The sequence below is a fragment of the Lepeophtheirus salmonis genome, chromosome 5, assembly GCF_016086655.4.
Source record: "Lepeophtheirus salmonis chromosome 5, UVic_Lsal_1.4, whole genome shotgun sequence".
NCBI lineage: Eukaryota > Metazoa > Arthropoda > Copepoda > Siphonostomatoida > Caligidae > Lepeophtheirus > Lepeophtheirus salmonis.
Window position 1 is genome coordinate 14,001,288 of NC_052135.2, and position 72,089 is coordinate 14,073,376.

At 32.0% G+C, this 72,089-nt stretch overlaps 6 protein-coding genes across 9 annotated transcripts; 2 read left to right on the top strand and 4 right to left on the bottom strand.

Moving 5' to 3' along the window:
* Positions 1–6,856: 6,856 nt before the first annotated feature.
* Positions 6,857–21,641, top strand: LOC121118414 (acetylcholine receptor subunit beta-like 1). 3 transcript variants are annotated; one of them, XM_071888297.1, is made up of 5 exons: positions 6,924–6,989; positions 7,063–7,162; positions 19,886–20,237; positions 20,970–21,222; positions 21,291–21,641. In XM_071888297.1, exons 3-5 carry the CDS (start codon positions 19,891–19,893, stop codon positions 21,444–21,446), a joined length of 756 nt encoding a protein of 251 aa, XP_071744398.1. In that variant the 5' UTR covers positions 6,924–6,989; positions 7,063–7,162; positions 19,886–19,890; the 3' UTR covers positions 21,447–21,641. The 3 variants fall into 3 exon arrangements, with proteins under 3 accessions (XP_040568930.1, XP_071744398.1, XP_040568928.1); XM_040712996.2 differs by lacking the exon at positions 7,063–7,162 and having other exon boundaries at positions 6,857–6,989; XM_040712994.2 differs by lacking the exons at positions 6,924–6,989; positions 7,063–7,162 and having other exon boundaries at positions 16,270–20,237.
* Positions 21,642–24,295: 2,654 nt separating this feature from the next.
* Positions 24,296–29,729, bottom strand: LOC121117105 (BCAS3 microtubule associated cell migration factor). The gene is given in 9 exon segments (XM_071888298.1): positions 24,296–26,293; positions 26,660–26,898; positions 26,968–27,262; positions 27,327–28,101; positions 28,375–28,675; positions 28,735–28,757; positions 28,759–28,959; positions 29,039–29,280; positions 29,336–29,729. Coding segments are annotated over 9 exon segments (3,768 nt in total). The 5' UTR covers positions 29,583–29,729; the 3' UTR covers positions 24,296–24,848.
* A 1,572-nt stretch (positions 29,730–31,301) lies between these two features.
* Positions 31,302–34,943, bottom strand: LOC121117253 (glycerol-3-phosphate phosphatase). 2 transcript variants are annotated; one of them, XM_040711624.2, is made up of 4 exons: positions 34,803–34,943; positions 32,364–32,621; positions 31,803–32,302; positions 31,302–31,736 (listed from the first exon to the last, which is right to left on the bottom strand). In XM_040711624.2, exons 2-4 carry the CDS (start codon positions 32,619–32,621, stop codon positions 31,535–31,537), a joined length of 960 nt encoding a protein of 319 aa, XP_040567558.1. In that variant the 5' UTR covers positions 34,803–34,943; the 3' UTR covers positions 31,302–31,534. The 2 variants fall into 2 exon arrangements, with proteins under 2 accessions (XP_040567558.1, XP_040567557.1); XM_040711623.2 differs by lacking the exon at positions 34,803–34,943 and adding an exon at positions 33,335–33,473.
* LOC121117252 (uncharacterized) lies at positions 34,537–56,015 on the bottom strand. Its single transcript, XM_040711622.2, has 8 exons — positions 55,783–56,015; positions 43,560–43,728; positions 42,762–42,881; positions 42,626–42,692; positions 37,100–37,220; positions 35,881–37,039; positions 35,664–35,806; positions 34,537–35,597 (listed from the first exon to the last, which is right to left on the bottom strand). The coding sequence occupies exons 6-8, from the start codon at positions 36,235–36,237 to the stop codon at positions 34,868–34,870; spliced, it is 1,230 nt and encodes a 409-aa protein (XP_040567556.1). The 5' UTR covers positions 36,238–37,039; positions 37,100–37,220; positions 42,626–42,692; positions 42,762–42,881; positions 43,560–43,728; positions 55,783–56,015; the 3' UTR covers positions 34,537–34,867.
* A 10,286-nt stretch (positions 56,016–66,301) lies between these two features.
* CysRS (cysteine--tRNA ligase, cytoplasmic) lies at positions 66,302–69,389 on the top strand. The gene is made up of 4 exons (XM_040713617.2): positions 66,302–66,530; positions 66,589–66,695; positions 66,785–67,313; positions 67,497–69,389. The coding sequence occupies exons 3-4, from the start codon at positions 66,897–66,899 to the stop codon at positions 69,345–69,347; spliced, it is 2,268 nt and encodes a 755-aa protein (XP_040569551.1). The 5' UTR covers positions 66,302–66,530; positions 66,589–66,695; positions 66,785–66,896; the 3' UTR covers positions 69,348–69,389.
* On the bottom strand, positions 69,390–71,909 carry LOC121119010 (cyclin-dependent kinase 11B-like). The gene is given in 6 exon segments (XM_040713619.2): positions 69,390–69,578; positions 69,639–69,956; positions 70,017–70,389; positions 70,392–70,444; positions 70,509–71,397; positions 71,458–71,909. Coding segments are annotated over 6 exon segments (2,115 nt in total). The 5' UTR covers positions 71,833–71,909; the 3' UTR covers positions 69,390–69,471.
* Positions 71,910–72,089: the final 180 nt, after the last annotated feature.

Here is a 72,089-nt window from a genome sequence, read left to right on the forward strand (position 1 = left end):
GGAGCTACAGCCCACCACCTGCTTATAAGAAATACTTACTCTTACTCTCCGTCTTTTATGAGCACACACACTTTTTACTTGGATATTCCCTTCTCAAGAATTAAAGAACTACTTTATAATTATTGTTCCCTCCTCAAGAATAATGAAAACAGCTTTGGAAAATAATAAATCTTTTCAGGTTGCAATTACAACAAAAATACTATCTTCCATATTTTTTTTAAACCTATAAACACAAATGTACATCCCCATTTATGATGAAGTAGAATTCATCTATTATATCTTCAGTTAACTGCATGATTTAGGCCAGAATATGAAAAATACATGATCACTAACAGATGGAAAAATATGATACCCAAAAGAAGAAAGACACCTCAGTTTACTCAATAATAGGTGAGGAGACAATGAGCATAGATTGTACATATGTTACATAGCGTATGAATAATATTTGATAAATGTGTCAACACCCACCTTAATCAGAGTTTCATCCATCTATTTTATAAGGGAATGTCCATTTAAGGGCATAGCCAGGTAATTTGTCATTCATATGTTTATTGATACGTTTGATGAACAAATAATTGTTTAATAATAGTTGTACATATTGTGAGGGTCAGGTCAACTTTCTCGAAGAGTCAAACAGTAAAATGCATGATTCGCCTATCCATAAATGTTTTTTATCTACATATATGGTATTAGTGTTAGATTTCGGTCTGAAAATCTTAAACTAGTCTGAGACTCATACGACTTTTAGTGGACTGAACTAATTCGGTCCACTAATTACGTTCAATCTAGATCGGTATAGAAGAAAAATTCAGTTTGGATCGGTATTACAAAAAAATCATTTCTATGTATTTATATAAAATTCGATCAGTACCGAATCTAATTATGAATTGTTAATGACGTCATGTGTGTTCCAAAAAGGGAAAAATTGGCATACAATAACGTCATATAATCTTAAGTATATTGCATAAATCATATTTGTACCACTAATCAATCGGGGTAAGGGAGAAAATCGGTCTAGATTTAGACTGAAAAAATTGGTCCTTGATTTGAAAATAATTAAATTTAGATCTTTGGTCAGAAATTTGAAACAAAATATTGGACCAAATCGGACCAGAAAAAGTGCTTAACCGGGAAAAAAATCGGTCTTGGACATAATCACAAGATTTATTGTCATTTTTCATTATGCCGTTTGCAACTGTTTCATCCCTTTGCAGAATTTCATTTATTAATTCAGCTGAAAGGGTACTTTTTTTTCATTGGGGGAAAGGGAATGAATTATATTTTCAAAAAAATTCAAAAAAACCAAGCCCCCCCCCTTCCCCTCACCAAAAAAAATAATAATGATAAATAAATCCTGAAGCTAATTAGTAGCATTTATGTTATAACTTTTCATATTCCTTCATCAGATAAGAAAATGCAGGTATAGCTTCCAAAAATGCTCGTATTTATAACTATGCATTTTAAGTATGAATATACAGTATACAGTAGGTTAGACATATCAAAAATGCATAAAACAGATTGCAAAAATCTATCTTAATAGAACATGAAACAGATAAGTTGTTGATTTACTCGAGATTAATGAGTATAAAATTAACTCGATTGCAACATACAAGATTGTTAGTGGATTGAAATTAGTGATGGGACAATTCCAAAAAAAATTGGATACAGATTCCGATGATATTGTAGTAAAAGTTCAAGGGGACAAGGTTTTGGATTTTTTTTAATCCAAAAATTAAAATTATTTTTCAAGAAAATTTCAAAAATTAAATTTTTTGAAAAAACATTTAGAATATACGATTTGATATTTGATTTTTTTCCCCAAAATCAAAAATATAAACATTAATTTTTTTAGAAAAAAATTTGAAGAACCTATGGTTTTTCTCAAAAAATTTCAAAAATCAACAGTTGTTCTCAAAAAAATACATTTATTTGAGAAATTTTTTAAAAATCAACAGCTTTTCTCAAAATAAATTGAAAAATTAAATTTGTAATGTAAAATTTAAAAGAAACATATTATATGTTAAATTTTTTAGAGAAAAAATTAGAAATATACATTGATATATTCTAAGAAAATTAAATTTTTTTCGGGGAAAAATTTGAAAAATTAAAATTAGTTTCAAATATTAAATTTTTTGAAAAAATTTCAAATATTATTATTTATTTCTTTTAATTCAAATATTAAATTTTCTAGTAAGAAGCCAAAAAAATTAATTTAATGGAGGGAACGCTATTTTTTTTTATTTTTTTTTTCTCATAACTTAAAAAAGTAATAAATAGTTAAATACGAGTAATAAATAAAAACCGGAATATCTAATTATATATTATTTTTCCGATGCCGATCTCAATTCCAGGAAAACACAATTTTCTCCGATTCCCAACTCTGATTAATCGTCCCATCACTAATTGAAATGTTCATCTGGTGTTTATTATTTATGTTAGTGTATTATATAGATCTCATCAAATATTCTGAACTAAAAAATATAAGATATAGCATGCAGTGGGTTTGTGAATCTAATTTTGGATATGTAATTGTGATATTTTCTACTTCTAATTACAAAGAATATATGAAATCAGGGTGTCCGCAAGGGGTAGGCTGCAGGGGCTGTAGCACCCCCCACACAGACATACACACACAAATTAAGGATAACTTGCATTTTACTACAAAATGCAAAAAAAAATTCAAATTTTTGATCAATTTTCTGTGAAAAATTAATATTAATTTTTTTTTTTTAATTTTATAATTAAAATTTAATTTTTGAAATTTTTTAACGAATAATTTAATATTTTGTGAATAACTATAGATTTTTAAAAAAAATTTCAAAAATTTAATATTTGAATTTTTTTTCCAAAATATTGAATATATCAAATTTCATTTTTCAAATTTTTTGTGAATATCTGTGGATTTTTTTTTTTTTTTGCAGAAATTTTATTTCCTTAAGAAAATTGTGGATTTTGAAATTTTCTTCCTAAAAAAATATTTTTTTTTTTTTATGAATACCTGTGGTTTTTGAAATGTTTAAGCATTTTTCTAAAAAGTTTAATTTTTTTTGTTCAAAAACCAAGCCTCCTAAAAATATATTTATATATAATCCTGCAGACGCCCCTGCAAATACTTTAGTTGGATTTTCAGATATTTGTATTTTCCTTTTTAAGAACAAAATGGAGGATCTGACAAACGTTATAATATTATGATAAGGATGGAGATTTAGAGACAACGTATATTATTCATCAAAAGAGTTGTACAAAATATGACTTACCACTATGTACAAATAAAAGAAACTGATTAAAGACAGGGTAAACCTTACCATATGATATTAAAGACCTGTTAGCGAAGGCTCAAGCGCGCCCGCTACAAATAGAATAGCAGAACTGAGAAATTACGACAATGACATAAATCATAACTAAAGAGGGGATGTGTGTAAAGAAGAAACTAAGTATAGTGATAAGCATACATGTAAATCTGGTGTGTTTTTTAGATTGCCCGTTAATTTGTAATTGGTATTTTAAAGAACGAATTTTCTTTTCCTTAGAAGTTGTTATTATTATTTAATTCCTGAGTAGTGAACATATGCTTTCCAAAATAGATTCAATTATATTCAAAACCTGTTTGAACCTTTGTGTTTGCTCAAAAAAGACGGAGTATAACCCTGAAGATTTGTTGCAGAGCTATAATTGTAAGTCCTTTTTGGACTTCAGAGTAAAATTGGGATGGGCATCGGAGGTATACTAAGTAAATGTCATTGTTTATATCCCTTTTTCCTACCTCCCTTGTCACAGCTGATTGTGGCTGATCTAATGAAACGTCATGAGCAGTATTCTTTCTCTCCTCCAACATTTTTCCAACTATTCATTTCAGTGTTCCCTGGTTAGAGTTACATTGTGGATTTTCAGTTTCTTTTTTTTTTTTAGCATGCCCATTCCACACTAGATTTTTACCTTTGGTGATAAGAAAAGAAAAAACGGTTGATGCGTGTGCTCTTTTTTTCCTTTTTGTTGATTATTTAATCAGTCATGGGGATGTTAACATCTCCCTCTAAAAGAATAATTCTCGCCTATTCTTTGTGAAAATTCATTTAAAAATGTATAATAAAATTAATATAAATGAATTCATATATAGTTATAATATTTTCCATGCACTAATTCAATTTCAAATATATAGAAAGTTTTCTGTTAATTTTATTCGTTCTATAATCATATAAAAGTAAACTGATATCAATAATGGTCTTCATTCCAGTTTAAAATATGTCTCACTCCTGCATTCTTCTCGCACTCTCATAAAAAATCCATCTCAATTTAAAAAATAATTACAAAAGGCTGTTTCTCAATCATTTTTCCTATTTTTATGGGAAAAAACACAGTTTCATTAGATTCAAATAGTCAAAAATATACCTATACCTTAAAAAGAGGCCTGTAATAGGCTTGGAATTGAATCATTAATAAAAAATGTGATTAATAAATTTGACAGGCCTTATTTTTTCATGTAGGTATATATTTCAGCATTTAGATTTAATAAATACTTTTTTTTTTCTTCATAAAAATATGACAAATGGCCTTTAGAACTAATGTTATATTATTTTCGTAATTTCTCAGTTGTTCCACCACATTTGTAGCTGGCGCGCTTGAGCCTTCGTATACAGGCTTCTAATATTATATGACCTGACAATCAGGGAAAGATTTAGGAAAAGCACAGCTTAGCTGGCTTTACTTTTGAGTAGATTCCCTGTTATTAGCCGTAAGAGGAAGAAAGTAAACGCAAGTCCTACCCCTTTCACACCTACGACATATATATGAAGGAATTACTCCTGATATTGATCCTCAATTTTTCTATGTGTCCACTTATAATTATGCAATAAATTATCATAGTCAATATCCTCCTATCATGAGTACCCTAATAATAACTTTATTCTGAGAGCTTCTGTCTTTAAGAATGAAAAAATATTGGTAATAGTTTTAAAAAAGACTTTTCAGATTGCCAGTTAATTTATATAATTTACCATTATGATATAGGATTAAATTTTTTTACTATTTTTAAGTTCCACACTTGCAAAAACGCTGAGATGAGTCTGTAATTAATGAAACACCCGTTGTTTTTTAAATGAAAATTAAATATATATATATGCACTCACTTAATATTTTATCTACTCAGAGGTGTATACTAGAGTCTGGACTCGAAAGCAGGTGGGTTTGAACTAGGTTGATTTTTCTTATGGAGGGGGTTGAGTTTTTGTTCCTCAAATTTTCAAACTACAGTCACACATGGACCTGAAAAGTCCCGAGCTTCACACATAGATAGCAGTTTTTTTGTTTGTTTTTTTAATTCACCTCATTTTCAGTTTGATCAACATTCAAAAGGCAGCTGTTAAAACTTCATGTATACCTGTTCTTTAGTTTGTGATTTATTTTCCTAAGTTAACCGCTACTTTTATTATTTTGAAAACAATAGATAAAAAAAATTCATTTTTTTAATTTTACACTGTTTCTTGATGGGAAAAAATACCGATCACAGCAATGGCTTGAAAATTGTTATGGGGATTTCGCTTCGTAAAGCAAATAAAAAATAATAATTTAAAAAAAAAACAATTTTGAATGAAAAAAAAGTGTTTTCTTTGCTAAAGCCGGGACTTTTCAGCCCATGTGTTAAATATTCATAACTATTTTTCGACTAAAAATCCTCCTTATACAACTCAAACAATCCATGGGAAGAGTGTCACACACATGGCTCTGGGTCAGACTTAACTTAAACATGGAACAAGGTAAACTCAGGTTTTATTTAGACTTGGAACCAGAAGGAATCAGATTTGACTTGGATTTGGAAAAGGACTTGAAGGCAAGGAAGGTAGGATTTAGAAGTTTGCAATTCTGATTGGCTTAAAATTAGAAGCTGCTACATGCTCCTCCAGGCACACAGCTAGTTTGAACATGCCGCCCCCCCCCCTCCTAGTTAAAAGAGAAGATTAAGGGCGACTACGTCACAACAACAACACCATATTATAGCTCAGTGTTAGGAACATAGTCTTCCTTGTTTTTAGATTGAATTGTTTATTTTTCCCTGGGCCGCTCTTTCCCTAAAGTCCTTTAGTATTAAGTATACTTGATCAGTTATAAGAAGAATGATGTTGAGTGATTATAAATTAAATCATTACTCATTTTCCTAAATAAGGTGATAATTTGATAAAAGTAAAGTTGGACTAGAGTATTTTAACAATTTTTCACCTGTCAAAAGTTTTAAAAAAAACACTTTTTCATTCAATAAGTATGCATATACTTGTTAATTAGGAGTGCAATGCTCTCAGGATTGGATTTTTTCCAAATAAAAGTGACTAGAGATTTATATTTACCAGTTGTACAGGTGTTTCTTTACAAATATTATTAAGCAGCTACTTTAGATACTGATATATTACATATATTAATATACAAAAGAGTTATCTCCGAGTGGATTCATTTATTTAAAAAAGAGGATTTCTATAACATGGGAATGAATATTCGAACACAATAGGAGTCTATCTACACTATAATCATCACTATTAAGCAAAAATCATGTAATAATATAACTAAATATTCTAATAATAATATCTTGATATTAGTAGTGATGAGATTTTAAAGTTCGAACCGAGTTAGATTCCTATTTTTTCTAAATATGTACATTTGTTCATCTCCCTCTCAGAACTTTCAAACTGTTATGAAAAATTTGAAGATAATGTTTAATTAATGTGACATATCTCTGAACAAATGACTATTGTGTCAAAACTATTGGAGTATTTATCAAAGTTAGTCCTCAAATACTACTAATAAATAAATACTAGCCCCCCACTTATTATTTTTTTTTTTTTTTTTTTGTATTTGTGCTTTTTCATTTATTGAATGAGGGTGATATACATAATTTGATTTTCGATATTGGGTTTTGTAGATTTATTTTGTAGTTTTTGAATTAGTTTGTCCTTCTTCTCACGTCAAGAATAATACAGGAGATTGAAGTCGGAAAAGTATAAGTAAGTAAATAGCATTACAAACTTTTGCAATACTTGCCTTGAAGTATTCAATCACCAAGTATATTTCCTACAGTAACACATAAAGGCTCTTGACAAGAATAAACCTTCAATTGAGATTGGGTATTATTTTACACTAGTGTGAAAATATTTTGGACGTACATAGGATCTTGTAGGTAAGAAGGTAACTTATTTCCGGGGTATAAATTTATTTTGCTATCGAAGGGTATCTACATGAAGTAGTGAGGGCCGTGACTAGGGTGTTTCATTAATGTTGGGGGAGGAAGGGATTATTGACAAAATCTTTGAAAATTTTGAAGTAAGGTTTTTGTGAAAATGCCAAATCTGCAAAATCTAAGGGTTATTTTTTGGAAGAGTAGAAATTTGACAGAATGAGAAAAGACGAATTAAAAAAAATATATATAATAACATTTAAAGTTTTTTCCCCGTGAAGATGACTTTTTGATCATTTCGACAAAAATATTTCTTTCAAGAAAGACACAATTTTAAATTCAGAAAATTATTGATTTCAAAATTTTGAGAACAAAAAATACTTCTTACCTTTAGTTAGTTTAGATGTAAATTGTAACACCTAAATGCCACAGATTTACAAGAGTATTTAAATAAAATAATTTCTTTGCTAACGAAATTTCTGTGAAAATAAGATCTGTTTTTGATTCAACACTCTTAGATCAGGGTGCTCTCGTCAGAATATTTGTTGATGCATTCAGGCGATTGGTTTTATTATAATTTTCTCCAAATCTCTTCTTTTTTTTTTTTGTTTTTTTTTAAATAAATTTCGAACCCTATTTTATATTTCATTTGACGACTCTTAAAATATTCATCGCAAGAGTCCCTTTGTCACAGTCTTTATGTATATAATTAACAAAAAAAGGTCTCTGATTCATCAATTTTTTATGGATCTTTCTTTCAGGAATCCCCAAATAGTTTTTTAAACCTCTGATTTGTATTATTTTAATGTAGGTTTTAAGCATTAATTATGATATAGGATCCACAGTCTTAAGACTTTTCATGAGTCAAATAAACAATGGCTTAAGAGTCAAGTTCAAGGCGTGAGTCTTAGCTATCAATTACAAGTCAAGACACAATTATTTGATTGTGAAATCAAGTCGGGTCAAAAGTCTTCAAAATATGGACTCAAATCCAATTCGAGTTGCGGTATAACCTAATAGCGGTTTCAAGAGTTACATGCGACTCTTATCTAGATCTCTAGTGGCTCCTTGGAAAAAAAAATATAAAAGTATGATAAATAATGTTTTAAAAAAATTACAAATATGCAAATTGACCTTTTTGAGAATTTTAATTTTCTGTGGATCTTCATAGAATTAATATTTACTTTTTTGTAACAAGAACCATGTCAATTATTATTTGCTATACGTTAAAGTGAAAATTATAACGCTATTGTTACATTTATTAACTTTTTTTCAACAGCTAAAGTTTAATGTAAATTCTTAGCATTTGATCTATTCTTCCATACTCAAAATTTTATTAACTTTTTCACTAATACTCGGAAATACTTTACGTAAAAAATTGGACGGAGAGTCATCCAAACATATTAAAATTTTGAAAAAATATACCTATATCTATAAACTTAATTTTAAATAAGTGTTTCCAGGAGTTTTGAAAAGATTTATATTCAAATTCTAAATAATATTCATTTTGTAAAAGACCTGATTTGGTTTTTTTATTGTAATCAATCCTCAAAAAGAACTGAAAACTTTTAACAATGCTATCTATTTTTAATCAATAACATAAAATATGTTAACAAAAATGAGTAATTATTTTAAATACATAATAATCCAATATGAAATATATAATGTAATCTCTTTATGAGAATTAATGAGATAAATTGATGAATGGTCAACCTTTTAACTAATGGAATTATTAGAATAAAATTTAATTGACATTATTTAGTTATATATAGCCATGGTATAACAATATAATTTAATTAAGAACCATTAATTTCAACCATATACATAAAAATAAAAAACTCATTTTACTTTCTTTAAATTATCACAAAAGGCAGTTGATAAAGTAAATTAAATAGAATTTTTCATGTTTTAAATCAGTGATTCTCAACCTTTTCATCAGAGTGGAGACCTATAGCAATTTTTTACTCCATTCATCCAACGCCTCTTTTCCCCAGAAGAAACCCAAACAATATAACTGTAGTTTCTATTACTTATATACTTTTGTAAGTGGACCATTTTGCAGAGTGTAAGTGTGTTTTTTTACCTATTTGTCGTGGTTTCATCAAGATTGATTGACAGACTGTAATATACGTATACATATATCTATCCAAGTGTGTAACTTCACATATTCGGGACTTGGACATGAAATTACCTTTAGAATCTGGACTTGATCTTGAATTACAAGGCAGAGTCTACCTGAAATTTCAGCGAGTCCACTGGGTTGTTGCCCACACCCTTACAATAATTTATTTACTATTGATGTAATGTCCTGCAGAGCAAAAAGGTTGGGACACACTGTATTTTATAACAATCGAAGAATGTAAAATTAAAGCCCTGCTCAAAAATGAAACAACTTCTCTCAATCTCAGAAGTTAAAATGCAGGATTATTTTTTTGTTTTATATATAAAAAAAGATATGATATAAAAATGGAATGTAAATTGGCTGTCATTGTAGCTAAAACTGTTTTCATTACTGTTTTATTCCTCATTATAAAAGCTTTTATTTAAAAATAATCCAACAACTCTCACACTGCTACAAGAATAATTCAGCTTCTTTTGACTAAGCAGTTATTTCCCATGGAACGATTATAAATGTCTTGTTTTTTTATTTGATCATGAAATATTTGATAGACTATCGTTAAACATAATGACAAGGGGTTCTCAAAATGTGGGATCTAAAAAGTTCTCCTATATTAGAATGAGGATTGTGCAACCAAATGTTCTCATTTGTGCGGACATTCCTCTTTTATACATCTTGTCTGGGACGTCCAAGTACTTTTATATATAATTATCCCAGCTCTTAAATCGAAAGTTATCTGACTTAAATGCTTTAGTCTGACTCAAATCATTGAACCAATTAGTGCATCGAAGGCTAACGTCATTATTAGCAAAAAAAAATATATTGGTCAAAATTTACTTGTTTTGTCCGCTAGAGGTATTATTATTTCAAACCTTTTGGAGAATCATTTCCTGTTCTCTTGTTAAGTACTCTACTGTTTCTACTTTTATTTACTTCATTATTTCATCATTCATTTACTTTTTGCTTGAACAAATATGGAGAAAGAATTATGATTCAAAATGATTTTCACAACATAATGGTGAGCAGGTTTCCAATTAGGAAGATACTTAAGATTTTATATCCATTTTTTTCTTCTTGCGACTTAAATTGGATTTTTGGGAATGGGAAATTTAAAAAAGCGAAGATTTCCTTCAATGAAAATCCATTATTTTGGAGAAATTTGCTTCAAACTTGATTTATAATAATATGTAAATATAAAATATTTAAGACTAGAATAAATTATATGCATATTATTACTTATTCAAACTTGTCAATACTACGTGGAACGCACAATAAATAAATGTATGACGACATAGAAAAGCTACATCTTCCAAAAAAATATTATGACAAATGTTTTTGACCATACTATTTCTACAGGCTAACGGTGCTCGATGCGCTACTTGGTTTAGTGCTTTAGGTCAGAATAAAGCATAATTATGATTCCGATACTATAAACTATGGTTTTAATTAATAGTTTATGTTTCTGGTTTATTTTAAAGAAAAATATATAAATCTGTCCAAAATGTTGATTTGTTTGAAATTATTTTAGATTAATCTTAGACAAAAGACGTGATATAACAATGAAATCTGCAAGAAATGAAAAAGCACATATACAGAATTTTAGACGAATCAAAATTAGAGATAATAAAAAACATTTTTGATAGATATAAATGACGACTCTTTCCCGTATAGTCTCTTTAGTCTCACTCAGAGCCCTATAAGAAGAGCTACGACACCAAGCAAACTGCTGACGTCAGCTGACAATCAGCTGAAATAAATTTGTGGCCTTATTCAAATCTTATTAACTGTGAAGACACACAAAATAATTTTTCCAATTAATCTACCTGAAATCCCAAAATTAGGATATAAATGCCTTCGTGTAGCGCTGTTAAATAATCAAGCAAATCTAGCGACAAAGATGCCATGCTTTTTTCCTTTCCAAAAGATAAGAGTATATCAAAGAAATGGATACTTCGAATTTTACAATGAAGAAAAGATTGAGCGTCTTGAATTCATTTTTGTTAACTCTCACGACTTAACTGAAATGAATTCCTTCGCTTATTTGGTTGGCTATTGCTTAGGTAAAACATTTTAGAGTCATTCTCATTGTAATGAATGCAAGTCATTCTATATTGATGAAGAAAAGTGGACAAGGGATTGGACCAGCCTAATATCCTTACGTTATACGCCTTCAAATAGATAAACTTTTTCCTTATAAAATCGATTTTTTTATATTATAAGTTTAGAAAATCAAGTTTTCTTGGGATTCTTCAAGCTAAACCATTATTCAGTTCATTTTAGATTAAAATTTTGGTATGTGTTGTCACATGCAATTGCTTCATTGTCTATAGCTTCCTCTAAAAATTAATGGAAAATTTAAGACTAAAATATAATATAAATTCCAGTAACTCCTTCGACAGCAAAAACCAATAACTAAAATTGAATTTTGAACAAAAGTTTATAAAGCAACATAAATTTAAAAATGTAAAATAATTGTTAAAAATTGGAAGTCCATTAGAATAAATATTTAATGAAAACGGTAATTCTTTATAGCCATAACACCTTAATTTAATTCATAATTGTGGTCATTTATAATTGCAAGCAAATATTTTCTGTAAATGTTAGTTTTCATATTTATTGAGTATATGTATAATAGAAAAAGTCATCTAATCTTAAGTCGTACTCGTAATATTATGTAATTTGAATTAGTTTTTAAACTAATTCGAACGGATTATGTTTTAAAAAATGTAAAGTTTTCATTTAATAAAGATTTTATTAGGTTTTACCTACATTCAATGTAATGAATTTAATTTGTTTAAGGCCTCAATTGTAGTTAGATAAGGTTGACGCAAGGTGGCGCTCAAGTCTATTGTCGCAACTCCTATTATAGGGCTCTGGTCTGACCAAGTGCACTTCTTTTTGGATATTAAAATATTATCACTTTTATAAGAATTAATAAATAAATTGAAATCTTACAAAATTAAGGGAATATGGGCCGTAAGTCCAAACCGTCGTTATCCATTATGTTGAGTGAGAAATTTGGCATGAGTAAATTAATATATATATATTATCCGCAAGATGGTGTAACAGTATGTAGATGGGGAGGGGTGCAACATAAATAAATTCAAAATGCCTCGTAAAAAATAAACTTTTCTTTCTCTCCAAATATAATCATGAATTTGAATTTTCAAATAAGAAATAAATTAATATATTTAATGATATTAATTATTAAGGGAGTTGTATTATTTTGTAGCAAGACAGAACCCCTCTCGATTATTTTGTAAACAAATAAAGATCATTTCACATTGAGTATGCGTGTGATAGTGACAATAATACAACTGATGAAGGAGAGATAATAATGATAAAACGAGATTAAAAGAGCTTGGAAGAGCACACACCAAGTTTCAGCCAGATCGGTCTATTTGTGTCTGTTTGGTATTCGATTGAATCGAAGACGTGGAGTGATTTTCAGAAAATGAACGAAAAAGAATTTCGTGTGCTGATTAAACATTACTTTATAAAAGACATAACGCCTCAGGAGACCAGAAAGAGACTCTGCACCTTTAATTATAACAGTTTATATGGTTTTAAAAAATATGGAGTGCCCATATGGGCACAAGTGACTCTGAACGTTCTGAACACCACGGTTGAGGTGAACACTCCAGAAATCATGGATAAAATCCATAAAATGCTGATGGGTGAGAGAAGATTGAAGGTGTGTAAGATTGCTAGTGATGTGGGCATCTCGAGTTGGACCCCTATTTCCAATAATTTTGCGACCACAACTGCTGCTGAGGTGTGAGCTCGTGCATTGTCGTGATGGAAAATGACTTTTTTTGTGGTCCAATCCTTGGAGTTTTTCTTACAGCTCGGTTTTCAAATGGCCCAATAACAATGAATAATATGCACCTGTAATATAATCTACTACAATCTTTCCGGCCGATTCCTCGATTAAAACGAATGACAAACAGAAATAAATAAACTGATCGGTCTGAAAGTTTGTGTGTGTGTTTTTTTTATCTTTTTTTTCCAAGAGATGCTACTAACAAAACTTAACCTCAATACGCAGCAGTAGCGACATCTCTCAGACTTTGCATGGACTTTTCAAACGATCCTCGTAGTATATCAGCTAAATAAAGAAACATATTTTTATAAAAGCAAATGTTAGTACATTCTGTTACAACAATAACTTTATTCAACATGAAAATATATCCGTGTCTTTATTTTCTAATAATGTTTGAATTGTACAAATCAATGGATGGAAGTGAGTCATGATGACAAGGACTTCAAATGTCATTGTAACATGATGTAGTAGTATTCATACTCATAAATTATATTGTATGATTGTTTAATTCCACTTATCATTTACATATGAATCCAAATAAAACACTTTTGAAATGTATTAGATAAATGAATTTATGAGTATTTGTCTATGAACTCATTTTTAGCATTCATTTTGATCTAGCTATATGTGGGTACGATATCAGTAAAATATTGTTAAATATATATATCTAGTCACGCCTTCTTTCAATAAATCTCATAATGTAAAATTACTCTAAGCATATAATTGATCTTTCTAAGTAGCTAGAGTTGCATGAAATATGAACTCCAGTAAAGTAATAATGAGCACCGCTCGGAACGGCGCTCTAAATTTTTGAGCAAGAGCTTAGAATAAAGACCGAAAGCGGGAGCGCGCTCATCATTTTCGAAGAGCGATAAAATCGCTCGAATTTTCGCTCATTTAAATAAGTTTTTTTTTACTTTTTCTGTTTTTACCTCTTGTATCTCAAGATAGGCTATAATTTTTTTTCATAGCTGTATCTGTGACTGTCAACTGTTTTCAGTTGACGAGTTTGCCTCAGATATCGGTTCCACCCGAGACACCACTAGCTCTTTCCTTTGTGAAGATACCATTGGAAGATAAATCTTTTTTTTTTTTGTAAACGGATTTTCTGAACTGAAATACGATTTTCTTATATTTTTATGCAGTAAATTGACATAAGATCTCAAAATCTCACTCCATCATAAGATACAAGCTCAAGCTAATTATCAGGCTTAACTGGATGATATTGCACCAAACCCCGTAAATAAATATACCCTTAGACAATGCTTCTCAAAAATTTTGTGCCCAAGGCACCAAAAGACAAGTAAAAATTTCATGACACCCCTGTTTTAATTAAACCAATCATTTGTATTATTAAAAGCTATTGCAAATAATGTATAGTTGTCACAAGTGTAAGTACACTCATAAAGAGTTGTGAAATACAAATACACCTATAGGAGCGAAAAATGAGCACCTCTCATGTTTAATTGAGCAAGAGTTGAAGCGTGCTTATTGCTAAAAAAAAACAACGAGCGGGAGCGCGCACATAATTTATTTAGCAGACTAAAGCTCTGCCTGCCAGTATGTAATTATAAAAGAAACACAAAATTAACGTGGTAATCCTGACGATTATAATCATGTTTAGGAGAAGAGAAGCGAACTGGTCATGGCGTGCTATTAGATTAGCAGTGAGTAAGTAAAAAATACAAAAAAGTCCTACTCCGTAGCTAGATAGGAAGAAATTACTCCATCGTTGATACTCAATTTTAATCCAAGTCTATCGATTATTTTATATTGTAGCTTCCCTTGCCAAACAGCAATATTGATCTCCGTCATTCATGAACACCACACGCACTAGTGATTGCTTTATACTAACATGTTCTCTCCCCAAAAATTAAATAATGATGATAACACCTTTGTAAAATAAAAAACACTCTTCATATTGATACTTGAAAAAAATATCGAACGTGTTAGGGTCATAGTATTTGCATCTCTATAAATAACATATGTGACATGAGTCATGACTCCCAATTTTATGACGTAATTACTATAAATATGTTTAAGACATATAATGCTGGAAACCTGGGAGCGATGCCTCAAGTGCATCCCCCTCAAATGGACTAGAAGAACTGAGAAATAACAACAATAACATAATCTAAGTTCAAAAGCCCATTTATCGACCATTTGTCATATTTTTATGGGGGAAAAAGTATTTATTAGATCTAAATAGTCAAACGTATACCTATATTAAAAAAATCAGGCCTGTAAAATTTTTTTTTCTATAAAAATTTGACAAATGGTCTTTTGATGTTATGTTATGTCATTCTAGTAATTTCTCAGTTCTTCTACCTCATTTGTAGGAGGGCGTTTGAGCCTTTGCTTACAGGTTTCTAGTATTATATGTATAAGAAAAGGACAACATACCTATGTCGCCCGCCATCGGACACTTAAATCAGAATGAAGATAAATTAAATTTATCTTCCTTAGGTCAAGTTTGTCTGGTGGGGTAGAAACAATTATAACTGGCATATCTTGTCTCTAGGTATCATTGAGGTGATACATGGTGTATTTCCCCTTCTTAGCCTTAATCATGAATTTGGAAAATAGACACGCGTTTTATTTACACTGATATAAAATAACAAAAAACAGCCCGTAATTCTAATCACATTCCCCCGTGATTTCCTCATCACAAACAAACCCGTTAAGTGTTCAAGGCTTCTCCCTCTTTGATCTTGCAGTGGGTTAATTCTAGCTTACTTCTTCACTTTGATCGTTTGTTCCTTCACCTTATGTCCTTTATATGACGAGGAAATAAGTCAATGTCGAGGCCTATCTTCGTATTAACTGCTATGACAGTGCCTTCTTTCGTTCTTTCCGTGCATCTCGCTTTAGGTGGCTTTATTCTGACCATTTTTAAAACTCATTGTATTGCGGGACAAAGTGCGTTCCGTTTAAGCAAAATTTTCCATTTTTCAAGAGACGGTTGGCAACCCTACTCACCACAGGGAAGTGGCCTAGCAGCTTCCCTCAAAATCAGAACACCTGCCTTCTGATTATGTCCCCACTCACCTCTGTATTCACTTCACCGAATCTTCTCCATCTCAATCTACTATATTGATCCCTAAACACATCAAGTCCTAAAAGGTACGTCTCATCCATTTATTGCATGTATTTTGTCTCTAGGCCATACTTCTTGAGAACATTTCTCTCTTTCCCTTTTTCAATCTTTCCCAAGTTGATCGGTTGCTTCCGCCACTTCCTTATCCCTTAACAAGGCGTAGGCCAGAACAGATTTCATAATTTGTGGAGCACAATTCAAACCGAATCCAAGACGAGACATTTTATACCACTTTCCCTTGTAATTCACATTCATTACTTTTGAGAATTCCAGAAGAGTGCTATTATGTGTGAACTCCCTCCACTCTCGTAGTTTTTCCCCGAATACATCCACATCTGCACTACTGCATCTACATAGTCGTTCAACTCCCTGAAGTCCAAAACAGTTATCACCTTCCCTTTTCTTCTTTGACGTACATGCGGAGAATTACATCACTATCCGTCCTAGAGATGACTTCTAGCCAATCGTTTTGGATCAATTTATTTATCTCTTGGTCGAATTTTCCCTTAATCCTATCAGGGATTGTATACTGCCCAACTAAATTCTTGAGTCTCGATTCCTTCTTCCACTCCCACTTCACCGTCCACTCAACATCCTCGAATCTTACAACAAAGTTTCCCCACGAACACTCTACAACCTCTCTTCGTTCATCACTGACGTGCAGGGTTCAAGCACTACCATTCCCTTGTCCACAATAACCTTACACCTCTCCAGAATATCGTTGCCAATAATCATCTCCAATCCTTAAACTAATTTTCCCTTGTAAGACCCTTACAAGGTGTAACTGGCCTCTAATCTCAATTGGTACAATTGCTTCCTCACTGCAATCCAGAATTAATCCATCCACGGCTATAGCCCATCTCTTATATGTGATCTGCTCTTCATCCCAAGCACTCGCTCTTACATCTGTAAATAAAGGGTGTCGATTAGTTACTATGGTAAACATTTTGACAATATAAGTGTATTTTTTTTAAAGTTTGACATCAACAGCTATCATAATTTACCATACTCTTATTTTTTACGTTAATGCTCGAAAGAGTCCGCCCAAATTTCCTCGTTAAATCGACACATTACATATAAATATACCTACGAGTGTGTAGGCCAGCCCCTTTTAAATCCTGATTTCGCACCACCATACATTTATAAACAGGGACAGTTTTAAACTGAGAGGAGCATATGGTCAAGATATATGTGCATGACTCTTTTATGTATATATATTATTAGAGCTGGGATGGTACGCTAAGCCCACGGTTCGGAACAAACTACGGTACACCATTCACGGTATGCGGTTCGGTACGGTATAATAGTAAAATGTTTTGTTTTGTTTATTTTTTTAAATAATTAAGTTTACCAAGTTTTTTTGATATTTTATTCCTTAATAATTTATTTTCTGTACAAATAAATTATTCCTAAATAAGTACTCTAATAAACCAAGTTTGACATAAAATATACACGCGTTGTATAATACTATTATTCATGAATATATAAAAAATTGCAAAAAGGTGAACTTCTCTACATTTTTTGGCAATAAACAATACCGATTAGCATTTATAATATCGCCAGCTTCCTAAAAACTGATTTCGCTTGACCTGTAGTTGCGAGGTATCGTGAACCTAACTTGGAAACATTGGGAAATTTATTTGAATTACCCCTCCACCATACCAATGGGTTTTCGTCAACTTGGATGTATTTTATCATTTTGTAAGTCATCACCTCTTTTTTGTATTAACAATTATAAATCTCACTTCACTATCTAAATATTTAATTTAAAAAAGAATAGCAAAATTTTATAATATCAAAATATATAATAAGTGATTATTAGACTTAGGATTTTTGAGCGATTTTTTTAGCCAAAATGAGAAAAAAAAGATTACTAAAATTTTTGAAAAAGGAGCACCCACAATATCAAAATTGAGTAATTTATATATGAAGAAAAATACGGGTTTATAAGAATAATTTAAAATAATTAGTTTATGAATAAATTATTTATCATAATTTATTCATAAATTTTGTTCGATCAGTATTGGTAGTTTGAAACATACTAAAAAACGTCTACATCAGTAGTTGAAGGAATTTAAAGTTGGTGATATCTACAGGAGTCTTGTTAGCTCTTATTTTTAGGACACTGGGACAAGTACCCCAAAATCCACACTTATACATATGTAGAACAGGACATTTTAAATCCTGATTTCTGACCGCCATGGGCTTTCTTTTCAATATAGAATAAATGATTATCAGAGACGGTGCAAGACCCTGTTTTTACATCTCATTTTTTTTACTACTTGAATATAATGTGACTTTTTTTGGAAATAAAATATGGGCCTCATCATTTTAATAAACAATTTTTTTTTTTTAATTATATATTTTTTTTAAAGTCAAGCCTTTTTCGCTCTTTTTCCTAAACTGTATTTATTTTGTATTCACTTCAGGTAAAGCCAATTCAAAACATTTCAAGTAGCATCCTATTTTTTTTACTCTAATACTCCAAGAAGTATCCCCCTTTCCGTGGCACCAGCACTGGGGATAACACATTATTATTATAAAGATTATAAATCCTAAGCATTTTTTAGCGCGGGAGTTTTATTGTTATTAAAAACGTAAGGAGTGTTTTTTCGTTGTTTTTTTATAAAGCTGCTATTATTACACTTTCACTTTTGAGGTGAGAGCATCTAAGAATACCTATAGTAATGACCAATGATGTAAATCTGGTGTGTTTTTTAGCCGGCCCGTTAATTTGTAATTGGTAGTATAAAGAATGAATTTTCTTTTTTTAGCAGTTGTCATTATTATTTAATTCCTGAGTAGTAAACATAGATTTAATTATATTCAAAACCTGTTTGAACCTTCGTATGTGCGTAGAAAAGACGTAGTTAACCCTGAGTATTTGTTGCAGAGTTATGATTGTAAGTCCTTGTTGAACTCAGAGTATCGACGTCGGAGTAATTCTAGCAAATATCCTTGTTTATATCATTTTCTCCTTCCTCTCTTGACACAACTGATTTTAGCTGATCTAATGAAACGTCATACCCATTATTCTTTCTCTCCTCCAAAAGATTCTTCAAATTGTTAGGGTTGCCATGTTGATTTTCGGGTTTTTCTGTTTTTTTAACATGCCCATTCCACACTGGATTTTCACATTTGGTAATCACCATCACTAGTTGCTCATACAAAACGAAGAACAACACTGAACATTTGTTTTGAGAGTGATAAGTGTAAGTCCTTGTTGAATTCAAAGTAGAATTGAGGATAGAAATGGAAGTAATTCCCATCTATAAACTTGCTTGATACGGAGTAGGACTTGTACATATTTCCTTCATCTCACAGCCTGACAACCAAATACACTGTATATTTTTCTGTTAAAAAGGTAATGCCTTGTGAAAGCTAAGCTGCTCTCCTTCAAAATATTATTCAAGTTGTCAGGGTTACCATGTGTATTTTCGCTTTTTTTAACATAGCAAAAATGCTTACGATTTGCAGCCCTACATTTAATTATGTGTTATGAATGAGTGCGATCATCAAGTCTTTTAAGGCAGTTTAAAAGACAAAAATAATATGATAATGTACATTCACACTTGATATATATATGCATAATCATGACTATGACAGTCAACGAAATTAAGAAGCAGACAAAGATTCATTATGTGACACTTCATGATTAAAGTATTTTTATTTTTTATTAATAATCAGTAGACATGATGTGGAGAATTGTACTATGTTTTGTGCCCTGCATATTATATATCCCTACTTTTGGAGTGAATGCCATGAGTCCAAACTACGTTCAAAAGCTTACAAATGAAGTATTAAAAGACTATAATCCTGCTGCAAGGCCAAACGATTTGAACGGAAATATTGGTAATGTTACTTTTGGGATCAGTCCCACTTGTTTAAATTTACGCTACTATGGATTGGTTTTCGGAAATATTTGGTACAAAATTAATTGGTATGATCCAAGACTTACTTGGAACTCAAGCTCAGGGGTGGAGAGTTTGAGTCTTCCAAATGATTTGATTTGGAAACCGGATATTGTTCCATTTTTTGGGTAAGGATTTCATTATAATATATTATATTTGACAATATTATTTACTTTCAAGTCATAGAAAACACCAAATGATGGCTTAATTTAAATAATTTCCAGTACAAAGAGTAATCCTTTAACTTTTTTTTATTAATTAGAATCCTCGTTTATATTTAAAATCTGGGTTTTTATTTTATATCGGTCAAAATAGAAGATTTTTGATTTTTTTCAAATATATATTTTTTTAGTTTTTGTCTATAAATTGAGAAACTTGTATTATTGATTTAAAGTAATTGTCTGACAGTTCTTGCTAATTCTGATGAATAAATAAATATTTTTTTCTATATGAAAACTTTAAAATTAGATTTGTAAAAATGTGGTTTTAGTACTTTTTCAATGAGGCAATACGTTTGCAACCCTCAATGGTCATAAGTTATAAATTTGTATTTTTTTCTGTTAAATGATCAATAGGTTATCCAATTTCCAATTTCATCTCTGAACTTGTTGATCCAAAAAAATTGTCAAGCCACTCAAATTGAAAATTCCAAAACTCATGTATCAAATACGATACGTATGATATTATAGAGTTAAAAATAATTGCAGATAGTTTATTTTAGTAAAATATGTAATCTCAACATGTTCTTGATAGCTCATTGTCAAAACTATTCCTTACTTATTTAACGAACTGATAAATATTATGTATCATTATTTGAGTATGTTATCCAAAAAATAAAAATAAACATGATTTCTTTTAAGGCGTGATGGAACTCACTACGACTCAAAATATCCAGTGAAAGTATTTCCCAACGGAATGGTTCTTTTTGTGCCAAGTGTGGAGTTTAAGCACCGTTGTTTCAGACAAACAAAAAGATCTGCTCGGAAGATCATTCGATGCAATGTGGAGTTTGGTTCTTGGACATATGACAGTGAAATAATGAATCTCAATTTCTTTGGAGGGAAAGCATCAGTGGACACATCTACCTACGACTTTGACTTTTGTCCAACAAAAGTAAGTTGTTTAACCCTTAATCATTTTCTTAATATTAATACATCAAATTCTGTGGAATCGTTTTTAAGATTTTACAGAGCACAGCAACACGGAAGGTCAAGAAGATTGAGGGCTATCCAAAGAGTTATGTGAGTCTGATATTTCATTTAAAATTGGTCAAAAGAGGGGCTGGAAAGAGGTTGAAGGGTCTTCGGAAAAAAGGTTTTTACAAGTCAGCTAATTAATTATACAACTCATCAACGTCAACTTTAACACAACTACTACTAATTTGAATCAAATAAATGCTTAAGTTGCTTTTACTAAGGATTATCATGCTCACTGTTCAACTTGAGCACTGCCAATATAATTATTATTACTAATAAAAATTCATTGAGCTATATTAATGTAAATATTCCCAATAAAGAATCATTTATAATTTATCTTTATTCAAAGTTTTAAAAAATAAATTTAATGGAATTGGAGAACATTTGTTGCATCTAATTTGACCTAAAGCTTCAAAACACGGTATTAGTTTGACTAGATTTATATTTTTTGTGAGACGTTATCAGGGGTGTCCGCAGGGCTTAGTCTCATAGTCTGTAGCCCCCTCCCCCAATTAAGGGATTTTTACTTTTTATTTAGAACTTTTTTTTTTTTTAATTTAAAATTTAATTTAATTTTTGATAATTTTCTTCAACAAATTAAATTTTTTGTGAATAGCTGTGGATTTAAAAAAAATCAAAAAAATTTAATATTTGATTTTTTTTTTAATTTAATATTTCAAATACTTTTCCGCAAAAAAAATAATTTTTTGTGAATAGTTCTAGATTTTTTATTTGTTTAATTTTTTTTTTAAATTTAATATTTAACATATTTTTCCCGAAAACAATTCATTTTTTGTAAATAGCTGTAGATTTTTGAATTTTTTTTACATAAAATTTAATATTCTAAATTTTTTTCTAAAATAAAAAATAATTTTTTGTGAATAGCTGTGGATTTAAAAAAAATCGAAAAAATTTAACATTTGATTTTTTTTTTTCATAAAATTTAATCCTTATAATATAATCCTATAATAAATAATATAATCATTTTCTCTTATGCCGTATGCAACTGTTTCTTCCCTTTGCAGAATTTAACTTGTTAATTCAACTAAAACAGTACATTCAAGGAGACTGCATGGTTGGTTATTTATGATTGAATATTCAACACTCCTAGTACAAACAATAGCGTCCGCAGAAATAAATTTATTTGGGGGAGGGGGAATTGGTGTTTGGAATTATTTTTGAAAATTTTGGAAAGAAACAAAGTTTAAATATGAAATTTCTTTGAAAAAAAAATGGGTATTAAGACTTTTTGTATCAAGTAAAGGTCAACGTCTTTATTTCTTAATACTAAATTACGATTTATTAAATGGATTTAGCTTATAAAGGGTTTTTGTCAGAAAAAAGGTCAGTAAAATGTCGGAAAAGGCTCAAATTTATCCTAATATAACCTGTTTATTCTATTTTGAGTAATAAATTAACGATTGCTAATAATTTGGGAATTTTAAATTGTAAATATGGATATAATTTCTTTTACAAGAAGACAGATGGACTTACAGCAAAAAATGCAAGTTATTGGAATCTTTGCTCTTTTTGACCAATTAGAACCAAACATTAGTTGCAAAACTTTATAAAATTTCGATTGGAAATTTATTCATCTCAATTTCTGGTCTTATAAGGTTAATTGTAACATGAAGTGCTTATTCAGGTCACAACACTTTTTTTTTTAATCCTGAAATTTCAAAACTTTAGAGCCGTTGAGAAACCTCTAAATATTTTTCGACACCGTTCAAAATTAATTTACGATATCTTTAGTCTAAAGGGAAGAATTTGCGATCCTTGAAGCTAAACATTTCTCAAATTTAAAAAATACGTTCCACCTTAGTGCACACTCAACAACCATTTTTCCTTTTCTAATTTTTAAAGGTAGTTTTTTTTTTATTACAAAAATCAAAAATGACATCCTTAGAGTTATGATATATTTTATAACAAGGAAGTAAACAAAGCCTTCCTTGATCACTATGATACAATATTAGACGAAAATGATGTCTAGATAACGTTTTGATATAAAACTCACGGCATGGAATTTGCTTTATCATTAATAGCAGAATATCAGTTGGATAAAGTAAAAATAGGGCATTCAATGTCAAGCCTGCTATGAATCTGTCTCAAAGGATGATGATAACTTTTAACATACATATATATTAAGTTTCAGGTCTATGGAATGATGACCGAGACAGGTTTTATTGAGATTGGAATTTGTCAAAATTTCTCTTCAAAAATTTAAGATGTTATTTCTCCTCTCCCTCTGGTTCAATTTTCAAAATTTAGAGATTTATTCTAAAAATATTCATATAAAAAAGCTTCATAAACGTAGTAAATCTAAAGAGGTTGGACGAATTGACTTTCTAAAAAAAAGGTCATTATGTACATTTATTTTTAAAATTAATTTTATTTGTCAAATTTGGCATTTATATAAAAAAAAATATGTCTTCCCTCGAAGAAAAATGCTTGTCACGGCCCTGGTTAAGTACCAATAATAGTTATCATCATTGATCTATTATAGAAGTTTGAGTTTAATATATTGAAATGAAATGTTGTAATATTGTTTTTGTATTGATTTAGAAAGTTGTATTAGGTGGATTAGAAAAGTATGGACTGATAAATAGGACATTTTATAATTAACAATAAAGTAAAACAATTTTCTAGTTGTTGTTTTTTTTTTCTAAATTATGTTGATTTTTTTTTATTCTTTGACCAAATTAGTTGGGCTACTCTTAAAATAAAAAACAGTAGAGAGAGAGAGGGACATGAAGTACCCACATATAAAAATATAAAATCTGAATCTCATCATAGTCCGCCGTTGAAAGAGACCTTCAATGACCAAAAATGCTTATCTGATTAATCCCAAAGATCCTCAGATGAGTTCTTATCATGCACCCAGCTACTAGTACTCCCTGGATAATTTCGGAATATCAAATGTTCATCCTCTCCAAATAGTAAATCTGAAAATGTCGTAGAAGATTAGTTGGAAATTAAATAAAAATCGTATATTTTGGTATTAAAAATAATAATAATATATTTTCTTTTTTTTTTCTTAAAGGACAGGATGAATATAATTGGCGCTGAAAATAGCTACAATTTTGACAGAACACAAAAACAAAAAACGTTATACATATATTATTATTCTACATAATTAAATATAAGAAATAATAATTATTATGATAGTAATAATAAAAATCAGCATAGTTATAATTAATTAAAATGAAATAATGTAATTATTGTTTGTTGTTTTTTTTTTTTTAGAAAGAATGAATTTTCTGGGAGTTTTCTTCTATTTCCTTTTATAGACATTTCATAAAAGATATATATATATATGTAAACTGAAAAGAATACATATTTTCATCAAATAATTGACTTTTTTTTAAATATATCCACATAATAAGACATACTATTAAGAATATTTATGTACAGGAGGTAATAAGAAACAATAATAATTAATTAATTATTAATAGAAGAGTAATATTCTTGTTCTTCATTTTGACGGAAGGACATAGCCTCTACACAAAAAAAAAAAAAAAGAAGAAAGGATTGAATTAAAATGATTTAACGACGGGATTTTTTCTTTCTGTTTCGCCCTTGTATCTTTTTTACATTTGGAGAATTTCCAACGGATGATTCAGAAGTGGATCCTCCAACAAAAGCACTACTACCCCCACCAATTGTTAATCCTCCATCTTCCATAGAGTCATATCCTGCTTCTACGGGTGTTGTTGTTAGTGATGCCGCTGTTGCAACGATTGTGGGATTTTCTTTCTTTTGGATTTCAGAGTCAAATTTAAAAACGTCGTCCAAGGAGACTTTCTCCGATGAGGACTCATCATTGACTTTGAAGTAGACGTTACTACTACTGGTGCTACTACTAATATTTTTCATCCTGTTATTGCTGCTGCAGCCGTCGCTGATTTTATAGGTATTGACTTCTTGATCTCCCATTTCAGATATGAGTTTGTTAAAATCAAGATCCTCATCCTCAAAAGACCAGCCTTCATGCTCCACTCTCTGATAATCCTCCCCTCTCTTGTCCGATTCTGAGTGAGCCGAGTTATTTCTATAACTCTTCTTTTTCTTATATCTTTTTAAAACGGTTGGAGCCGAGACTTCGTCCTCACTTGAGTCAGTCGGGCGAGAATTGGGGGGAATTTTTATGGTTGTCTGAGGACTAATAATTTCTTCAAGTTTCAAATGAGAGGACATATAATTGAAATCCTCATTATCGTCATTGTATTTTTCTTCTGCATTCTCGATGTCTTTCATAATGTTAGTAGAATCATCTTCATTCAACAAATTACCAACCCAAGCTCTCACTTTGGGAACAGAATCTGGTCTTATAATATCATCATCTTCTTCTTCTTCCTCTTTTTCAATGCTAGCACTTCTATTCGAAATGAAGAATCCTTCTTCTTCATCATCTTCCTCCTCTACGTCCATTCCTTCCTTTTCGATCCTCTCTTCGACTTTGAGTTCTTGAAATTGAGATGAAAATGTCTCAAATTCGATAGAATTATTTTTGGCTGTCTTTAATGGAGATTCAACAACGCTGGAAATCGCTTCAGTGAGCATATTGACCGATTCGTTTGATAAAGATATTAAATCGGCAGTATGTTCATTTTGAACAGGAGTTATTTCACGCGATACTGCAACTCCATTTAGCTGTTGCTGGGATGGCAGCGATGTTGGATTTAATTCCTTGATGTTTACAGAATTATCTTTTTTAGATGAAACAACCGCAAAGCTGGAGCTATATTCAGATGACTCTACGTTAACTGCATGCAAGTCATTATTTATCTTGGGGTCTAATTTACAAGACTCCACAGCAACACTGAATATTTTACTGTCACTTATTTGATTACTAATACTCATACTCGAGGACATAGTAGACATGAGCTTGTTCGTATCAGTGGCAGAAGCGTTTCTACTTCTAGCCCCTTTGGAAAGGTCGTCTGGAGTAAGACAAAAAAAATCATCTTCTTTCGATTCGTTTCTAGGACCTTCAAATGAGAGAGATAATGGATTACATAGATTTCGAAGGGAATAATTTCCACTAAAACTGGAATTATTCACGATATTTTTCGAAGATAAGGCAAAATTGTCATTATTCAAAAATATCAGAGTGCAAACACATCACACAAAAAAAAAAAAAATACATGGAAAGAGAGAGAGTAAAGAAATAAAAATATTAAATTTAGCATATCTTGTCCATTGCGATTAATTGTTGATTTGAATTATGTAAGTTTGAATACATAAGCAATGTAAAAATGTATAAATTTCCTTTTACTCCTTCTCTTAAAACAAAAAAATACGACTCATCATAAAGCAAAGGCATTCATTTACATAACAAGGTACTGATTACTTACCATTTCTTAGACTATCTTCAGGGATAATATTTTCAGCCATGGCTTCATGCAACTCGGACTCTAAGTCTAATTGTGACCCACTTCTTTTTATATTAAAATTATGAAAACGAGGAGAGAGTTCAAAACTACTGCTAGCTGAACCTGCTTCAATAAATACTGGGCCTGTCCTTCGGCATCCCATATTCAGTGGATGAGACTGCTTAGGTTGAAGATTTACATCAGAAGCACGTAATTCATCACTGCAATTGTTATTCAGAGCAATATTAAAAATTCGTTAAGAAATTAATATGTGTATGTTTAGTTCTTACCTGTCCTCTCCTCCTACTGGTTGAAGGATTTTGAAACTGAATTGTGGTCCCATCCATAGTCTTCTATGTGGACCAATATGTGTCAGTATTTCAACTTGAGAGAGCCATTGATTATCCTCAACTGAACGTTCTTTGTGAGGAATATTGGGCTCAACTTGCAGCATTAAAGGGTTATCAATTGAAAGAGGAGGCTGCAACTCAGCACGGTCTCTTGGTTTATTCAAAGTCCATTGTCCATAGGGTACTATATGCAGTTCAATTGGACTAGATTCGCAGATTTTATCCTTAGTTAGGGCTAATAATATAATGGTGATAGTATATATAAATAATCAATGCAAATATATTTAAAGTGCAATTACTTGACTCTGGCACAGGATCTAAAGTATATTCGAGAAGAACTCCATGATTCGCCATGACAAATAGAGAATCCATATGTTTATTTCTTTGCTGTCTTGTAAACATAGTGTGTTGAGTCCCAATTAGCCAAGCTCTTGATGGAGCAAAGGTGCAAGCCAATCGAATAGGGATATCGTCACCAATAGCAGGTCGTCCACCACCTTTTTTGGAGACAGACCCAAGGTGCTGGAGGGATGAAAGAAGATAAGGTTGTCTTAGTTGTGCAATGGGCTGTATCAATGCGGGGGTTGGAAAAGGTGGTAAATGAGGATTTGGATATGGAATAATGGGAGGAGAGACATTAGTTTCCATAAAAGCACCTCCTGAACCTGCACTAGGTGAGCTACCCAAGGTTGGATTAGGAGAATCCCTTCCAGAAGTAGTTCTTAAAGCAGACGAATCAATACCAGCAGATCTGTGAAACCTGGATAAGCGATTGACAACTTTATCGGATGTATGGGTCCTAACTCCAACAGGTCCTCCGTATGGTGTAATAGGGAAAATATGGGTTGTTCCTCTCAACGTTGAAACTGCAACCCATCGAGAATCTGAACTGAAGGCAATATCCTGAACAGAACCTGGTGTATCTCCTCTATACAATGAATAAAGATGATGTACAGCTGAATAACAAGACCCAGAGGGATGAGGGACAATTCGAAATACATTAAAATAATTCCCCAATCGATCACAGGTTAACAGCAAAGACGCACTCGAATCAAATTTCATTGCAACAATTGCCTGTAAAAAAGTTAACAAAAAGTTAAACAAAGCTCATATTGTGCTCTAAGATAAATGTAATATCAAAGAAATAAATATCCCTTCCTAATCACTATAAATGCAGTAAGTAGAGTATTGTAGGTAATTATTTCACACTCTAAGGACCAATTGCATCCACTCGATTTAAATTTAAATGAAGCACTAAAGTACTTCCTAGTTTAAATTTATTTAAAATCGGTGCAACCGGACCTTACATGACAACTATAATTTAAGGCCTCATGAAAAATGAAATACCTTGTTGTGAGCAATGAAATGAGCTACAATTCCGTCTAAATTATCTGCTAAGTTGAGCTCTTCACTATCAGTTATTGAAACACGTTGAACATCCAAAACTGTTACAATCCCCTTTTGAGGTTCATTGTTAACAGTCGAAGTGATGGGAGAAGGGGTATTGGCTGTTGAAGATCCAGGTCTATTTCCGTGTGAAAAAATATTGCTATATATTTTCGATACACCTTTGGCCAATTTGCTCCCTACATTAATTCCCCAGGCAGTAACAGATTGGCCCCCTTCCATTTCCATTCCTCCAAAAGAGCTAAAAAGATAAAATCATGAAAGTAAATTTGGTCATTGGCTCTCTTCTTTTTCATTTACCGATGGACAGGCATCATTTTTTTTATCAGCATATGCTAACCATCGATCTCCCAGGGCAATTGGGTTGATGTCGATTCCTGGTGAAGGAAAGCATGAAGAAATCGTAAAAACTGCCTCTAAGTTTCTGGCGTTAAATACAGCTAGTTTTTCTTTGAATAATATGACGATGACTTGACGATTTACAACGATATCGGATATTTCCGAATTGAATTTGATATTATGCACCTAAGCAATAGATGAAAGAAAGAGGACAGCATTGATTTTATTTTCAAGCCTAATAATATTGTGACCATTTGTTACGTACTTGTTCGCCCGTTTTGAGGGACATAAAGCTAGCAGAGCTAAAGGGTATTCCAGATCCAGAGATTTCCGATAAAACGATAAGAGGCCGAAGATGCGCAAAGTTGTCGTTTTCTCCATCAGGGTTAAGTATTGGAGTGGGCAGAATACGAAGTGTTTTGAGTGTAAAATGCTTCCATGATAATACTTCAACAGCTTCCCCAGAGGAGGAAGGGATACTCCAGACTTGGACACCCGAGGTGTAGCCTAGAGACAAGGAATTCACTAACAAAATATCTCAAACACACAAGAACCAAAATACCTAAAATTAATAACAAAGGAGGTTCATTTCCATGAAGAGAGGGATCGTTAATGTCCGACATCTCAAATCGAGCCCAAGTGACTTGTATCTTGGGATCAGAGGTAGAATCCGCAATGGTTTGGACTTCATTGATAAATGATCCTACAGTTTCAAGCAAACTAGATTCTGTAACCGGACTGGGACGTACTCCACTCCCGGGATTTTCGTTTCGACGGATACCCGTCGAAGCCGATGAGGAATACATCATACTTGAAGATGGTTTATTTTCATTTAAATGTCTGTATTTTTTTCTCAAACAAAACTACGACGTAAAAAGTTGAGCCATCAAGAAAAGACGTCTTTGTTTTCTTTATTCTTCTTTAGTTGTTGTAGTCAGAAGTGTATTTCTATAGCAGATATTGCTTTAGTAGTACTACACTTCACTGTTTACTAGTACAGTTCTACAACAGGAAATACAGAAATTAATATGGAGCGCCCTCTTTTTTGTGCTTGACGGAAGTGCAAAATAATCTTCTCATATTATTAAAGTAAAATATTAATAAATTGTAACTTGAACAGCTCATATCTAACCCATTAATACTTTTTTAGAAACCTTAACCATTCAAAAATTAATCTTTCCATGACGTAGAATATGTAATATATTTTCGATTCAACTTAATTTTAAAATAATAAACACATGTAATATATAATCATAATATACAGTTAAACAACTAAAAATAAAATTGAGTTAATTTACAATTCAATCAAATTTTGGAAAAAAAAATTAGAAGCTGAAGAATTTTTTGGAACACTTAATTTTTTAATGTTTGCAAGTTTGAAACAAAAAAATATAACATAGATAATGAATAATTTTTATGCAAATTGGTAGAAAGAAGTGCTGAGCAGCTGGTTATTACTGCATAAAGATCAATTTTTACATTGATAACGATTTTGAAACCATGTTTTTAAATTGATTTACTTTCGATCATTTGCAGAAATTACCACTGACTTGGATACATATTGTGTAATAGTGTTTATTGTACATAATATTTTTTCATAACAAAAATGGGGTTAAATTAAAGATATATAACACATGTTGAAATGATAATTGTTTAATGGTTACACTTTATTTTTTTTAAATGTAGTTATTTTTGAAATAGTTAAAATATGATTCAATTTACTGCATTTACTTTATTAATATGAGAACGTTACTTTGCACTCTTGTCAAACACAAAAAAGAGCGCACTCCAAATTCATTTCAGTGTTCCCGGACCAAAGACAGGACGAGTGACGACTACATTTAACATTTACATACCTACTAGTTTCTCCTGTGCCTGAAGTAAAGCGCCCTCTACTCTTACTGTCAAAATCAAATCCTTTATATACATCATGTACATACTAGTTGGATTTTGTAAAAGTTGTTACTTGTATAAGATGCAAACAAAAAATGCGATACGTATTTTGGATGACCAATTAATTGCACTTGTAATGAGTATAACGCAATTATTGACACTCCATCACATGTTTTATGTTTGATATATTTCAGAAGTAGCATTTGACTTTTCTTATCAAAATGACTCAAGTATTTTGATGCTCACTATAAAGTTCAAGTGCCCACAGTAATATTGCTGGAATATACATAATAATTAATAAATAAGTAATTTTAATGAATAAAAATAAAGCTATAGCATCGGTGTATATTTGTTGATTAAAATGATTGGTGGCGTTATTAAAAAAAGGCATTATAAGACGAAGCGAAATAATTGCAATTTGTACACCAGATTTTATGTAAGTATAAAGTTATATTTATAAGCCTTACTCCACGGACCGCGCCACTTCTAACAAGGAATACTACGTATTCTCTCATCCTATGGAACTCTTAAGTCCTATTTCATATCCCAGACCTTCATTATATATTATTCTTCCAACCCCTTCTTTACTCATTAAATATGAATATTGATCAAAAAGAATCGAAAAAAAGTCAATGTATTGTACATACAAAATAGAATATTTCTTTATTTTATAATGTGTTGTATATATGCAAGACGAGTCGAGGATTTCAGGATTCTAACAAAAATTAGTAATTACAATTAATTGTATTTAAATTGTTATTCAGTACAAACTTTCATAAAAGCAATAAAGAAATAAAAATAGTGTGTAGATAAAAACAAATACATAACTGAAGACAATAGTTTAGTATACAGCAAATATTTAAAAAAGTTATTTGAGGAGATGTCTAACACGTTGCATAAGGGGCAACAAATCTCCAAGAGAGTCAAGATAATAGTCTGCTACAAGCCTATTTTCTTTCGGACATGCACTTTTCTCCCATCTACGAATATCTGAGAGCTTATGTACACCACCACCCACTTGAAGAGTTTTCAAGTTACAGTTCTTTCCTAGTAAAATATCCGTATTAGCCCTATAATTTAGAAAAATAAATAAAAATTATGTAGATTTTATTATAAATATATATTGTATATCTTACCTATCGCCTATCATAAGTGTTCGCTGAGGATCGACATTTGGACATCTTTGACGAACAGCCTCAAAGAAAAATGTGTTAGGTTTCCCTAGGATCACAGGATCTCTTTCAGCAGGAACTGTGACTGATGCAACAATAGAACCAGTGCCTGGTAAAGCATAGGGGGACATTGGGAATCTTTCATCCGTATTAGAAGCAAGAAATATAACGCCGGGTTTTTCTAAATAATTTATTGCCTTTATAATCTTGGGATAAGATATATTGAAATCGAAAGCAACAATTACACAATTAACATCAGGATCCAACTCTTTTACAATATCAACAGCAACATGAGCAGAGAAAGGTTCTTTTGGAGGAAGATCTGGTCCAAGTCCTATGTGTTCTATTCCAACATCATCCAATTCTTGGGCAAGTCCAGATTCTCCAATCATATATACTTTACCTTCAAAATTTCTACTTTTTAAATACCAAGCAGCCAAATATGCAGTTCCCAAGACTTCATCCTATAAATTAAAACATATTTTTATAGATTTTTAAATATATTATAAATGTAATATACATTACCTGAGTTCCACCAAATTTCAAATCAATGCATTTCTTTAAAAAATCTCTTCGATGTTTCGTGCTATTATTTGTAACATAATACACTTTTTTACCCAATTCTCTAAATAGATTAATGACATCAGAGGAACCAAGAATTGGATTTAATCCAAACCATAGAACTCCATCGCAATCAGTTAAAACTGTATCAAAAGAATTGATGAAGGCAGCAATTTCTTCATCACTTTGTTGTCTTAATTCTTGGCAAGTTGAAGTCGTCATCTTAATTTAAATTATATATAAATAGAGAGAGAGAAATAAATAAAGTATAACACTAATTATCATTTATTTAATTAAGTGTATATTATTTATATGTAGGTATAAGAGACCTGCTCATGTATTTCTTTTTTGAGAAACAATATTACCAATGTATAATTCCGTACATATATATTATAAGTGTCCTTAAAGCCTAATATTTATGTGAAGTAACTATAAAATCTCTATTTAGTATTTTATTACTTATTTTACTAAATATAGTTTACATGGGATCTCGTTTAAAGTTTAAATTACATCTAATATTAAAAATGAGCTTATTTTAAGGATTGCTTGATCGGCATAGTATTCCTAAGATATACCATTTATCTTTTGTATATCAAACATTATAATGTCATAATATTAATAACTAATGTTTTCCGAAAATAGATTCAAAAATCAAGTACTTTCTTGCTAATTTTCCATCAGTTGCATTTTCAGAGATAATCTACAACAGCTAAAGACTATATTAAAAAGTTATCTTATCGAGTTATAATTTCAATGATAAATTAATTAATAACTTCATTCCATATGCAAGGACATGAAGAATTTCTTTATAAATCTAAAATCTTCATCAAACATAGAGAATATAAACAAGTGTTAGCATAAAAAGGAGCGACTAAGAGGCTCTCAATTATTAGAAGAGCATGCTAATTATATTAACAAGTAACAACCATACTTACATCGAATATAAATAACTATTAATATAATTAATTGGATCGTATTTGTTTTAACCTGATGCGGCTGCGAGATATTACATAAAAGTTAAAATTACGCAACCTTCTCTACACTTTCATAAGATGATGAAAATATAATTGAACTAAAAAATTTTTAAGGAAAGTTCATAAGAAAGAAATTGGGATTTAAATGGAACTTAAGAACTAGACAACGAGATGGAATTACATATTTAATATGATATAATTAGGCTATTATTTTCAAAGTATATATTAATTATTGTACTGTACAGAGACAGGTTGTATGAAATATGATATAGCTTAGATTTGAATAGCTAGCTTTAGCCAAAGATACTTGTTTCTAGCTACATGATTCTTCTTTGACGTCATAAATTGCATCATAATTGAGGGAGACGCCATCTTGAGGGCTTATAGTTGATATTTTACTATTAAAATGGACAAATTTCCAATTAATCTTGATTAAACTATATCAAATGGATTTATGAATAAAAAAGACTCATTGAATACTACATGATCCCTAGGATTAATACTTCTACTATTTGAATTAAATGAAAGATTTTGTATTTAACATCCCATAAAATGGCTAGATTTCTAATTTTTTTTTGTCGATCAGTGACGACAAATGTATAAATAGAGAAAAATAGCCTATTTCCATTGAAATACTTAATTCATTGTTGAAATATATAAATGAAATTGTATAATGATGTTCGAGCATATTTGTAATAGATTTTGGGGTCCGATCTACAATAAAACTACGGAATAGAGGGATATAATTTTAATAAAAGGGTATGACTTCAGTCCCTTTATTTGTTGGTCCCAATTTGACTCCAATAGTTTACTGTTTTCCCTAATATCATTGAAAAAAAGAGTATTTATTGCTATAAGACTTGGTTGTTTAGGCCCTCAAAATGGGTTAGTCATTAGTTAAGTTGAATAATAAAATGATCATAGATAGATATGAAGAAATTCAAACCACGTGATGCAAAATAGTTAGCAGGAAAGCAGCGTCATAGAATAGGATTATTTTCTAAGGTGATGCAGGAAAGGCTAATATAGATGGAGTCCTCACCAGCCCTACACACAGCCAATTATTAAGTTAAAGATCTATTTTTTCAGTTAAATCCAAATTTAAATCACTGATTTGACATTACGCATAACATCACGCCCGCAATAATAAAGAAAGCATTGGCTAAGGAACCGAAACTATATATGTGTTATGTATTTGTAATGTTAAATATAAGTAACAAAATACTGAGTAAAAGCAATAGATAAAAGGGAGTTAAGAGAGAATTGCACACAAAGCAAGACATTTGTTATCAGAGCAGACAATAGAATACAAAAGCTAGCACAAAAAACGCACATATAATATAAAATTTTAAGGTATTTATAGGTAGATATAATAGGAATATATATAATTATTTATTCATAAATATTTATAATAAAAATCAATGATTACTGAAGGATGGATGAAGAGAGAAAGGGAGCGTGTGGGAGAGTTTCTATTCAATAGAAGAAGACATGTTAAGCATAACTAGAGTCACTGTTGAGAGATAAATTTAGTGGTTGCAAGTCCGAAGTATCATTATAGGAAGGGAGGGAGGATAGTTCAACAAGTGCCTTGGCGACAACCATGGATTTGGGTGATCTGCGTTGTTGCTCATCTTCGGATGTCCAACGGATAGGGAGAGCAAGATCCTCCGTTGCTTCCGTGGTGGAACTAGAATGACACTTTCGCTCTTCTTCCAAAAAGGCTTCTTTGAGCCACCGCTTTTTGAGCTTAAAAGAGCCGGAAGATGGGGTGATGTACGAGGGCTTGGAGGATAGAGGAGATCCAATAATGTTCATACTGCTCTGTTTTGTTATGTCCCCAAGTGTTTTTCGAGGACTTACAAGCCTCTCTTCGAGAATAGATGCAGATGACTTTTTAGGTGTTTTATTGATGACAAAACAAAGAGGAGAGTTCTCAATGTCCAATTCGAGGCCCCGTTTGGTGGCTCTTTTAAACTCATCCTCAACAACTTCAGTTTTAATGACTGGAGGAGGGATGGTGTGTGGTGACTCTACGGATATGTTTTTCCCTGGTGTCTTCTCTTGACGGTCTTTTCGATAGTTTTCCAACCATAAAAGGACTGCGTCACTGTTTTCACTCCCAGAGAGAACAGGTTGAAGGACAAGATCTGATGAGCGTTGGGGTTTGTGGTATGGATGGATAGGGCAGGTGCGATTGGCGTGGGTATAGCGATTCATACATCTAAAGATAAATTAACATATTAATTATTCACTTGTGAGATAAGGAATCAAGTGAGGTGCTCCTTACCCTGGAGATGAGCAAATGAAGGGCTTTTCCCCCGCATGAAGACGCTGATGAGTTTTCAGCTGACCAGACTGTGTAAAGGCGCGATTGCATCCAGGATAATCACAATTGTAGGGCCTTTCTCCCGTATGCGTTCTCAGATGAGCCTAAAGGAAATCAAGAGAGACATGTGTTAAGTATAAATGAGTCTGTCTCCATGGGGATGGAAGGGACTACGCACTTGGAGGGACTTTTCTCTGGGGAAGACGCGGGAACAGACACGGCACTTGATTCCACTGGGAGAGCTGGAGCCTTCCAGAATGAGATGGCTGATCACATCCGCTCTGGGACGTCCTCTCTTCCCGGAATCACCCGTATTATTAGGATTGTTGTTGTTGCCGTTGAAGCCAGAGTTTCCACTTCTATCAGGAGTACTTGGACAGGCCAAGTCCAGGACCTTCTCACTCCAAATAGATGTGACCGAAGGATTATTGCTCCAGACAGGGCTCCCTGGACTCAATGTAGAGCTGGGAGGGGTGGGTGGAAAAAAACCACCGACTCGAGTCGGTGTTTTCATTAAATTAGGATCGAACATCATTCATTCACACTACGACAGGAACGACACTCAGCGATTAAATGAATTCAATTCAAAAAAGTTGGAAATAATAAAAAATATAAAAAGGAAAAAAAAGCGGTTTGGATTTTTTTCCTTTTGGCGCCAATATTTTAAAGAGTTCTCCTCATTGGATACATTCCTCTCTTCCCTCTCAAGAACCAATCAAGGCAGATAACATTAATATTCATCATTTTATACATATTATACATCAATTCATTATCAGAGTTAATTCTAGTGATACTTTTAATCTAAATATTATATTCTATAATAATATAGCAATAGAAGAAACATTTATTTAAGTATGTATTCTAAACATAAATATATAATTGAGTAGTCGAATACTTTGTATCAAGAAATGCTTCCCCTCTTCATTTCTCCTTCTTCGTTTTAAATATGAATAAGCGTTTTTAAACGCGATTTAAAACGCGCCAAAAAAAAACCCAAGCGTACATAACAAAGGTAAAAATATTAATGATGCCTCAACGCAGTAGCAACACGCCTTCCCTTTTTCTTCTTTTGTATACATAATATATCTTTTAAAAAGCGTCATTTAAAATGGTGTTTTTAAGAGAGGGGGGGAGGGGATTTTGGCTTTTACAGCTGTAAACTGAGGGTCGTCTTTTTAATTGGAGTAGCAGTATCGATTTCCGTAAAGACAACTGAGCCTCGCAGGGACGGAGTACAATTTCCCATTACGGCAAATACATAGTTGATAGGAGACTTCGGCAGGATCCCCCTCGATAGTTTTAATTGAAGGAAAGGCCACACTTCCGTTCAACTGCACCTGTAAAAAAAAAGGCTCTGTCTTAACAGGGAATTTATCTAGATATTTAATTAGATGTACATATTTTTTAGACGAGAGTTGAATGACTCCGTGACTCTTGAAGGTAATGTTACCTCCGGGAGCATTGGCATGGAGAGTTCCGCGGCTCCAGAGTCGAACTCCGTTCGTACGCGAATGTAATCTAACAAAGAGAGAGATAGTTACAAAAAAAATGACGCAAGAAGTTAGCATCAAGTGTGGGCCATTATTATTATTATTTATCCAAGCCATTTTTTTGGCGGGAATTGTCTCTTTTCTCTTTTTCTTTTTTTTAAATAATATGGATTTGTTATCCATTGTTAAAACATTTTCTCTTTCTTCTACCTTAAAGCCTATTTCGTATATCTTTTTATTGCATATTTTCGCTTCTTCCTTTTCTTCCTCCCTAATCTTTCTGCAAAGGAAAAGGAAAAGGCTCTTGGAGTGAAACGTTTCCTTCCTATTTTATGGATGTAGATTTTAGAAAAAACAATTCAGAGTTAAAAAGATTAAAAACTTGCCAGTACATTTTTTTTAAATAGTATCCCTTCAAACCTGTACTTTTCTCTTTAAACCCGAAATAAATACCTCGTATGTATGTATATAAAACAATCAACCAAGGTCACAGGCGTGAATCAAGATAGGGGAGGGTAAAGTTTATGGGATACGAAAGGACCACGTGCAGTCTTTTCAATGAGAGGCCCCCTTTATTGTGAGTCTATCAGCTATCTATCCATCCTTTCATGTTATCATCATGAATGTGTATATTTGTTGCGTAACAAAGGCACTGCCTGATTAGAGATACTGGAAATAGGCGCCAAAACTTGTGTTTGCTTGCTTCTTAGAGGTGGGGAATGAATAATCATAGTGTGTAAGGGTTAATTTGCCACACTTGGTGTTAAAATATTATTCATATTAAAATCCCCCCCCACTAGAAACTCTTGAAGTCAAAACTATAATAATGTACATTGGTCTGATGATATAAAGTACATTTATATACATTTTTCCCCCTGTACATGTAGCGTAGGAGATGCCATTGACTCTCTCCCTCACCAATTCTGAGTAAATTATAAATACTCATAGAATATTTGGAGCAATTTTTAAATTAGTTTTTTTCTTTAATAAAAGTTAATCAACAAATGAAAATTAACTTTTTGTGGTCAGTGTATTTTCTTAATCCTCGTTTCTTTTTAGGTCTTGTTGCTTGTTTTTATTTATAAGTATTATATGAAGGGGAATGAGATTATAGGATTTCTTGCCTTTTACACGTCATTACAAATTGACATTTCGGTTCCCTCTTTAATTCTTTTTAAGGTACTTTTTTCTTATTATCAGTAGAAGCTCTTGGATCATTTATCATTGCTATCAGTATCATCGATTTTATAAATATTGTATGTATTAAAAAAAATTATAATCAAGTCAAATCATTAAAATCTGTTGTCTTTCGTAAAATGAAGTTTATTACATAGATGGGAGGGCTGCAGACTCAGAGTTTGTACCTTTTTTGGCGGAATCAGAGTCAGGGGTTGGAAAATTTGTATCCACTCCGACTACACCTAGAAAAATTATTATAGTTTATGTTAATAAATAAAATTTATAATCTAAGGCTTACATTGAGTGTTTGTAAAGTTTTTTCCTAAATGGTTATAAATTATAGGTATCAAGCAAGGTTAGACTATCAAGTAAGCGAGCTTGCTAGAATTTTTAATTTGATGTAAGACAAACAGATTTTAACAGAACACGGAACCAATCATAGTCTATTACTAGAATTTTCAATTAGATGTATCTGGGCAAAAAAGATAGATTTTGACAAAACACTCAACCCCTCATACACTATGACGTCAATATTAAAAAGCGTGGTGGAAGTCTAACATCAATCGTACACGTGTTATCTTATAATCAAAGTTGATAATCCTGTAGAAAAGGGAGAAGGGTGGGGGGGAAGACTTATGGGGTCATTGTCCAGTTACTAAAATAATAAACATCTTCCTCTATCAAGAACGTTATCAATTACCCCCTTTATTATTCAATATGAATATAATATTAGATACTGATAGTCGATAGAGAACTGAATAAAATGCCTAAAATAACGTCTCTATAATAACGATTTCTATAAATGAAAGCCCAGGAATTAGAAAATACTTACTGGACGAGAAACAAATGACTTGTCGGATTTTTTGATATAAATGTGCATTTAGTCCCCTGTCTAGATTTAAACGCCTCACGTTATACTCATATCATATCAAGAGTATAGATATTCGTCTATAAAATCAAGTTAATTGATGAATACATCAAGTCAGACTTTAACTTTGATCTCACAAATATCCTTATTTCATGTATATACCCTTATCCATTGGTAATCATCTACGTTCAAAAAAATTATGGAGAAATACACGGGTAAACCTATCCCTTCCTGAGAAACCATCATTAAATTAATGGAGAATGTTGGTAATGATGTCATTTATAAAAATGACCCCATTGTAAATTGTGAAGCTGAGATAATTTTCAGCATGTTTTGAGTCATCCATACCAAATTACGATCAAAGTTATAAGTAGAAAGTATAAAATATTTACTAATTTCGAAATGGAACTCTGAATTTTGTACCATCTAACAGTAAGTATTCATTTTTTTTTTAAATCTAACCATAAAAAATATGATTCTATTTTAGCTAAAAATATCAAGAATTATGATACACAACTCATTAAATGGTAAAACAACTGCTTAAATGACCACAACAACGGGGGTAATTGCTTTGGATGATTCGCAACTAGTTAATCTGACAATAGTTTCTTCGCTTAAAGACTTGGGTATGATCATTAGGTTTTCCAATATTACATAGTCAATAAATATTACTTTTTTATCACTTAAGGATTAGCTATGGTTGATAAGCCCCAAGAAATGGTGTTCAAAAAACTCATAAAAGGCAAAACAACTGCTTAAATAGTCACAACACCGGGGTAGTTACATTGGGTGTTGCATTATAATTACAATTGTGTATATCCTTCATGATAATAATATATTGTTATATATGCATAAATAACGGGAAAAATCTTTTTTGATGCTCTTAATAAGGAGTAATATCGACCGGCATTACTACATAATTAGCTTTTGTTCTAAATCTTTACGATGGATTTAATTCTAACACTTTTATTAGTATATTTATTGTCTAATTTTATGATTCTGACATTTACTTTATTAATAATAATTTTTTAGATCTCATCGCTAGAGATATATCTATCCTATACACAATTGTATATAGCAACTTCCACATGAAGAGAAAGGGGGGATGCTCTTTTTGATTATACTCCACCTCTGGCTTGTGTTTAGCAACTTAAAGTTATGACATATTTAACTGAATTCATGTCAAAACAAGAAAATATTATTTGGATCAATCTATTATTTCAATATTCTGCATTTATAATTCATTGTTAGTATTAATTACATGATTCCAATTGTTTAATTTTGTATATTTAACATAAATGTATGATGGTTTATTTTTTAGTATGTAGATTATATTTAAATTTAAGCCTTCTTTTTTAAATTTGGAAATTCAAATATATTTTGAAATACTCTACTTTGTCGTTTCATTAGTTATTATTCTGAGAATATGGTTCATAATGAATTACAATTTCATGGAGTGTGACGTTTGCAAATCTACTGTAACGGATAAAAAACGTGTAAGTCAATTATACGTAGTAAATATATCTTCATTAAACATTTTGCTAATAAATACTTTCGTTATACCCTCAAAAATCCTAATAAAGCAGGCAGCTGATAATGACATCAGTATTTTAAACAATGATACCATAAGTCTTTCTCCCTCCCTTTTCCTTGCACGCGTTTTTCTCTACAGCATTTATTTTCCAATCTTGTGATAAAACGAAAGTAACTGTGTTTCTAGGTCCATATTCTCTTTTCTTATACCAATATTTTCCTTCGCTAAAACTATCTCCCTATTGTGTCTTTCACAACAATTATAATTTAAAGATATTCCCCACAAAATCATGTTCTTAATTGACGTGTTAGCTAGGAATGTAAGCCTTCTATTATCTTCTACCGATTCTTGCAATTTCATTATTGGTAGGGTCTTCATTGCCATCTCCCAGTTTACCTCTGAGTTTGTAATCCAACGGGACTTATTTCCCTCGAAATGTCAATTACTCGGGTTGGGCCTTTACCTTCCACCTCTTCCATTGTACGACCTACTGTGCTATTATCCTGGATGGTTCAGTCAGAAACAAACAAAAAAAACACTATAAACTTGTTCCATCCTCATAGAAAAGTTCTTGGAGAAGGGAGTAACCCTCAAAAATGGATGAATTTTTATAAAATAAGCGTGTTCCATATATAGATTCTTCAGGATTCGGGATATTTCTTCAGATTAGAGTTGCATATCTCGATATTCCAGTCCTTATTCAGTGTTCGATTTCCCTTTGGTTCTTAATAATGTCACTCTCGTCCAATGTCAATAAAGTATACAATATTTTAAGGGCCGGAACCATTTCAAAGTTCTTTATACTTAACCCTCCTCCACAGCTAGACACCATTTTTGACTTATGAAAGTTAAATGTAAAACCTGAGGACAGAATGAATCCTTCAATAATTTGTTGTATACTTATTATAGATTGTTTAATTTCCTCCGTTGTCCCAGAGTACATTATTGTCATTTCATCTGCATAAACTCCGACTTTATTCTCCTTTTTTCCAATCCTCACACCTCCAATATTTTCATACGAGCTATAAATTAGATCTACATTTATAGACTCTAGACTCAAATGACTCAATAGTACTTATATAGGCTATAAAATATATATTATATATATATTATTTTTTTTGTAGGAGTCGAGTTGGTGACCTTCAAAATACTGGAGTAGGAGTGGAACATTATTTATTTACTGACTCCGGTAAACGGTCCAACGGTTTTTAGTTCAGGATAGATTTGAATACATTATAACATTTCCGAAATGCCTTAAACCATTAGTTATCAAACTTTAAATAGTAAAGACATATTTTTTCGATTATATTATCTTATATATTTGATAAAAGTCATATTTTTTGACTTAATAAAAAAAAAGAATAAGATTTAAAAGTCCTATTTGTTGAAGGATTTATTTATTGCCTCTGTGTACAACTGAAGGGAGTCCGTATGCTGGAGTTTGAGGAAAACAGCCTTAAATAGGCGCGTAATCATCAGAGAGGGAAGGTCAAAATATTTTTGTCAATACTTGTGTTAATTGACCCTATTAATGATGAATAATTCATAGCCACTCACAATAGGAAAAAAGTGATTACCTTATTCGACCGCATTTCTATTAGGACCCATGCTTGATTCAAAAAATGAATTAGAAAATGAATTTCTAAAACTCTTTCCTACACGCTAAAAACGACACTGGCCTCAGTTATTAATTATTCTCCGTACCCAAATTGGGATTTCGGCACTCTACAATCCGTTTGTCATAGTCCCCCGCAATAGCTAAGGCCAACACTGTCCCTTCACAAGACTTTACGTACCCCAGTTTGAGAACCACGGCTATAAATAAAAAGACATTTGTAAGTCAGAAACTCACTTGATCGTTGAATGTGGATGGGATTTGATTTCCTCTACCTGAAGAGATTTGATAAGATTTCCATTACCTAAAAAGTGACGGGGTTCATTGTTATTATAGAAAGATCATAAAAAATCAAGTCAACTCTTACACCTACCTCGAATATGCAAATGCTTCAAAGTGGCTTTGAGCGTGTCCTTTGAAAAATTTAAGTAATGTTTAGCATCATTGGAGCGAATTAGGAATGTTTTTCCTAGAAAATGGAGTCCTTCCGGTTCTAGATAAGCAATATTATAAGGTTAATTAAATATGTTTGTTCAAAATAATAGGGTGACCAACCGTACACTTTTTCCCGGACATGTTTTCTTTGTATTTTGTAAAGTTTATTGATTACAAAAATTAGGAAGGTACTCACTTACCCCCCCATATCCAGGGGCGTCTGCAGGGGTGTGCTAAAGGGTCTGCAGCCCTCCCTACATTAAGTATTTTTTGCTTTTTACAAGAAAATTTGAAATTTAATTTTTGAAACATTTTTTTTTAAATTTATTTTTTTGTCAATAGCTGATTTTTTTTCAAAAATATTTTGTTCGAAATTTTTTGTGAGTAGCTATAGATTTTTGAAATTTTTTTTCCAAAAATTGAATTTAATCTTTGCAATTTTTCACACGAAATTTTTTTTTCAAAAAACTTGATTTTGTAAGAATAACTATGGATTTTGAAAAAAATTGATTTTTTATGAATAGTTGTGCATTTTTGAAAAAATTTAATATATGAAATTTAAAAAAAAATATTTTTGGGGTTTTTTTTCTGAAAAAAATATAAAAAAAACAATCCACCGAAAAAAAAAAAAAAAATCCTGCAGACGCCCTGATCCCCTAATACCGGCACTGATCGGATCCTTCATTTTTGGAAATTAAAGTATAGTCACCCTAAATGTATAGGAAATTGAGATTACTTAAAGTGAGGGAAGATTGAGGTGCACTCAAATGGATGGAGTGATCACTGTGGAGATCCAACCCTTCTTTGCTCCCTCTTACGAAAGATGTATGCAGATTTCCCTGAATCCAGGCCGAACTGTTGAGTATGACGCTTCTATTTGTAAAGAATATATCTTTGATCCCAGTCTATAAAAGTAGAAAAAAAGTTTTGATAGATCATTGACATAATATATAATATTTGTATAATTTTTATAAATCCATTTTGTGAAATATATACATTAGGGTGGATCGTATTGTGTACATATATATATATTATTTTTTTTTGTTATCTCACTCTCAATCGGTTTTAATAGTGAAAATAAATTCATCTGGCAAAAATTGTTACATTTGAAGGATATTTAGAGGTGATCCTTGCCTAACAAGTTTTTACTAAAGTTGTACAAAATTGTCAAACATTTGCTGAGGTTTTTGTTTTTAAACACAAATGAAACTTAATATAAAATAAAATTTGAGTAATACCGAGATAAGAAGAGAATAAATCAAAATATGTGTTGTTTTGTAGATAAGTACTTTGTAATACAATAATCTATATTAATAAAGCAAAATTCATTTGTCTGGGAGGAGTAATTTGCAAAAACAAGCGTGTGTAGCTTAAGCTCAGCACGTCATATTAAAAAGGGAACGAAAAGTGGAGTACAAATGATAATGAATGTGACTTTAGATGAGGTTCAGCAACGAGCGTGTGATGGCTCAGCGCGTCATATAAAAAAGAAAAGAAGAGTACATATACTTAGGGTTGTAAATCTTAACTATTTTTTATTGTGTGAGTATTTTGCTGTTGGCAACCTGAACAATGTTTGTTTTTTTATTATTCTCTCAAACCATTATTATTATTTTTTCATTCTTGAGGAGGTGTAAATCTTAGTATTGAGTAACTAGGCGTGAGTGTGTTCATGAAAAACAGAGAGTAACACTGAGGATTTGTTAGGGAGTTATCTTTTATATTGATAAAGTAAAGTTTGCCTGTTCGTAAACGCTTAATAACTCGGTTACTACCCCTAGTTTTTAAATATATTAGAAAGTATGATTAAGTTAGGGCCATCCTTAAATATTAATTAAAGGCAAAATATTTTTCAAAAAGAAGTTGTATGATGAAGGAAACAACAGAAGGGAAGGATGAGAAGTGACAATCTAAAACATTAATTTTTAAGGACTACCCTAATGTACACTTCTATATTATTACCTATGACGAGTAAACCTTGTAAATGGTTTGCCGATTTAAATATTTACATAGTTCTTACAACTACAATCTACATATGATCATTTCTCAAAAAAATATACAAACATAACATGTATTTACATAAATGATGTTTATTATTTCTCTATTGGCCTTTATTTGCAAATATTTTTTGTTGTTTCGTTCTTGCAAAAGACAACAATTTTTCCCTTTGATCCAAAAATAAATTGGGAATTTTTTAAGTAAAATAATTTCACGTACAATGATTATTATAAAGCTAAAAAGGGGTCTTTGACAATTCTACAAGATTCTAACTCAATTTACGTAGTTTGAATCTTTTTATAACAAAAGTGGTCAAACATGGGTGTGATCTCCTCAAAGGACACACTTACATCCATAGTGGATGTCGGTCCTTATTTATTTTGTCCAGTCTTACGACCGGTACTATCGGTCTTTAAGACCGTAGGTCCTAGGAATTTTTCATAAAAATATCGATGTTTTATTAAGCCAAATAAGATATATCAAATATGTATTAGGATTATTGCACATTTCTTGCTAAAAATATTATTTTTTCCATAATAATATAATGTAATACAAACATATCTTATTGTTAATTAGTTATATAATTTATGTACAATACTTATCTTTAATCTTTAGTTTCGGTTCTTTTTTAAAACAAAATTATTTGGGTAATTTGCAAAACATTTCGTTCTTGGTGGAAAATCTAAAATTGAAGATTTATTGGTTAACGATTCTATCCTTAGGTTCCCTTTTCAAATTGAATCAACTCAAAGATCAACAGATTTATTAGAATTCGAAATAAGGTTGATGTTTATATATTGATGGATTTCCGGTTCTAATTATAGATCTGGGTTGTTTCGGGTTTTAAAAAAAAAAATAAACTCGGATAATTTGCATAATTTTTCCTTTCTTGATGCCAGATCCGAGAAAAATAATATTTGTACTCCTTGTTTCCTTTTTCAAATTGTCTAAGATTAGACTTGAGGAGATTGTTTCCTATAACTCACTACTGGATATAGTTAAATAAAGATTCTTACAATTTTTGGAAGTAGATCCGAATATAGCAGGTATTTCAGTTCAAAACTCCTGGTTCAGTCTTTTAAGTTTTATTTTCAATGACATAGAATCAGAAGCTATTTTTTGGCTCTCCAATAAAACCAAAATCAATCATTTTTTCCACACTGATATTCAATGTAATGTCCTTATCGCCTAGCGGTTCCTGTTCTTGAACCGCTAGAACCGGAGCCGTCAAAGTCGAACCGAGACCGGAACTGAGACTGCAATGTATTGTTTATCAGTCTCGGTTCTTGTGCTGATATATATATATATTATAAAAATAAATTAGCTTTAATCGAAAAGTGAATTTTTTGAGAGTTTTTGATGCGCAATTGCAGTGTTTCCCAATTATATTTTATGGCGCAGGGTGATACAGTGGTTTCTGAGTTCCAAATAGCTAAATGCTTCTTATGGACCTGGAAAAGTGGTTTTAAGCACTAGACGGTGTTAAATAAAAGAGGGAAAGGGTGAGGTAAGTTATGCATCAAGGTTGTCGGGGCCCTTTAATATGATAAGTATAATATTTCTTAAGCCAGGGATTCCCAAACTTTACAATGGACGCACATAAGGAATAAGTGAGGGAAGGGGGGGGGGATATTAAAATCAATTTCAATTGTAGCCCAAATTTTCAGATGCAAATGGATCTTTTAAGCACTCTGGAAAAAATAAATATAATTTCCACCCAAAAAAGTGGTTCTGATGGTTTGGGTATCACATGTATTTCGTTGAGTTACATTTTTTTTTCCTTCAAAATGAAAAATAAGATTATATTCTTATGTATCACATGGGAAAAGGAATTCGAATGAAACTTTTGAAATTCAACAACATAACTTTAAAATTCAAACTTCTGAAATACATCAACATTTTTTTATTTGCTCCAAAGTTATAGTAGATTTTTACGTATTGTGTTACCTTGAGCATGACATCTGTAAATTTAATGGCCTCTTACTCTGACAGTATATATTCTTCGTACCAAGTTAGATCAAAATCGATCTGTAACTTTAGTTGTAATCCTGGTGACTGACAAACAAACAGAAGCAAACAAAAACAAAAAACAATAACCTCCGCTCAACTTCGTTGGCGGAAGTAATAACATAAGTTTCGTTAAACTAACTAATAGTTTTTTTATGATGTATTATATATACTTATAGGGGAACTATTAGGTGGGGGAGGGGGGATTTTGTACAAAAGAATTGAAGACAATAATCGAATTTATCTATTAGCGCAAGATCCAAAACTGAGCTCAGTTTTTAACTCATTCATCAAAAGTTCTGAAATATCTGGGATTTTAGTAATTTGGGAATATGATCCGGAATAAAACAGCTTAAATTATAGAAAAATATTCAATGTATAATTTTAAAAAAAAATCTATTCAAAAAATTTGCAGCTCCAAGGATTTTTGTTCCATGTTGTAGTGATCCCATTTTTATGGGATTTTTTTTACAAGGAAATAGCCAAGATTATAATGATATTTTCTTCTGATTTCAATTCCAATTTGATGACATCATGCTCCGTAAAAGGAAGACCGAGGCAATCAAAGGATGATACTTCTAACTAGATCATCCATCTCAAGAGACGTTCAAATTTAGATTCCAAATTCAAGGAGAGACGACGGAAGGAGAATTAATCCGGGAGAAACTACCAGACATCATAAGGGAGTAGAGTGGACACCTTCCTTAGGAATGAGATACCAGGATCGAAACAATAAAGCGATCCATTCACGATGAGTAAATAATTTTAATATTTCAAAATGTAATTACTTAAAAAATACAAAATGTAACAAAGATCTTTTTAAAATTAGACACTGAATATTTTCCTATAATATAAGCTATGATATTTTTCATCACTGTATATTATGAATTTATGAATAGGTTATAAGGGTATAAAGAAGAGTGTCTTTTATCATCATTTTTCAACCTAAAAATGGAAATATATTAAGTTCAGAACAAGATATAGAATCAATAAAAACCCTTTTTAATCATAAAAAAAATTAAATATAAGTTTTATTAATCCTACTTTTAATTTGGGGATTGCTTTAAGGGTAAAAATGACTCTGAACGATAATAGTCCAGAATTACTATAATCCAATATATTTAAGAATTCAGATGTTGGAGTGAAAAACTGAGATCAGTTTTGAAATCTGTCCTCAAAGATAAATTACTTTATTGACATAAATTCATTTGTACAAAATGAGTGTTTCCCTATATTATCCAAAAATATACTACAAAGCAAATTTTAGTCAAATCCGTTTCCACGTGAAAATTTATCATGGAATGAACCCTATACACTCTGGGTGCCTGTGTATATGGTAAACTATCCCATTTGTAGATAGAATGATTGTTTCAACCAAATTCAATATCCTAATTGAAAAAAAAAAAACCATCTTAAAACGAAGATGAATTATGAGGAAAAGTGATAAGGATTGACATGAAGTCCATTAGTCATTCATGATTTTTGTAAGATTTTTGACCATCCATGACAAATAAATATCTATGTTTGTATGTAAGTAATTTGTTGAAGGGAATCATTAAGAAACATGACATATCTTTTGTTGTTAAAAGACTTTTAGAAAATCCTTTAATGATTCTTAAATTTATAAAGGGTTTTGCCTAGTATGTTGTAGCAATAGTAGCCGTCATTCAATATGTGGTCAACATTTATCATGGCATGGGTAGCTACGTTGCTTTTTGTCAATGAAAAACAAAATAACAACATTCCAAGGCGATTGAATTGTACATATTATCTTCTTTTTTGTTCATAACTACGGGTATGGCTTAACATAAAATATTCGAAAATATGTGTATCATGGGTTTTTTCGTTATTTCCCAAGGAACGAACATATTATGCGGAAATCTCTACTTTTAATACAACTTTCCTCTGTTTATATTATATTTTATGAAATGATTACAGGAGCGTCCGCAGGATTATATTTCCTTTTGTGCTTGGTTTGGATATTTTTTGATACAAAATTAAAAAAATGTAATTACAAAAAATTTAAACGTTAATTTTTTCAAAAAATTTCAAAAATCCACTTTTGTTTACAAAAATTTCATTTGTAAAATTTTTAGTACATTTTTTTTGGGAAAAAAAAAATATATATTTTTTGGAAAAAAAATTCAAAGATTCTAATTCCTGCCTATATCATTGCAAGATATGGAGTGGTATTAGTCTTTATTTCCTTCATTTTAGAGCTGCTTGTAGCTCATTTAATCAAACGTCATTGTAGCTATGCTTGTCCTCTCAAACATTATTCAAATTATTTACCACGTCAATTTTCGATTTTTTTTTATAAATATAACGGGGGATAATATTATTTTCATCCATGAAGATGTGTTTTGTTGATACATAGTTTTATTCGAGAAGAGATAAAATAATCCTCCGAAATACTTAAGTATACAAATACGATATGTTTTCAAAAAGTAAGGTGACTTTTCAAATTTGGGAGGCAACATACATTTGGTACGCTCGTTCATTTTGTTATGTTAGTATACTCGCACGAATAAATATTTACTGTTTTAGCTTTATAAAATGTTTAGTTTGTTTGTGAGAGGTATAACGGTTAGAAATATTATTTGTGTTTGGCGACATTTTTGCTATTGAAAAACAGGGATAAAAGAATTTGCACCAAATTTTGTTTAAAAAATGAAATTAAGTGATCCAAAACACTTCTTGACAGTGGCATACAGTAAAACTCTTCTGAGTAAAAAAATGCGAAAATTAAAAAAAAACCAAGTGGTCTTCCAACATGGCAGGAAGATTCGATCAAATATCAAAGTTTTGCTCAATGTTTTTTTCGACATACCGTGGCGTAGTGTACCAGGAGTTCTTACCATATGGTCGTACGATCAATAAAGAGTATTATCTTGAAGATATGCCCCGCTTGCGAGAAGCAATACCAAGAAAACGTCCTGAATTTTAGAAAAACAATTCATGGCTTTTGCATCCCGATATTGAACCTATGTTACTTTTTCTTCATCTCAAATCTGAAGAGACCTATGAAACGACGAAGATTTGCAACGATTGAGGAAATAATGAAAGAGCTCAAGGCTATACCGAAACTTGCTTTTGAGAAGTGTTTTTAAGGATTGGAAAAAGCTTTGGCACAAGTGTATTTTATCTGAGGGGTATTACTTTGAAGTGGACAACATAAACATTGATTAATAAATGAATACTTTCTCCTAAAAATACAAAGTCACCTTACTTTTTGAACGCACAGCGTATTTCTAATTCGATCATTAATATAACACATGGGTCATTAAGTCTCAAGACTAATCTGTATTTATAAACCCGTAGTCAGGGTTTTTTATAGGAGGAGGAGGCCTGCTTAGAATGTCTATGGATGGGATAACTCACCATTCATTGGGAAATCAATACTACTTCTCTAGAATGATTGAGGAGGCCTTAGCCCAATGAAGATGGTCCGGAATAATAGATTAGTAATTCACAGTTACGAATCCCCAATCCTTTGTTGTTCTAGTGTGAGTAAATACTCCACTAACATGGAAAATAGTTTTTCATGGGAAACTTTGAGAACCGTGTCTTTTGATATTTTGCAAGTAACTTCACTTTACAATCGGACTTTCGAAATTTTCAGAATATTTATATGTTTTAGGGAGTAGTCTCCTCAATCAAAGTTGCTGAATACATCACCTCTTCATGGGTTGCTCTATCCTATTTTAAATAAATAAATCATTGACAAATTGTAATTGTCCATGCAAATAATATTTTCAACTCATTTTTAACCTGCAATCGCATTTAAAAAAATAAATAAAATAATTCATTGAAGCTCTGAAGCTCACTAGAAAAAAGGAAAGGGAACATCCCGATTCTGGACGTAATTATATGGAAAGTGGCTAAATTTTTGTTTATTTATTTATATCTTAATCTTGATTACAATTAATAAAATATGTGCATAACCACCAAATCGATTAAAGTGGATCTTACTTAGAACCTAATATATTTTTTTTCCCGTGTTTTATGTCATTACTCATAATAGATGAAGTAATAGAAAAAAAGGTCTATTTTGATCGATTTCTTGGTAAATATAGAGTTACAATAAATTTATGTTGGAAAAATTTGAATTGAGTTTATGACCAATCATGTAATTAATAATTTATAGGTAAGGGGATTAAAAAAAAATTTAAGATGCTTCATTATCAAATTATTTTCTTAGTATTCGGCCACAGTAAATAATTAATAATAAATCATATACCCACGGAATATGATTATAGTATATTTCACGCAACCTAAGCCATGGATTACTTAACATTTATCTTACATTAAATATTTAACATCTTACTCTTAAATGTTAAGTAATCCATGCGCAAAGAGCTTATTTATTAATAAATATAAACTAACAAAAAATAAATCAAAATCGATATTTAAAAAATAATTGAAATATAAGGTATATTCTATAACTTCATTTATAATATAAAGCACCTGAATAAAAAATAAAAAAGATATTAGTTTCTTTGTAGTGTCCTCATTTTACTAATTTTTTGGGTGGTTATATACATTTTGTATTACTTGTAATCACGATAAAGTAATCAATAATTGATTTTTCAAATGCTGCAATGTTTTTATTAATTTGTTATAGACTTAGATGCCTTGGAGGAGAGAAAGAATAATGCTCATGATGTTTCATTAGATTATCTAATCAGATGTGACAAGAGAGGAAGGAGAAACAAGGACATTTGCTAGAATTACTCCGATATCGATGCCCAATTCTACTCTGAGTCCGAAAAAAACTAACAATTATAGCTCTGCAACAAATCCTCCGAGTTACACCCAGTCTTTTATGTGTACACACGAATGTTTTATCATGTTTTGAATATAATTGAATCTATTTAGGAGAAGATGTTCCCCACTCAGGAATTAAGTAATAATGACAACTGTATTCAGACTACCAATTCTAAAAAAAAAACACCGGACAGCTAAAAAGTACACCGGATTTTCATCATTGGTTATAAAAGTCCTTGTAGCACTCAGAGTTAAATTGAAGATCTAGGAGTAATTCCTGGCTACATGTCTTTGCTATATATGCAGTGGGAGTTGTATTATCTCCTTCATCTTACAGCTGTTCGCAGATAGTTTAAATAAACGTCATGAAAGCTAAGCTACTCTTCTTTCAAGCATTCTTCTCATTGTTAAGGTTACCTTGTATAATGTATTGCTATATCTTTGGCTATTTACAGACTACCTTAATGTTTTCAAACTCCTCTAAAAACCTTGCCTGCCTGTATTTAAGGAGGATTACTCCAAATCTAGGAGAAGCTATGGCTGTGTCTATGACGTCTGTTGAAATTTTATGGATTCTTTTTATATAACCCAAAAATTGAAACAAAAGTTAGTATATAAAAGTCCCATATTTGGGACGGTCGTTTAAAAATAAACGAATATCAATTACAAGAATTTAGAATATTTTTTCAATTGTGCAGTTTTAGTAGAATAAAATCAAAATATCCCTTAACTTATATTTAAATTTGGGAACAACACATGTTTCATATTTACCTATTTTTCTATATACAAGCACATGAGAGATATATTGTTCTTTATTTAGCTTCCATATAAATTGAAATGTTAAAATCGCTTTTTGGACAGTATTGCGCTTGGTCGGTTCTTTTGTGAATTGACAAGTACGGAGGTCTCAAACGACAACATACAGCATATTTTAGAGGCTTTACCTATTTATGGCATTCCTCCACTTACTACTAGAGAGCTCATATGCTACTAGTGATACACGTATTACAGTTTAAGAACCACTGATACCCTATTTTCATGTGTTATATGTGTAGCACCCCACCCCTTTGTATAAAATTTGTCCGTTAATTTTATCGAAAAAACAGCGTTTATTTGTAAAAATAAAATATTTTTTTTTATCACAATTTGTAATAAATAAATAATCTATTTTTGTCGTCTGCATAATCTTTATTTAAAAAACAAACAAACTTTTAAATCGCGGAGTTAGAATAAGATGTGGAATATATCCCTAAAGCAGACAAAAGTTAACAGTTGAAGTGGTCTTGTACAATTTGATTTCAAATTTTTGCTTTGAACGAATGTACCTTTTGTGTTGTATTTGCCTTGGATAATATGATGTGAATACTACTCAAATACAGTGATGTATAAAATATATCCTATCTATACGTAAGAATAAAAGAAACAGAAAATTAACGTGGTAATTCTGTTAATTTTTCCAAAAAAAATAATATTGTGTGAGTAGCTGTGTATTTTTGAAATATTTCCCCAAAAAATTTATATTTGAAACTTAATTTTTGAAATTTCACGAGAATAGCTATGAATTTTTTTGAATCACTGTGAATATTTGAAAATTTTTATCGATGAAATTTAAATCTTTGAGAAAAAAAATCAAATTTGAAATATAATTTTTGAAATTTTTTGAAAGAAATTCAATACTTTGACAACAGCTGTGGGATTTTGAGTTTTTTTCTAAAAAAAATAAATTTTTTAAATCTTTTTCTAAAGAATTTATATTTGAAACTTAATTTTGGAAATTTTTTCCCCAAAAATTTAATTTTTTGCGAATAACTATGGATTTTTTTGAATCACTGTAAATGTTTGAAATTTTTTATCGATAAAATTTAAATTTTTGAGTATAGCCATGAATTTTTATGATTCACTGTGAATATTTGAAATTTTTTATCGATAAAATTAAAATTTGTTGAAAAAAAATCATCTAAAATAAATCAAATTTGAAATCAAATTATAGAAATTTTTTTCTGAGAAATTAATTTTTTGATAAGAGCTGTGGGGTTTTTTATTTTTTTCTAAAATAATAAATATTTTAAATTGTTTCAAAAAAAAAAATGTTCTGTTATTAGCTGTGTATTTTGAATTTTTTTTTTAAATTTAACTTTTTACGAATAACTATGAATTTTTTTGAATCACTGTAAATGTTTGAAATTTTTTCTTGATAAAATAAAATTTTTTTTTTTGAAAATTTAAATATTTGAAAAAAATTATCCAAAGAAAATAATGTTCTATTTTTAGCCATGTACTTTTGAAATTTTTCCCCAAAAAGTTATATTTTAAATTTAATTTTTTTGAATTTTTTTATAGAAAAAATTTAATCTTTTAGAATAGCTATGAATCTTTGAATTTTTAAGTTTTTATCTATCTTTTTGAGAAAAAAATCAAATCCCCCCCCTCTCCCCCAAAAAAAAAATCATACGTACGCCGTGGACTATAATTACTCTGATATCAATCCTCCATTCTACTCTGAGTGGAACAAGACTTACAAATATAAGTCCCAACAAACCCTTATTGTTTCTCTATGTTTTTCATGAGCCACTGAACTAGCTATTTCTTTATATAGTTTACTTAAATGTTCCCTTTTCAAAAATGTAATAATTGGATAATTTTGGAGAATAAAAAACCATATTCAGGTTGCAGTACAAAATGTATCACACGCGTTGTAAGTCATATTTTATACACTTCTGCTTATGTATAATAGACCCATTCCAGGGTCCCTTTTCTATATTTCATTATTAAATTAATAAAAATGGAAAATTGATATAAAAAATGAAGACAAGTACTTATTAAACTACTGTAGTAGGTAGATTTGTCCTGACGTATTTTTTTAATTTATAATCGACCCTTCACTTGTGTTTCCTTGTGTATCCGGAGTTAATTTCGATCTTTCGAGTTGATTATGTATGAACCAACTCGTTTCTTTGTAGTAATTATCAATTTTGCTATTACTGTGAAAATTTCAAACCCTTACGAATCCAAGAAAGACATAGTTCCCTGACTGTTCTGAAATAAACAATCCTTTTTAGCGGTTGATTATTCATTTTTTTATGAATATACATTATTTCTTGTAAAAAGAAATCCATTATTTTTTCTTTAATTTCGACATTTTATTGAGGATAGTAAGAATTACCCGATTTAGGCAAAATATGCACCGTTTTGTTTGATAACTTGTTCCCTTTTTGAAGGTAATTTCATAATGCCGTTTTTATAGAACCCCTCGTCCCTATATGCAAAAACGGGGAGAGTCGATTTCGCAAGCTTCTTTTGAGGCGATTTTTTCACGAACAAAATCATTCACCATGGAGACAAACAAGCGGTAATCACTTGGTGCCAGGTCTGCACTATAAGGTGGATGCATAAGAACCTCCTAACTAACCTTCTACCGAGTTAATATTGATGTGTGTGGTCTGGCGTTGTCCTAATGGTACACAATTCCTCTCCTATTGGCGAAAGATGGCCGCTTTTGGCGATGGTTTCCTTCAGACGAGCCAATTGTTGACAGTATGACTGATCTCGCTAAAAGTTGGTGTGTGTTCTTCGAAGAGATGCTACTAACAAAACATAACTTCGATACATCCCATTCTCTCTGACTTTGCACTAACTTTTCAAACGACCTTCGTCGTTTCTATTAATGAAATATTATAGAAATGGGACTCAGGAATAGATCTATTTAAGTTGTATTCACTACACTATTGTTATTCTAGGCAAAAACGACACAAGGAAAAAATGTTCCAGGTGAATCCTTCTGACACGGTTTACTTGATAGTAATTTACTAACGTCACTAAGAATAATGGCGCCGTCTCGAGGATAAAAGATTTAATAAAATACATAAAATAAGTTGTTTATAAGTTTACTTATTTATTCGTTTCTTACTATACCTAAGTACAGTGGCACCATTTGCAGTGATTTTTTTTTAGATGGATCATATTACATTCCTTTAACAAAAATGATTTGTACTAAAAGTGGAATTCAAAATATCTTCAAATAAGCAGTCCTATATATTTTGTCAACGTGAGTTTGTTCTTAACTTAAACGAAACCAAAATTTTTATTTGAAAACTTGAATCTCCTTTGGATTTATAAATTGGAGTAACCTTTGATGACTTTGTTCAAAATATGTTATTACTTAGTAAGCTCTCGAGGAAATTTCTTACCGGAGTAATGTGTAAAACATGAAGTAGCCAGCAAGTAATCATCACATTAGCACAAATTAAAGCCGTCAAAAAACTGAGAATTGTGAATAATACACATTTTTTGAATTTGATACTCGAAAAACACTTTGATTTCATGTTGAATATAGATACGTCAATAAATGAATCAACTATTATGAATACACAAAAAAAAAATAGTTAAAAAATAAACTTAAATCTCTTAACATTTTATCTTTACTCCTTGTATTTGTTAATATTTATATTATTTTGGATGGAAGCCATCAAGTTCCTTGTGTACAGCTCTCTATGAAAGCTATACACATACAAACACTCTTCTATTGTACATAATATTAGGTGTATATTTACTTGCAAATATTGAATGTATGTATTTATAAAGATCCAAAATAATTCGTTCCCTATATTGAGTTCTGATATCCAATTACAAATATTAACTCCATTTTGATAATAATTCAATCAAGAAGTTACAAAGTTGTATTCACTTCGAAGCCTACTTCTATTTTTTTAAATAATTTATAACATCGTAACATTTGTAAGCAAATATGATGAACAAAATAGAGGTAGGCCTTCTGAAAAAAGTTTAGCAGGTTCCTCCGAAACAAAGTAATGTTCCAAGTTATATTATTCATAAGGGGATTTCTAATTTGAATTTTTTTACCTATACATAGGAATGGAATTTTTGAAGAACTTGAGGAGAAAGCGGGATACTTTTGGTATTGAATTAAAATTTTTGTTAACATCTGCTGCCGGATACATGATTTGGAAGGGAAAGAACATGAACTACTGCTAAACAGAGGAGATCCTTCTATTTTAAAATAGATTAGCGCAGGAAAAATATCATAATTGTATTTGTATACAGGATGAGGACTCAAAAATTAGAATCCCCTTCGAGACTGTTCAGTCTCAGTTCTAAAAGTTTGCCAATTTTGTTCATAGGAACATTCGAAAGAGCTGACAAAAAGCTACAATCTGATGTTTTTTTTTGTTTTTGTACAATCAAAAATGTTGGAGCAACAAGCAAAATGGCAGAGGATGTTTGATCTCCTCCGCTCACGAGTCGATCTCCGACAAAAAGATCTTCACAGTGGACGCTGTTCTGAAAAGGAAAAATGATCGCTTCTTGGCAAAATCGAGAGCTCAGGTTGAAAGAACCTTCAGGACCAAATATCCAGCTCAGATTTTGGTCCTCGGCGTCGAGGCGTCCGACAGCAGCAAGATACTTCCCTACTTCTTCAAGGCAAAAAAAAAAAAAAAATCATCTCGGACATCGGACTATAAGAGCTCAGTTACAATGTATTGCCATTAAAGAGAAAGTTCCCCAGGGACAACTATGTGTTTACCCAATACGGCGCCCTGGCACATACGTCCAAGAAGGTCCAGCATTTCTGCAGGGAGAACATGGCTGCCTTCTGGCCTTTGTCCTTACCCAACACGAATCCCTTGAATTTCGCTGTTTGGCGTGTATTGGATGGCAAGATGAACAAGATTTCCCTCCCAAATGTCAATACCCTGAAGGCCGTGATGACGGAGGAGTGAAAAAGCCTATTAAAATTTTCTAATTTTTGAGTCCTCACCCTGTATTCAAATCAAAATGCCTTCATGAAGTACCCTTTTTTTTACTTTTGAGGGTTATTTTCTTGTTTAGAGGAATAAAATGAAAAATACAAAAAATCGGCGATTCAAAATTCCCAACTTTAGTCATAACGGTACATCCTAATGTAGGTCCCTATACATTTATTTAATTTTGTATTTTTTAAATAATATTCAACAAAGATAGGCCAGAATTCTTACGAGACGTTAGCACAACGACGATTTATTAAAGAATGAATAAAAAGAAAAAATAGAGCACACACTCCAACCTTTCTTTTCTGTTCTAATCTTTAAACTGTTTTCTTTGTTTGTTTTTTTAGAAAAATTGAAACACCTAACACAGGTAAACTTAAAACAAATTAGACTTTTCCGAATAAAAATATTATTTCTACAATATTTTGACAATAAACATAGTGGGATATTATATTTTCAAAATGTGAACTAAATTTAGCAAATTTGGGCATAGATTGCTATACTTAGAAACTGTAATTCCTTTCTTGTTTTATATCAATTGTCATTATATAATACGTCGTTACCTTTATTGTTTCAAGCAATTATTCCTCCGAACAGGAATCAAAAATAGGCCCAAAATCAGTTGACAGTTAGACGATTCTTCCTAACTAAGGAATAATTATTCAATAAATGTTGGAAATTGTTCAAGGTTTAAAAATAGCTCATTCTTATTTAACCAATTAACGTTGAGAACTCTGATTAGTAAAAAATAAATAGAAACATCGACAGTTGATAAAAAAATACTCGGTCTATTTTTTGTTAACGAGGTAAAGCCTTGATAACAAATATTGATTTTCTCTTGATCTCGATTATGGCCAACACTAGAGGTGGACTATAGCTCCCCCAAAAAAAAAAAAATATATATATATAGTCCTCGAGATGCCCTTGAATAGGTACTGTGAACGGATGAGAGTGGAACATTTAACCATTTTGTTAAATAAATCTGGGTCTCAGTTAAAAAGCAAAGAGACAGTGCCTTCTATACAGGGGCATTGATATTACTTTACTGTAAACGTTTTTTATACAAGAAACGAAATTATTTTCATTTCAAAAACAAGATTCGAAATTTAATTCAAATTTAGAAAAGAAAAGAGCCCTGCTCTTACGATAAAACTGGCCTTACAAGGAGGTATACCGGAGCTAGGATGCAATCCGGTCTTTGTATTGATTCCTGAAAGTTTTACTTTAATTTTGGTTTAGACAAGATACTTAGGGACAAGTTATGTCAGTCATCATTTTTTCCACCACGATCCATGGGTCGATTTCCAATTTAGAGCGCTCCCTGTGGAGATAAACTCTTATGCTTGTCTGATATACACTTATTACGTCAGAAAATAAGGCGTGCTTTTGATATTTTTTCATGAAAACAGTGTATCTCATAAATAAGGGTGATAATTTTGGTAAGAATAGAAAAGTGTGCGAAGAGAAGAGAAGAAATACTTATGGCATCATTGATTAAATAATATACATCTTCTTTTATCAATCATGAACGTTATCATTCCCGCCTTTATTATTCAATATTAATATAATAATATTAGATGGGGATAGTCGATAGAGAACTGAATAAAATGCCTAAAATAACGTCGCCTTCTGTCTGGATTTCTGAAAATGTCGGTTCATGTTCTAACGGTTCAATAACCAGAACCACTTGATCTGCTAAAACGATAAAGGAACAACCTTGTAAATAGTAAATCAATAATTATAATCAAAGATGAAAATCCAGTGTAGAATGGGCATGTCAAAAAAAAAGAAACCGAAAATCAACATGGTATCCCTGTCAATTTGAAGAATGTTTTGAAGGAGAGAAAGAATAATGCTCATGACGTTTTATTCGATCAACTACAATCAGCTGTGACAAGAGAGGGAAGGAGAAAATGATATCAACAAAGACATTTGCTGGAATTACTCCGATGCCGATCCCCAATTATACTCTGAGTCCAACAAAGACTCACAATTATGACTGCAACAAATCCGTAGGGTTACTCTCTGTCTTTTATGAACACACACGAATGGTCAATCAGGTTTTGAATATAATTTAATCTAGGAAAGGATGTTCACTTCACGGGAATTAAATAATAATGGCAATTGCTAAGGAAAAGAAAATTCCTTCTCTAAAAAACACACCGGATTTATATCATTAACATTAATGAATACACTTGATGACATTTTTGCTTGTGAATATCCTCAATTTCATTCTTCATTAAGAGTTTGCAATACATTTAATAATACTTGAAAAATCTGGGCTTTTCCATTGAAATATAATTTTTTTAAATGTATTGGATGATTCAAATATTTAATATTATTTCAAGTTTATAAATTAAGACTTTTTCGAGAGTTGATATTTTTTAATACATAAATAGATAATTTCCAATAAACCTTGATGAAATTCCATCAAATGACATACGAATAATAAAAAAACTTAACACTTGCATCGAATACTACTTAATTTTAATGATAAATAGTGATATTTGAATTAAACCATAGTAACCAGTACTGAAAATCCCTTTGAAAAGCTTTAAATTTGTACCTTTTTTTTCAGGAACTAGAAAAGTAGGATAATTAGAGAAAAATATCTCATTTAAATTTAAAATATTTACTTCGCTTATCTTTTTTTAGAAAATAAATCCTTAAAATTTTTTTTTTTTTACTCAACGGTAATTTTTCTAAAATTCCTTTATTTGGGGAGGGATATAGCCCCTCCAACACTACCCCAACCCTACTCCTGCAGACGCCCCCGAAGATGGAAATAAGATTGTATAACAATATAATAACATATTTTTAATACATTTTATGGTCTGATATATACTAAAAATAAATGATAGAGGACCACATTTTTGATAGACAGTAAGTTACAGACCGTTTAAGGGTCATTCCACGTAAAGTGTACGCACCCTCACGGCATGACAACCACCGATTTGGATTATTTTTGGCAAGCTGGCTTTTTTATATGAAAGAAAATAGTCTGTGACACAACTGGGCCGTTTTAGTACGCACAAAGTTGGGCCTAATGCGTTGGACCAGTGTTGTTCAGGAGCCCATAATTCCTTTTATAGTGGATCGATTTTAACAAAAAGTAAGTCAAAAGATGCACAACAGCACAAATTATAATTTATATTAAATCATAATCTTATTTGAATCAAATTAAAAGTGTGTGGCTCTGGTGTGGCCTTCAAAATGGCGCCCTGCCAAGCAGCAAACCTGATTTTTTTTAAATTTTCTTAGAACATGTCTCAATATACGTTTCTAACATATTCAAAATTCAGAGTGGGATCTTAATGGGATCCCTTCCAATGAGAGCATTAACTAGAGTAAGTAGAGTCGCTTTTATAGTATATTAGTATTATTGTTCTTTATTTAAACTCGTATTTTATATAATATACATATTTTCCGTTGATTAACAAAATAAAGTAGGATTATTATTTAGGTAAGCATAACATCATTGAAAATTCAGATATTTTATATAATAACAATAATAAGGATACTATAACTAACTTATGATCATAGGATCGAAAATGGCCGAAATGACAACTTATCAAACATACCGTCACGTTATAGCATCTATTGTATGCAACACTGCATTACCTTCGTGCTACTTTCCTATATGTGATGCCTTCAAACTTAGTGATAATCATGAAAATGTATTATTCGACAAATTTGAAAAAAAAAACATTGACGATGTACCATTTCAACAATGGGCAGGACCGTACATCAGTATTGCGCTTTGTCCGCTTCAGCGGACCAAAAAAAAAACAACCTTACTCAATATGTAACTTATGACCAACTCATAATAGTACTGAGTCATTATAATAAAATTACATATTTGTAGCACGTCCACCCAAAAGGAAGCTAGATAATTTTTCTCAAAATTGAACATGGAATACATTTTCCAACAAATTATAGTTCATTTAAATGAAAAAATGATTCTGATTAATCCTTTGGAGGCACCACAAATAGTACTTAAAGTAGCCAAAATTCACCGGCACATTTATAGAATTAGTAAATTAATAAATTATATCTTTAAGACAATATTGGAGCCAAATTAAGTCAAATAGATAAAACGGAGGTTTTAAACTACAGTTAACACTCTCGGGTATCTCAATTCATCGCAGAAATTTGAATTCAAATCCTGTAATTTACCGTAATATTTCTTTCAAATATTGCCTGTCATTTTATAAATATAAATGATTGAACCTTTGAATATAAAACGCGTTTTCCGCTTCCCGTGATACATTTCTGATAATTAATAAATTACTGTAATTATTTCAAGAGTACTTTACAGCCAAAAATAAAAAACAAAGACGCACACAACATTTTTCGTAAGGATTTAAAGTACTTCACATTGAGTGGATATTTGAGCTAGATATTACGTTTAACGTTACTGGTTGCAAATGTGAAGTACTTTACAGCCAAAAAAAAAAAAAAAGACGCACACAACATTTTTCGTATGGAGTACTCTTGAAATATTTAAGAGCGTGAGAATTTGTTTCATTGAATACAAGATAAATTAAATTATTACTGCTTAAAAGGGACATAAATAATAGTTATGTACTTTTTAGAGTGGATTGTTGCAGTAATTTATTAATTATCAGAAATGTATCACGGGAAGCGGAAAACGCATTTTAACAAAGAGTTGGTAATTTGTTCTATCTGTCAGAAGTAAATACAGAAGGACAAATTTAATGACCACAAAGTTAAACTCCATAAGAATGACCCCAGCTGCAAGTATCAAGTGAAAATTGATCATAAAAAGCAGAAAACATTGAACTTTGCTGTTAATAAAACTTCCTCTGCTACATCCTCATCCTCAGTCACTGCCTCCTCCTGTCCCAATGACCCTGCTCCAGTTGAGGTCTTACTGCCTGAACCAAGATCTGAAAAGTCCGTTTCTGCTGAAGAGAAAGTTACTACAGACACAGAAAATAATGGCGACTCATCAAATTACCCCAGCGGACGGATTTCTCATGGAATAAGACTTCCTAATCTCGATATCGGACCAATCTTCTCTCCCGAGCAGCTCTCTGTAGTCAACAACAACAATATTCCCTCTGCAGAGGACTCTGAGACTAGCGACAATGTCCAGGGAGGTGAGAAGAGCAAGACTGAGGAGATGGAGTTTGTGGCCGGAGGCCCAGAGTACCCTGTCGTCTTCACACGCCAGCTGGGTGACCCGATACTTACCGGGCGGGAGCCAAAGCGGAAGGGCATCAAGACCAGAACCAGAGTGGAGACTGAGCGGGAAACTGTGCCTAAAGTCGAGAGAGATCATCCTCTACAGCCCAAGTTACAAACATACAGTCCTCAGATAGATGACAAATACTCCAGAGACTTTCAATATGATTGGTTCCGTAAGTTCCCGTGGCTAGAATATGACGAGGTTGAAAAGTCAGCCAAGTGTTTCGCCTGTTCCAAATTTTCCATTTCCAACCTTGGGAAATTTGAGTTCAAAACATGGAAAAACAGTTCCTCGTTGAAAGTTCATTCTAACAACAAAAAACACAAACTGTCGATGGAAAAGTGGATCAATTTCCTCACATCAAAGAGAAAGAATACCTCGGTTCCCGGCCATGTTCAGTCTCTTAACCCCGCCCGCACTGTCTCCCTCGCCGCGGACGGTGCCTCCAACATATCCGGCATCAAGAAGGGTCTTGCCGCCAGGTGGAAGGAAGCAGCCCCACTGTGTGTCTACATCCACTGCTACGCCCATGTCCTCAATCTTGTAGTCAAGGATCTTCTCTCAGATATAACCCTGTTGAGAAATACAATGGGGACAGTACAAATTTTATACAACTTCATTGAAGGGTCACCAAAGAGGTCAGCAATCTACAAGTTGGTGAAGATAACAAGTAAAGATGAGGAGCATGCCAAGGTGATGACCCTGAAGAACCAGTCTGCTACCCGCTGGAGTCTCCACTACGATGCTGTACACGCTGTATCTCTAGGGATGGTCAGAATCATGAAGACCCTCATAATAATGAGAAAAGATAAAGATACATTGTCGAGTTCAACAGCAACTTCTCTGCTCAACAGCATCTTTAGCCACGAATTTGTTTTCGGCATTGAACTGTTGAAGACACTTCTCAGACACACATCTAGCTTGTCAGATGAACTTCAAGGCAGAAAGGTTGACCTAACAAAGGCCCGGAAACACGTCAACCTAGTGATTAGGACTCTTGAAGATCTTAAGAATGAGAAAATCTTTGAATCAATCTGGAAACTTGCTGAGTTGAAGTCGTCTGAGATGAAATCAGTATTTGACCAGGAGGACTCAATTGATTTGGAATTCAAGGAGGCAAAGATTCCAAGGAGAATAAAGGGGAAAGGAACAACTGAATCCTACTTCCGTGAAACACATTTCGATGTTGCAACCAATAAGATTGTATTAGAGCTTGAGAGCAGATTTGCCACCGACGATACGAACATCACAATGGATCTCATTGCAATCGTCAATGACAGTGAAGTGGAGACCTGTGTCATTGAGCGTGTCGCCAAGCACTACAGACTTGAACTCGAGCAGCTCCAGTCAGACCATGCAATCTTCCAGCAATTTAAGGTTAATATTATAATGTTTCATTTTGCATTATATGTTTAAAATTTATGTTTCTCTTGGCAGATATTGACACAGAAGACATGGTTTCATCTCAAATTGCTGCGGAGTTAATAACCTCGGGAGTGTTCCGCCTGATGCTGGAGCTATTCAAGGTGATCGTTATCCTGGCTTCAATGTCCATCAGCAGCTGTGAGGCGGAGCGGTCATTCTCCTGTCTCAGAAGGCTCAAGAACCACATGAGGACCACCATGGACTAGGAGAGGCTCTCCTCCCTCGCCCTCTTGAACATGGACAGGGCGATGGTGGACAAGGTGCTCCATGAAGACATGGACAGTTTGATTGACACCTTTGCGTCAAGGAAAGAGAGGAAAAACTTCTTCTTCTAATCATGATAAAGAACACATGCATTTTTTTCTTCATTTTTTTCAAACACATCACCACGTATACATGCGAGTTAAGCACATCAAGACTTGTGAACATAATTTATTTTCTGTCGATGTAACCGTTTCATGGTATATTATAATCTCGTTCATTATCTTCATCCGTTATTATTTTAAAAATATTTAAGGAGGTTTAAATTGTTTGACTTAATTGTATAGTTCAAAAATTTTCGTTCATTCTTGCACCGTGCATTTTATACTCCATTATACTCCTTCCTTTATGAATAGGTCGGCATTGACTTTCCGTCTGGAGTTTTTCCTTTTCATTTTATTTTTCCCAATGTTTGCCTGAAGAAAATAATGGTCAGACAGTCCATTGGACGATATTCTTGCAAGATTTAATCTATGCTGTAGTATTTGCCCTGTTTAAATATCCCACGTTCACCACTGAAAATCAACCGTTCACCCTTGTAAAGCGGACCGAAAAATCTTCCTGACATACGGCACTGACAATGGGTATCTACTGATACATGTGAATCAACATCTACAGTACTTTCAATATAAGATTTTGTTGAGCGGTTCTTTGAAAAAATAGTCAAGCTACCCAAACACGACTTTATTGCAAAGGCCCAAAGCAATTTCTTAACAAAGAAAAAATTACGAACGAAGAAGTTGTGGTAATTGATGACTTTTCAGAAAATTACGCTTTTATTGTCTAGGATGGGGCTCAGCCATTTTATTGAAATAAAGCAAAGGCAACAATACACCCTTGGGTTTACTATTATAAAAACAATTTATATCTGATAACAGCCATCACGATGTTGTAGTTACATTTATACCAGAAACGACTTGTAAATAATTTAAAGGAATATTGAAAAATATATTACTTTTCCAATGGGTGTGTGAGCCAATATAGAAACTCTTGAACCTCATGTTTCATCTAGAGGACATTCAATTGTCTGTTGAGTTGCATTTTTTTTGCCACAAGTCACGACAAGGGACCTTCAGATGGTATATGTGGTACTATTAAAAGAGAAGCTATGAAAGAGAGCCTGCGACGTCCTTATATGATTACAAATCCGAAAGGTTCATTAGAATATTCACGGAACAATATGAAAATTATGAAGATAAATTTTTCCACCGAAGAAGATTATCCAAAATTATCAAAAAAAAAAGGATAAATTTTGTAAAAACTATAAATGGTACACAAAAAGATAATTGATTTGTTCTCAAATTAGACCAATCACTTAGAGTTCGTATGTATTGTGAACCAGAGGAGTCAAAAGTTGAATCTGTTATATAATTTAACTTTAACATGAAAATTATTTACTCTATTATAATGTTATTTTTTTGTTATTTTATAAAATATCAGAATTTTCAATTATGTTATGCTTACCTAAATAATAATCCTAATTTATTTTATGAATCAACAGAAAATATGTATATTATTTTAAGTACGGGTTTAAATACAAATCAATAATACAAACAATATAAAAGCGGCTCAATATACTCTAGTTAAGGCTCTCATTAGAAGTGATCCCATTAAGATCCCACTCTGAATTTGGATATATTTGAAAACATATATTGAGACATGATCTACCAAAATTAAAACAAAATCGGGGTTGCTGCTTGGCAATGGCATCATTTTGAAGCCGCGCCTAAGCCGCAAACTTTTATATTTGATTCAAATAAGATTATGATTTTATATAAATTACAGTTTGTGTTCTTGTCCATCTTTTGACGTAATTTTTGTTTTTATCGAGCCACTATAAAAGGAATTATGGCTTTCTGAACAACACTGGTCCAAAGCATTAGGCCCAACTTTGAGCGGGTTTAGAAGGGCCCAGTTGAGTCTCAGAAACCTAATATTTCACACATTCTCTTCTTTCATAGAAAAAGCCAGCTCGCCAAAAATAATCAAAATCGGTGATGGTCATACCGTTAGGGTGTGTACACTTGACGTGGAATGACCCTTAAGTCCTTTTATTTCTTGGTCCCATTTTGAAATCTAATAGCTCATTCTTTTCTTAATATTATTGAAAAAAGAGTATTAAGTGTTATAAAACTTGGTTGTTCATTATTCCCCAAAAGTGCTGAAGCAACCCTGCTGCGTCTCGGGAAAACAGAAATATAGTTAGAACCAAGATGTCTCAAAGTATCTTGGTTAGAACAAGATACTTAGATTAGAGACAAAGTATCCCTAAGTATCTTGATATAATTATAATTATTCAATGTTTTTTCATATTTATTTTTATCCAACAGCAAAACTCAAAACCTTTTTCAAATCCATATAGATAAAGGATCATTTGATAAAGAAGGAATAAACCTATCGCTCTTTATTATATCCTGGGACATTTTTACTCAGTAAAGTAAGTACTACCATTACTTATATATTTTAAAAGTTTTAACTTAAAAGTCAAAACTTATAACTTAATATTATTATTTATTAATATCCCAGGTTATCTAGCTAGCTATGCATTTTCTCTTGAATTTCTACAATTAGCTATATCTATTAATCTAGCTGGGTGGAATGGAAGGTGTGTAATGTTTTCAATGAGGAAGTTACAAGAATGACGTCACGTCTTATAAGATTTCTACCTAAAGGAAGTATTTCGGCGTCAGTTATAGTACGTGGCATGGCAAAGCGGGTTCAACCGACGTGGATCGCTCCCGAGAGGAGAAATGGAGATACTTTGATGCTCTATAATAGTTTGACGAAAAAGAAAGAGGAGTTTCTGCCTAGCGGATCCTCTGTGACATGGTACAATTGCGGTCCCACGGTGTATGATGCTTCTCATATGGGTCATGCACGAACGTACTTGACATTTGACATCCTAAGAAGAGTCCTCTCTCACTATTTTGGTTATAATATATTTTATGTTATGAATATCACTGACATTGATGATAAAATCATCAGAAGAGCACGACAAAATCATTTGTATGGGGAGTACGTTGCCAAAAACCACGAATTGAGCAACATTATTAATGTAACTAACTTTGACACTTAACATTTATATTTTGAATTTTTATTTGCTAAAAAAAACTTTATGGCTCATCTATGGAAAAAGTCATTTTCATTAAAAAAAGTTTAAACTCTTTTCAAACTTCTAACTTTATTGCATCATAACTGTGTTGATTAAAAAAGCTATTAATTTTTTCCGTCTCTGAAGGATATTAACGATGTTCTCGTCTATTTTGCTGGTGTTGTGGAAAAAACTCAAGATCCCGACAAGAAGGCAATGCAGAAGAAACAGTTTGAATCCCTCTCTAAATTAACAGAAGAAGTTCGTGCTAAAATAGACAAAAACGAAACCAAAGAATGTAAGGAAATGCTCCTCAAAGGTGCTAAAGATCTTCTATCAGATTGGTTGGACTCGAAAATGGGACAAACAGTAAATGATAATGAGGTTTTTAAAGATTTACCCAAGTATTGGGAGGAAATGTATCACAAAGACATGGATGCCCTCAACATATTACCGCCTGATGCATTGACTCGGGTTAGTGAATATGTTCCTGAAATTGTATCGTTTATTCAAGGTATCATATCGCGTGGGTATGGGTATGAAGCTCAAGGTAGTGTATATTTCGATGTATCCAAGTTTGATAATGCTTCAAATCACTTTTATGCAAAACTTGTTCCCGAGTCATTTGGAAACAATGCCGCTCTTCAAGAAGGAGAGGGGGATCTGAGTGGAGACCGAAGTAATGAAAAAAAAACTAATAACGATTTCGCACTCTGGAAAAATTCAAAGCCTGGTGAACCATCTTGGGACTCTCCCTGGGGCAAAGGACGTCCTGGATGGCACATAGAGTGTTCGGCTATGGCATCTGAACTATTAGGGTCATCATTAGATATACATTCTGGTGGATGCGATCTTAAATTTCCCCATCATGATAATGAGTTGGCTCAATCTGAAGCATTTTTTGATAATGATAATTGGACAAAATATTTTTTGCATTCTGGACATTTAACAATAGCAGGATGTAAAATGTCGAAATCCCTTAAGAACTTTATATCAATCCAAGATGTGTTGAAAACTTATACCTCCAGGCAACTTCGCTTAACATTTCTTCTTCACTCTTGGAAAGATACTTTGGATTATAGCACTGGAACAATGGATATGGCCCGTAATTATGAAAAAATTATGAATGAATACTTCCTTAACGTGAAACATATTATCAGATCAAACTCCTCTGCAAATAGCTCAGTCTCTTCTTCTTATCAAAGATGGGGTATTGACGAAATAGAACTCAACAATAAGTTGATTGAGTGTCAATCGAAAGTGCATTCTTCCTTCTGTGACAATGTTGATACTAAAAGTGCCTTAGACGCTTTAAAAACATACGTCTCCGCTGTTAATTTTTATGTAGAGAAGAAACGTACTAGCGATAGCAAGTTTAATTCTCAAGTTCTTCGAAAAGGAGCCGAATACATAACAGGAATTTTTAAGGTCGTTGGTCTTATTCCTGAATGTGGGGAAATGGGATTCTCATCTTCATCGTTATCAGGAGGAGGTTCATCAGAAGAATTTGTAATGCCATATTTGAATTCCTTAGCTGAATTTAGAGACAACGTTCGCAAGAAAGCAAGAGAGCTTAAGGCTACCGATATACTTAAAGAGTGTGATCGTCTCAGAGATGATGTATTACCTGATCTTGGGGTTCGACTGGAAGACAAAGAAAGTGAACCTACCGTAATCAAATTAGTAGACAAAGAGGAGTTGCTTCGAGAAAAGGAACAAAAAAAGAAATTAGAAGAATTTAAGGCAATAGAAAAGCAAAATAAGAAGGCTGCCGAAGATGCCAAAAAAGCCGCAGCTGAGGCTCAAAATAAGATTCCACCAAGCGAAATGTTTCGGAAGGATACTAACAAATATTCTAAATTTGATGAAAAGGGTATTCCAACTCATGATGTCGAAGGAGAAGAAATTTCTAAAGCTCAATTAAAAAAATTGAACAAACTCTACCAAGTCCAAGAGAAGAAGTATACATCTTATCTTGAGAGTAAGAATACTAAGTAAAAATAAAGTAAAAATAAACTTATTAATGTTTAACAACAGGAATAATGAAATTACATTTTATTTTGTAAAACAATTGTTTAACAGGGGAGATGCGCGAGATTTGTAAGGGGAATGCGTTCATGACTTAAAATTTTAAGTTCCAACCAGGAGCAGCAGTCGTAGAGTTCCGAGAAATAAAATTGAATCCTAGTTTTTCTTCATCTTCATTCATTTTTTTGAAAGCCCCTCCACCTAAATTTGTAGAATAACATTTTTTTAAAAGATAGTATTTCTTAAAATAAATTGATTTACCTGAAGGAGGCTTAGGAGATGCAGCCTTTTTGGGAGCCCCAGGGGTTTGTTCAGACTTGGCTGGCCATGTAGGAAACATAGATGGATCGATTGGCAAAGGACTTTCTCTGAAATATTCCATTTGTAAAGCCTCCTCACAACTTATTCTTTTTGTAGGATCGTAAGTAAAAAAACGCTTTAGCAAATAAAGTCCGTGTTCGCTTAGTGTTTGTGATGGAAATTGTGATCTGAGATGTGAAATGGGATAATCACCAAATTTCATTTTTTGAACTGCAGGAAGATTATTATAACCAGGCCAAATTTTTTCATGGGGAGTACCTTCAAATTAAAAGATAGAAAATGAGGATAATCTATTTACCGTAATAATCTCCAACTTACCGAGGAGTTTGAATATTCGATTTAACTGATCAATATCACTTTTACCAGGAAATAGAGGCTCCATTAGCAAAAATTCACCAAAAAGGCAGCCAATAGACCAAATATCCACATGAGTAGTATATTCTTTAATACCCAATAAGAGTTCAGGCGCCCGATACCAAAGAGTTACGACGATGGCAGTATATGGTTTAAGGGGAGAACCATACTCTCTGGCAAGACCAAAATCTCCAACTTTGAGTATACCATTATGGCTTAGGAGAAGATTAGAGGATTTCAAGTCTCTGTGTAATATCCAATTGTCGTGGAGATGAGATATAGCCTTAAGTAGTTGGATCATCAAACATTTAACTTCTCCAGAGAGGAAAGACTGTTTTTCTCACGCATTGTCTCCATAAGAGACTTCAGATCATGTTCAACAAAGTCCATAACTGAAAAATAAAGGGAAATATAAACAAAGACTAAATTTTTTTTATTCATGTTAGTACTACTTACCAATGAAAATTTTATCCATATTCGAACCTACTACTATTTCCCTTACAGTAACTACATTAGGATGTTGTGCAATTAGTAAAGTATTGATTTCTCTGAGGGAAGTGATGGGGAATCCTTCTTTCTCTCTTTCCATTTTCAATCTTTTCATCGCAACAATTTCACTCGTCCTTTTATCTCTCGCCCGGTAAACAATTCCAAATGTCCCCTCTTCAATTCTATTGAGGTATTGGAACTCCTCTGCACTACGACAGCCGTATATTGAAGGAAGATAATTTGGAAGATCCTCTTCTTCTTCTTCCTCCTCCTCCTCCTCTTCTTGTTTTTGATCGTCTTCTTCATCTTCGCCTTGGGACACCATTTCTTCATCTTTGACATCTTCCTCGTCGTGGTAATTCTTGTTGGACGACGAAGATTTTTTTCCTAACCATTCCTCATCTTTTTTTATTTTTAAGTCTACAACACTTGGAGGAGATTCCTCTTCTTCAGCAGTTTCACTCTCCTCTTCGTCTTCTTCGTTGGAGGAGCCTTCATCCGACTCCTCAGCCGAATCCTCGGCAGTTTCATCACTATCTTCTTCGTTGTGTTCAGGAGTTATCCCTGAATGCTCTGATGCCGTATCCGCTTCTTCGTTTTCATCATCTTCTTCTTCCTCGACCTCTTCATCTTCAACCTCTCGAGGTGAATCTTCTTCATCTTCTTCTTCAGAGACAACAATAGCCTCCTGCAGCTGCTCTTCCTTTTTTTTATCTTTTCTCCGTGATCTTTTGCCATCTATACGATCTCTTGATCGATCTCTTCTCCTCTTTAAACGATTTTCATATTCAAACATTTTGCGCTCAACTTCTTTTCGTTCCCGACGGACAACCATGTCGCGCCGCGAGGATTCCTGCTGAAATGAAAAAGATTTCACCATTTTAATTTACTGAAATATGAAATGAAATGCCATTACTTTATCTTTATCTGCGGAGAGGAATCGATTAAGTCTTTGATCTGCTGTGCTACGTCTGGAATGCTCTCGATGCGTCGTGCCTCCAGAGGCAGAAGAGTGATAGGATCGTTCCCCTCTTCGATTAGACGAAGAAGGGAAGTTATTATAGGATGAAGATCGATGTCTCCTACTATTACTGCGTCTTTTACTATCACTATTTGATGATTCGCCACCTCTTCGTCCTCTACGCCGATGATCCTTGTCCCGTAACGAACTCTGTTGTGGAGGTCTTATTTTAGGACCGTCATAGTAGAAATCTTCATCATCCTCATCTTCCGAATGACGACGGCGATGAACTAATTCGCCTTCTTCTGCTCCACTACCTCCAGAACTCATTCTATTGATGCTCCCAATCCTTGAGCTGAGAAGCTGAACAGCGGTTTCGAACTTGTGACGTCATAAAGTAAACAATTTTTCTCTAACGCCATCTAGCGCCAACGATCAGAAACATTACATTCAACTATTATTAAATTTAAAATAGTATAAATAATTTACATGATCATACATATAATAATCAGGCTTGGACATTGAACGGAAAAACGAACGGCATTCACTCGTTCCGTTAATTCCGTTGAACGAATGAACAACGAACA

Coding starts and splice junctions, on each gene's coding strand:
- LOC121118414 (XM_040712996.2), top strand. CDS start 19,891: ATGATGTGGAGAATTGTACTATGTTTTGTGCCCTGCATATTATATATC. Junction 20,238..20,969: donor GATATTGTTCCATTTTTTGG/GTAAGGATTTCA, acceptor ATTTCTTTTAAG/GCGTGATGGAACTCACTACG. Junction 21,223..21,290: donor TTGACTTTTGTCCAACAAAA/GTAAGTTGTTTA, acceptor ATCGTTTTTAAG/ATTTTACAGAGCACAGCAAC.
- LOC121117253 (XM_040711624.2), bottom strand. CDS start 32,621: ATGACGACTTCAACTTGCCAAGAATTAAGACAACAAAGTGATGAAGAA. Junction 32,303..32,363: donor TGAAATTTGGTGGAACTCAG/GTAATGTATATT, acceptor TTTAATTTATAG/GATGAAGTCTTGGGAACTGC. Junction 31,737..31,802: donor ACACTTATGATAGGCGATAG/GTAAGATATACA, acceptor TCTAAATTATAG/GGCTAATACGGATATTTTAC.
- LOC121117252 (XM_040711622.2), bottom strand. CDS start 36,237: ATGATGTTCGATCCTAATTTAATGAAAACACCGACTCGAGTCGGTGGT. Junction 35,807..35,880: donor CCAGAGAAAAGTCCCTCCAA/GTGCGTAGTCCC, acceptor GATTTCCTTTAG/GCTCATCTGAGAACGCATAC. Junction 35,598..35,663: donor TTCATTTGCTCATCTCCAGG/GTAAGGAGCACC, acceptor ATTTATCTTTAG/ATGTATGAATCGCTATACCC.
- CysRS (XM_040713617.2), top strand. CDS start 66,897: ATGACGTCACGTCTTATAAGATTTCTACCTAAAGGAAGTATTTCGGCG. Junction 67,314..67,496: donor AATTGAGCAACATTATTAAT/GTAACTAACTTT, acceptor CCGTCTCTGAAG/GATATTAACGATGTTCTCGT.